The 71,905-nt window shown below is 43.0% G+C and overlaps 2 protein-coding genes and 2 long non-coding RNA genes across 6 annotated transcripts; 1 reads left to right on the top strand and 3 right to left on the bottom strand.

Annotated features, from left to right (window-relative positions):
* Positions 1–18,049: 18,049 nt before the first annotated feature.
* Positions 18,050–24,116, top strand: pcolcea (procollagen C-endopeptidase enhancer a). The gene is made up of 9 exons (XM_018751757.2): positions 18,050–18,209; positions 20,067–20,175; positions 20,348–20,606; positions 20,836–20,960; positions 21,562–21,698; positions 22,241–22,590; positions 22,932–23,012; positions 23,207–23,377; positions 23,568–24,116. Exons 1-9 carry the CDS (start codon positions 18,106–18,108, stop codon positions 23,696–23,698), a joined length of 1,467 nt encoding a protein of 488 aa, XP_018607273.1. The 5' UTR covers positions 18,050–18,105; the 3' UTR covers positions 23,699–24,116.
* A 2,046-nt stretch (positions 24,117–26,162) lies between these two features.
* Positions 26,163–29,637, bottom strand: LOC108934243 (uncharacterized). The gene is made up of 3 exons (XR_001966111.2): positions 29,411–29,637; positions 27,145–27,246; positions 26,163–26,826 (listed from the first exon to the last, which is right to left on the bottom strand). It is a non-coding gene; the product is annotated as an uncharacterized LOC108934243 (long non-coding RNA).
* Positions 29,638–35,469: 5,832 nt separating this feature from the next.
* Positions 35,470–50,630, bottom strand: LOC108934098 (lysine-specific demethylase 6B-like). 3 transcript variants are annotated; one of them, XM_018751615.2, is made up of 23 exons: positions 50,619–50,630; positions 49,331–49,408; positions 49,009–49,142; positions 48,830–48,935; positions 46,923–46,968; positions 46,545–46,743; positions 46,385–46,459; positions 45,968–46,081; positions 45,579–45,719; positions 45,117–45,422; positions 41,152–43,943; positions 40,828–40,954; positions 40,439–40,544; positions 39,969–40,174; positions 39,384–39,481; positions 39,117–39,185; positions 38,593–38,741; positions 38,255–38,369; positions 37,793–37,980; positions 37,325–37,466; positions 37,123–37,249; positions 36,734–36,904; positions 35,470–36,380 (listed from the first exon to the last, which is right to left on the bottom strand). In XM_018751615.2, exons 6-23 carry the CDS (start codon positions 46,710–46,712, stop codon positions 36,357–36,359), a joined length of 5,118 nt encoding a protein of 1,705 aa, XP_018607131.1. In that variant the 5' UTR covers positions 46,713–46,743; positions 46,923–46,968; positions 48,830–48,935; positions 49,009–49,142; positions 49,331–49,408; positions 50,619–50,630; the 3' UTR covers positions 35,470–36,356. The 3 variants fall into 3 exon arrangements, with proteins under 3 accessions (XP_018607131.1, XP_018607130.1, XP_018607132.1); XM_018751614.2 differs by having other exon boundaries at positions 46,923–47,018; XM_018751616.2 differs by lacking the exons at positions 48,830–48,935; positions 49,009–49,142; positions 49,331–49,408; positions 50,619–50,630 and having other exon boundaries at positions 46,882–46,986.
* On the bottom strand, positions 50,619–59,103 carry LOC108934284 (uncharacterized). The gene is made up of 3 exons (XR_001966115.1): positions 59,034–59,103; positions 58,085–58,183; positions 50,619–50,677 (listed from the first exon to the last, which is right to left on the bottom strand). It is a non-coding gene; the product is annotated as an uncharacterized LOC108934284 (long non-coding RNA).
* Positions 59,104–71,905: the final 12,802 nt, after the last annotated feature.

The raw sequence follows: 71,905 nt of genomic DNA on the forward strand, positions 1-71,905 counted from the left end.
CCCATTTGTAGCTCCATTTGAAAACCTGCAAAACGGGGTAGAGAAGCTTTTCATTTAAAAATGTCAATTTATATAAATAATAAATAAATACTATAAAATGTCTTTGTTAGGGGAGTGTGGTGGCGCAGTGGGTTGGACCACAGTCCTGCTCTCCGGTGGGTCTGGGGTTCGAGTCCCGCTTGGGGTGCCTTGTGACGGACTGGCGTCCTGTCCTGGGTGTGTCCCCTCCCCTTCTGGCCTTACGCCCTGTGTTACCGGGTAGGCTCTGGTTCCCCGTGATCCTGTATGGGACAAGCGGTTCTGAAAATGCGTGTGTGTGTGTGTCTTTGTTAATCATCTATGGTGATGTTAATCACACTTTGCTGCCAGCGTAGAAGCTTGAAAAATCAAAGCCGGCTCTGCATGAAAGCTCACAATATGACTTGATTTAAAATTGAAGATGCTCAGCCCTCATGGCAAGGGGGGTATTAAAAGACAAGCTGGAAATAATTTTTCTTACAAATTTCATAAAATAATGGGGGGTGCAGTGGCACAAAGGGTTTGGCCCGTGCCTGCTCTCTGGCGGGTCTGGGGTTCGAGCCCTGCTTGGGATGCCCTGCGATGAACTGGTGTCCTGCCCTGAGTGTCTCCCCTGCCTCACGCCCCACAGTGCCAGGCTAGGTTCCAGCTCCCCGCGATCCTGCTTGGGACAAGCGGCCTCAGACAGTGTGTGTGTGTGTGTGTGTGTGTGTGTTGTCATAAAATAAAGCAGTGGGCCTGAGGAGAGCGTGTAAGCCATCCTGTTAACTGCTCGCTTCCTGAGAGCCACCAGTTGATTTTTCTATACTTATTTATTAACCCATATAATCATGGGTTAGAGCCGCAACTTTATAATTAAATAGCTCCAGTAAACATTACTCAGCTGTATAAGACAGTTTAAGTCACAAAAACATTTTAAATCGCTTTGGAGGAAAGCATGATGTAAATAACTAAATATAATTATGACATTACAGTGGGCAGCTTATTCGTCTAGTCTTGGGAGTTCTAGAACTGTCCATGGTGCTGAAGCCCTGTTTGTTGCAGCGTTGCAGTTTGTGTCACACGATGCTGACTGACATCAGTACGCTGGGTTCCTGACTCGTAAACCTCGGAGCGACAAACTGCTCACCATAACAGAGAAATAAGCGTGCCTGGTGAAAACACGCACCAGAGGTTCGGGCGACGCGTGGACAGATGACGATCGTGAATAGTAAGTGTTGCCTAGTCTGGCCACGGTTCTTATTCGTAATGGCTCGTATATATGTCCAGTGTGATGAGTCAGAGGGCGTAGACCCGAGAATTTGTGTCCGGGCTTTCCGGAGGCAGGGCCGTCTGCTAGCCTGCTGTCCGTGAGCTGCGTGCTGGGGAGAGAAAGAAAAAAGGGGGATGGTGGGAGGCTGTGCTGCTGTCGTGTTGCCGAAATGTACGTTTCGTTTATTCCTTCTGCAGAGGCTCTTCTCCATAGTGTCATACCGCTCGGTGTAAAGAAACGTTCATTTCACCCACAGACAGACAGCTGCAGACACACAAATCTCGGAGCGCAGTAACTTTGTCTAACGCCATCATTTTTGGCATCGTTCATCAGACGAGTAGGTGCGTGTGGAACTGATGACGACCCCCGGCTCGCTGCGTGTCAGGTGACGCTAACAAACATTTCGAATAAGGGAGCAACTCTTTGTCCCGCTTTAGTTTCTAAATAGGGGGCTTACTGTAAAAAAATTCCGCAATTGCTTGCAAAAGCGAGAAGTGCCGTTTTTTGTGACTGTCTGTGGTTGCGTCTGTGTTATACACTTGAATTCTGGGAGCGAGATGTTCTACCGTCGCCTTGTTAAATAATAGATGAGGTGAGTCACACACGCACACTGTTACGTGAACACATCGTGTACATTTACTGTCTTACCGGTTTATAACTCTGCTAGTATTGTTCAGTTTTTGTTCATTTAGACAAGTTGGAGTTGTTGTGTGCCTGTGGCCTTAACTAAGGGTAGACACACAAGCTGCATGATGCCCCTATGAAGGTACAGTAAGGAAGGCCTTCCTGCTACTGCCATCAAACCTCTGCAGCTGATACGGAACGCGGCTGCACGAGTTGCGTTTGATTTGCCGAAGCGTTCCCACGTATCTCCTCTACTCATTTCTCTGCACTGGCTTCCTATAGCTGCCTGGATCAAATTCAAGACCCAGGTTATTGCCTACAAATGCATCAGTAGAACTGCTCACAGCTATTTACAGGACTTGATCAAGTGCTACACCCCAACCGGACCCCTTTGCTCGTCTACTGCTGCTCGCTTGGTGGTCCCACACGCGAAAGGTAAAGCTCGGAGGTTCTCCGTTCTGGCTCCATTGTGGTGGAATGACCTTCCCCTGTCGCTCAGAACTGCTGAATCTCTGTCTAAAATCAAGAAGGGTCTGAAAACTTACCTTTTCCGGACCCATTTCACCCAAGATCTCTCCAGCTCATGTACGGTGTAAATGTTCATGCACCGTAACTTCATGAGCATCACCAGATAAAGCCTTTACACAGGCACTGCTCCGGCATTGCATGTGAATATTTGTTTAGGTACCTTACTATAGAAAAAAAAAAAAATTGTAGGAGGTTATCAGGATTCATCTATCCTGCATTTTATGCACCTACTCGTGCGATGAACATTCGTGCATCGAGGTGGAAAGTAACAAACTGGGTTTACTTAAGAGTCACATGTCTACAGCCATGTCTCTTTCTCCTAATGTAACGCACAAATCTGTATTTTCTCTGAGATGCACGTCGCTTTGGACAAAAGCATCTGCTAAATGAATAAATGCAAATGTAAATGTAAAGACTAAAGAGCACTGGTGTCACGTCCAAACCCTCAACTCAGTCGACAGCACCTGACTCCAGTTCAGCACCTACCCTTTAAAAGAGACTCCGCAACTCCCAGACCTTTGCGGAATCTCATCAGGGACAACCGCCCTTTCTCGTGACTCTTCGTTCACAAGCATCGCTAACTCTTTGTTCAAGTCCTCTGGTTTCTGACTCTTCGCTTTGTTTCCCGACCACGTCCACGGATCTTCGCTCTGACCCTGACCGCCGATCGACCGACCCTTCGCCTGTCCCCGACACCGAGAACTCGCCTCGTCCCTCGTTTCCGGACGAACGCCGCTGCACTTGGGTCCAGCCATCCCAGGCCCCAATGTTTCGCGTGCCAACTGGATGTTTCAAATCATACATGAGTTATGTTGAGCCTGTGGCTGTAAGCATTGAGTCTCTGTGTGTTATCTGTAAAATAAATTAGGGTTAGGGGTTTGGGAAACTGACAAAGGATGAAACATAAAGGATGGTAATTGCACATTATAGGAAAAGAAGGAAATAATACACTTTCTTATAAGTTAAATCAATAATCGGCCGAACTGGGAAATGATAAACAATTGTGAATACATGAAACCAAAATTAAGGAAAGATTGTACTGAGCTAGTAAGACCTGGATGAAACTCTACAGATGTTTTTGTTAACTGCTGTAGTGTCATTTGGTTTATACAATCACGATTAAATAGCCATTGACATGATGTTGACAGAAGGCATCAGCTGACAGTGAGGATGCATCGCCAATAGTTCACAGTAAAACTTGCAATTAGTTTTGAGGAGAGAAAATTAAAACGTCACGTGTGAAAAATTTTAAAGTGATAAGAAGAGGGTGATAGAAATGCAATAGAGTAAAAGTACAGTGAATGCACTCGAGTAAAAGTATCAGTAAAAAAAATGCTATATAAAGGGCAATTTCGTCAAAAAGTGACTTTTTTTATTACTATTGTGTTGATAATGGAAGGGCTGAGGTGGAGCCTCTTCGGTAGACAGTTGTGTTCAAATATCATGGTACCCGAGTCATTTACCAGACCTCTTAACCTAAAAAGAGTAAAGAGCCAGAGACCTGGTGAGACCTGAGGACTCAACAAGCTTGTTAAGAAAGCTGATTCTGTCATGGGTCTGACCCTGACTCAACGGATGCAGTGGCAGAGAGCCCCACTGGGGTGAGGCAGTGGTTCACATCCCACCGATCAAGTGATTCGAATGAGCTCTTTTGTCACTGAACTGTTTCGTTACGGTGCTCAAAGAGTCGTGTTTGGGGGTCCTTCTTAGCAACAGCCATCTGCCCCTATACTGTAGCTCGTGGGCCTGTTAGTAAGGGGGTGTGATGGTGCAGCGGGTTTGGCCGGGTCCTGCTCTCCGGTGGGTCTGGGGTTCGAGTCCTGCTTGGGATGCCTTGCGACGGACTGGCGTCCCGTCCTGGGTGTGTCCCCTCCCCCACCAGCCTTGCGCCCTGAGTTGCCAGGTTGGGCTCCAGCTCCCCGCGACCCCAAATGGGACAAGCGGTGTTTAGTTATTGTGCACCTTGTTATGAGCCATGATGAACTGCTGTGTGAGTGACTTTCCTCTAATGAAGTATTATACCATCCTATGAACATACCTGGATTTGGAAAAAAGAGTAAAAGTGGCGCCTCAGACTCTTTCTTTCTTCCACTGGTCAGGGTTCTTATCTTTGTGCTTATTATTCCATGCGATGTGTTTTCTGCCATACGTGCAGATTTTTAACGATGACTCTAAAATTACCGATGAACATCTCACCTCAGTGAGGGCGCACCCAAATAGAGAAGAATGCGCAGATACACATGCATAGACACGAAAAAAGTCTTGCCTGTGTGCATTGTTCAGTATTTGAGAAGAGCAAGAGAATGCCAGCAAAGCTTTCGGTAAAGTGTGAGACGATGGAGGTGGAAAGAGAGAAATTCAGTGTTAAAGCAACACAAAGCACAGCGTGATGGAGGCTGACCAAGAAATAAACATGTCAAGGTAAATCACGGTTCACCCACTCGGTAATGGCCCCCGTCATACCTCCTCCCCACCCCTGGAGAGTAAAAAGAGTTAAGTTCAAATCACTGAGGCTGTGTGTGGGATGAAGCTGTTGCCCACCACTGCGCTCTGACATTAAACAGCAGGATCTGAGGATTTTAGCTCAGATCCCAGGAATGGCACAAGTTTGAAAAAGCTGGCCAACCTAACATGCCCCCCCCCCCAGAAGAAGTGTTCTATTACAATGTGTAATGTCTTGTCTAGAGTATGAAAGCTGCATAATTGCTACAAGAACAGAAACATATGGATGCTGAGACATCTCTCCATTCATGGTCATGTGCACATGACACATCCTAGAGACCTGTTCATCCATGCCTGCGCTCATGCACATCAGTAACTTAAAGTAACATGGTATCCGGGTGGTTAAGGACACAGAATGGAGGCTGTCAGTTCAAATCTCAGAAGAGGTTGTGCTGTTGCACCTTATCTAACGGCGTAAAAGGGCAATAACAACATAGAGATATAAGCAATATAATAGCAATGACAATTATGCACAGCCAGACTGAGACAGGTGGGTAGAGAAGCGGGTATGTTGGTGCTGTTCCTACTAGGTGGATTTTTGGGTGCAGGCTTGCTTGTTGAGCAGCTGGTGCGAGTGGGTGTGAGATCCTGCAGAGCCTGGGAGTATGGATGAGAGCTCTCCCTTCATCGCGCTCGCCTCCTTTGCACAACTTTCTGAAAAACAAAGGTTTTAAGATTAACTGGCCTCCTGATTGTCCCAGGTCTCAGTTCAATGCTTATTTCTTGGAAACTACGCACACAAGGGAGGGCTTAAAGTAAAGAAGACGTGTATGGCTTTGTAAATTATCACACACACACTGTCTGAAGCCGCTTGTCCCGAGCGGGGTCGCAGCGAGCCGAAGCCTAACCCGGCAACACAGGACGCAAGGCTGGAGGGGACACAACCAGGACGGGACGCCAGTCCATCGCAAGGCACCCCAAGCGGGACTCGAACCCCAGACCCAAACCTGATTAAACCTTCCTGCACATCACATACAGGCACATGACGTCACACTCAGCAACACGAAGACACACTCACATGTTCCAGGAACAACGACAGCATCACCTCCCCGAACCCCTTCAGGTGATTACGATTGCGAGACAAAGTCTGGTTATTAATAATGCAGATGTAACTCAATTTGCTTACGAATTTATTTGTGTAAAAAACCTCGTTATGAAACGTATTATAACTGTTTATTGGAGATGCCATCTAAGGGATTGGTGGACCTGCACTGATTTCATGCTTTGCTAAAAACATAAATTTTAGAAAGTAAATAAGTGGAAACAATATGCAACAACTTATATTATTAATTCACCATTACTTATTCACTCATACACACACACACACACACACACACACACACACATTGTCTGAACCACTAGTCCCATACGGGATCACGGGGAGCCGGAGCCTAACCCTGCAACATGGGGCGTAAGGCTGGAGGGGGAGGGGACACACCCAGGACGGGACGCCAGTCCATCGCAAGGCACCCCAAGCGGGACTCGACCCCCAGACCCACCGGAGAGCAGGACCCGATCCAACCCACTGCACCACCGTGCCCCCCTATTACTTATTCCTTGATTAATGATTTAAAAAATAAAATGGTATATCGTAATAACTTGTACACGTACCCAGGAAAACATGTAAAGCAAATTCATGGGGCACACCTGGGCCAGACGTCCAAAAATTAAAGAAATCAGATCCTTCAAAATGCAAGTGACACATTTTTTAAAAAAATGTCTTTTGACTCCAATTACAATAAAAATTAAATACTAACAAATCACTGCTGTGAAGCAACACTAGAACAGATAAACCGCACTGCACATTTGTTGTTTGCATTAAAAAGTGAATAAACGGAGATATCATTTATGGATGTGGAGAATGGAAGAGGTGCACTGCGCGCACTGTGTTTCTGACGTTATTCTCTTTGGTGAATTCTGATTTCCTGAGGAAGCTTTCGAATTGAGCGTTAGGGGGAAAACAAGGGAGGAAGCAGATAAACAAGAGAAACCCAGAACCTTCTCCCCTTCTCCCGGACCCCTGCGTATCCCTCCCACTCTGCTGGTCCATCTGCTGTAGCGCAGGAGCCAGGCCCTCCTAGTCAGCCTGCTGCTGACCACAGGAAACCAGCGCTTCCTCTTTCACCAGCCAGCTTCTCGAAAACATGGTACAGTCGGAGGGAAATAAAGCGTTTTCCTTTCAAATCTGTCGCAAGGAACGGAGCACCAACCAGAAGTGCGGTCTCACCTGTGGTTTAACAGCAGGTGATTTAGCTGCTTGACAGAAGATCCTCTGCTGTTAATGGGTGAAAGCAGCTGCTGCAAGAACCATGACAGCGTCACCTAGTGTGAGAACTGCAAGTGCAAATAAACATGACATTTCTTTACTTAGCTGACACTTCCTTCCAAGGAAACTTACGATGTCAATCAACCCATAATTATTTACCCATTTATAGAACTGGGTAATTTTTCTTTTTTTTTTTTTTTTACTGGAGCAATTCAGGGTTAAGTACCTTGCTCAAGGCTACTACAGCCAGAGGTGAGATGTGAACCTGTGACCTTTGTGTCTAAAGACAGCTGCTCTAATCACTATAAAACCAGCTGTAATTTTACCAAAGTACTCTAGAGTAAGTACCTTGCTCAAGGGTACTACAGCAACCTTTGGATGCAAAGGCAGCAGCTCTAACCACCCGTAGCACGCCGAGGCGGCCCGTTAAGGGGGCGGAGACGGGGGCAAAGCAGCCACAGCTGGGGCTGATTACCTTCCCTATTTCTTCCCTGGCGCCCAGCAGTAGGGGGAAGCGACGGAGGAGGAGAGCGAATCCCGAGAGACAGAGACAGAGACAGAGACAGAGACAGAGACAGAGACGAACCCGAACCCGGAGATGACGCCAGCGTCCGGATCGACCCGAGGCTCCCTGCCCCCCGACCCGCACGAAGCCCCATCCTACCTGTTCCCTGGCCCCTCTTTTCCATCCCCTTCCTTCTCCCCGCACTAAGAGCAAATAAAACCCCTCAGAGACGGGCACCGCACCTCTTCTGTCCCGCTTCGTCTCTTACACCACCGTACTACCAGCTGCCCGGTTGCTCCGTCACGTAAGAGAATACAGCTGAAACTCCTCCGAGAGCAGTGACTCCAAGGTCTCCTTGAGACAGTCCTGTGCCATCACCGTATGCAGGGAATGAGCAAAGGGCCCATTCTGAAGGACCTTAGAGCCGTATTTAAGAGCTCGCCTGGGATGATGGGGTGCAGTGCATCTGTAGATCTCACTTCTCTTCCAGTGAAACACACTACCTGCTTGCTATTACCTCCTCCATGCCTCTCAGCCCTTTTGTCCTATTCCCTCATCCCTCTCCTTTGTCCCCATGATCATTCTTGGATTATCGACCTCTTGCCTGTTTACTGACCTCATCTTTTGGATTCCCTTGCGTTCGACGTTTGCCCAGACCTTCACCTGCCCACCAACTACGAGTTTGGCTTTGCGAAATAAAAGTCCTGCTCGCTCCGCACTCGAGTCCTGCCACTTCCTTCCGGAACCGCGCCGTGGCAAGATCAACGCAGACCCGCCAACCCCTTAAATGGCAAAGCCTGCACATTCTCGGCCTTGTTAGACACACCGGGACAGAGATGAAGACGAAGACCTTCCGCTTGTGCTTATGTTGGTGCTCTATCTAACTTGAAAAGTGTTTTTCTCTTTCAGTGCTTTGACAGTGCAGCCTTTGGAATGCTGCAAGGCCGAGGCTGGACAGAAGACCTAGATCTGCGCTCCTGAGTGAACAATACTCATCTAGCATAGGCTTTTACCGGTAAAGTTAAAGCAACGTCAGACTGTCACAGTTAATCCAATAGTTTATACCCATAGAAGGTTATACATCAACACTACTATTCAAGAATGCGTGAGAATGTGAGAAAGTAGCAAAATAAATAATGTTAACATTGATCCCTCTCTGATCTCCAGCTTTGAAGGAGCATCGCTTCCCAGCAGCTCTGCAGCCTACGTTTATGTATTCATTTAGCGGACGCTTTCCTCTAAAGAGACGCACATCTCAGAGAACGGTACAAAGAGTGCATTGCACCAGCAGAAAGAGAGATCTGGATGCAGACACGTGATTCTAGAGTATAGTCAGTTTGTCACATTCCACCATGTGAGCCAGCATACTTCATACGAGTAGCTGCATATGTCTAACTCCAAGCAGAGCAGGCCTCCAGCAGGAGGTGCAGCAGCAAACTCTCGGCGCGAGCAGGAGCCCAGGAGGCCCTGCTGAAGGCTCTCCGAGCTTCTCAAGAGGAAGGCCGAGGGCATGTCCAGCACGTTGGCCTTGCTGCAGTGCATGTTCTCCATGTTAAGCAAGGATCAGTTAGCATCTAAAGGGTAACATCTTGGGGATCTCTAAATCTTTAGAGTTATGGTGCAATAAGCAAGTGATTTATATCCAAAACACCACAAACAAGAACTTTATTCCCAACAAAAAACAGAAGTGAAACCCCCAGCAGGGCTGGAATATGAAATCTGAAACCACCCTCTGCTTCTCTCACTTTTGCCAGTAGGGGGCAGTAATACTCTAGGATTCTTCAGCAAAACCTAACTAGGTGTCTGCACCCTGTTATATACAGGCTCTTATTGATGGGAAAAAAATAAAACATATGAAAAACCCTTTAAAGGTTGTCACAACATGTTATGAAACACTTTAAATTTGTCTGACCATCTGCCTGCCGACCTTAGATGACCCCAATAGAGGTGTAACCCTGCTCTACTGCCTACTGATTGCAGAGAGGGTGCGCTCAGGGTAACGAGGGCCGATTCAACGTCCCTTTCTGTCCCTGTGTGTTTGTCTCTCTGGGCTGACTAATATTAAAGTGAGCACCAAGCAGTAACAATATTGTCTGCTCCAGGAGGTGGACTAGTTATCAGTTTAGTACAGCATAGGGCAGCATGGTGACTCAGTCAGTAGTGCTGCTGTCTCACAGCGCCTGGGTGGTGTGAGAGAACACGGGTTTGATCCCTGCTGAGTCTGTATGGAGTTTGCATGTTCTCCCCGTGTCTGTATGGGTTTCCTCTGGGTGCTCTGGTTTCCTCCCACAGTCCAAAGGCATACTGTTCAGGTTCACCCATAGTGTGTGAGACAGAGAGAGTGTGTTCCACTGATGTATGGATGAGTGACCCATTGTAAGTAGTGTATCTAGCAGTGTAAGTCACCACGGTGAATAAGGTGTGTGGGCTGATAACACTACATAGAGTTCACTGGAAGTTGCTTTGGAGAAAAGCCTCTGCTAAATAAATGTAAATGTGACAGTCTTCCACAATTCAGTCCTTTCTGAGAAGGATAGTTGGAGAAGAGAAATGGACCATGGGAGCCTGATGTTGGCTCACCCACAGCAGACCTTCCTTATCTTCTACTGGGACCTAAGCCAGCTGTCCGTGTTTGACCCCAGTGCTGTCCCCTCAGAGCAGCCACATTGCTATGCTCTTTGTCAATGGAGCAGGGCTTATGGGAAAAAGAGAAGAGAGATGTTAAATATTATCTGGTTTTATAATTACTGTATATTCTTCCGACTGTTTGTCAAGATGCCGGACAAGACAGCCGACACTATGGTGTTGCCTTTAGACCCAAAGGTTGCATGTCTGAGTCTCACCTCCAGCTATAGAACCCTTGAAGAAAGTAGTTACCCTAAAATTGTACCGGTAAAGTGAGCCAGCTGTATCAATGGATAAATAATTATAATGAGATTAACATTGTAAGTCACTTTGGAGAAAAGTGTCAGCTAAATGAGTAAAATTAATGTAAAATGGACCTATGATATGTTTAGGCTTTAATCTTGCGCGTTTTCAAGACTTTCGCGAGCGCCCTGTTCCCAGCTGTCTTCACAGCAGGTCAGTTTCAAGGGGATTTATAATTTATTTTTGAGCACTTCAGTGGTTCTGGAATGAGCTTTCATTGAGCACAGGACAAACTCGTCCTCCTGACCCAACCTGTTGGACTCTGAGTCCAGCTTCCACCGTGAATTTTTGTACCTGTGCCTCCTGTACACTGGGTTCAGTGACCCTGTGGTCCCCCAGCTGCAGTGGTGTCATTGCACAGAAGGTAGTCTGCATATTCAGGGTGATAGAGCACACTTCTCTTGATGAAACACATGTTCTAGTGTAAATTATTTTTTTCTCACCCGTAATGCCAAAGTCAGACTCTTAGTCGAAGGCTTGTACTAGATCATCCGTAACATTTTACGTAATTAGGAATGTGTGCTTGCATTTTAAAATAAATGTAATAATTGTTTTACGTTATTACATTTAAAGTAAGTTAATAATACTAAAAACACATAAAAAATAAAAATATGTATTCTGAAGAATTGCAGTTCAATGATAAATATAAAAATGCTTGCACTGGGATCTCGTGTTGCTAATGTTAGAGTAAAAAAAAATTCAAAGCTAGATTTTTTTCAGTTAATTTCTTAATTTTAATTTGATTTTGTTTATTCTCAAAAATTCGTTTAAAATATGTATTTTGTATGTGGGACTGTATTCATTTAGCTCTCTTTTACATTTAGCAATGATGGCATGGTGATGCAGCAGGTTGTCTTTCCACCTTATAGAACCTTTGCTGTTTGGGTGTGGGTTCGAATCCAGTTCACTTTGTCTGGAGTTTATGTGGGGTTCCTCACAGTGCTCTGGTTTCCTCTCACCAACCATTCAGGGTCATGCAATTCAGGTGAACTGAGCACTCTAAACTGCTTACTCCAGTAAGGCCTATGGTATATGCACTGGTGAATTAAAAAGCTCAGACCACAGTTAATTACATGATTTACCCAAAAATACCAACATAATCTGAAAATGTCAGTGGTTCTCTAGTACTGTAAAATTAATTTTGCAATAAAATTTGTAGAATTAACCTTTCATTTCAAAACAACTCATTTAAATCAGTTAAATGTACTTGATGTAGATGCTTTGAACACGAGTGATTTGTTTGTGCAGATATTCCTTGAAGCACCTGCTTTGTATAGTTTCTATGAAAGAATGAGGCCATGAAACTATATGAACAAGAGGAAACGCACTGGAGGAGAAACCAAATGTTCTGACTTGTGAACGTTTTAGTTTTAGTGAAGTATGACAGTCACACCAAGAACAAATGATTGCTGGGTACATTTGGTGTGGAATTTGAGAAAGAACTGGTAATAGAAGAGGGGGGGGGGGGGGGGGGGGGGGTGCGGTGGCACAGCGGGTTTGGCCAGGTCCTGCTCTCCGGTGGGTCTGGGGCTCAAGTCCTGCTTGGGGTGCCTTGCGATAGACTGGCGTCCAGTCCTGGGTGTGTCCCCTCCCCCTCCAGCCTTGCGCCCTATGTTGCTGGGTTAGGCTCCGGCTCACCCCGACCCTGCTTGGGACAAGTGGCTTCAGCCAATGTGTGTGTGTGTGTGTGTGTGTGTGTGTGTGTGTGTTAATAGAAGTATTGCCAGCTGGTAATAACTCGGGCTGAAGATGGCCACAGGTATGTATGGTAATTTAAAATGGATCTTCTTATTTGTGAATGTTAGGGTAAGTATAGGCTGCCTACCTCTCACAGATATGTTGTGATTAAACAACTGGGAAGGAAAAACTGTGGTACAAAACAATATTTTGTCAGCAGCTCCTGGGGCAGTCAGGTGATTGGGAGGTGCTACAAATGGTTAGGGTTTGCTGGTCTCCACCCATTGTAGCTCATCTCAGATGTTTCGGTACCCTGGGTAGTTGGAGCGGGGAACAAGATTATTATCACATTTACCACAGTGGCAGACAACAGCAATGAAAGTAACTTCACTCACTAATTATTACAGACTATTCCACAGTTTTAGGGGCTCTATGACAAACTTCCTACCAGCAGATGATTCATTTAGTCTGATAATTGGAAGAAAGTGCGCATCCTGTGACTAAAGAATGTGTTGTGGTTTCTATATTACAGGATCTGTAACTAATTTGAGGCTCAGAAACTTCACAGCTGATGAAACATGCAGCGAAATGTTCAAGCGTGTCCCGAACTTTACCGAGAGTCACTGTAGGGCCATGGGAATGGTGGTAATATGATCGTCCTCCCTGGTTCTTTTTAGGGTCATTACTCAATCCACTGAATCGCTTGCAGTGCTTCAAAAATGTTGTTTGGATTCCCCAAGAGAAAGGAATTTCAAACAGCCAAATCAGCTGCAGACAGATGCACACATTTAATTTTCTGAAATTCTTCTACTTTCTGAGAGAAGCCTTCTTTGTTCAGCAGTATATCGAAGTTTCAGGGAACGTATCCTAGGCAGAGAATTCAAATAAACGCTAAAGGATAGCTTTTCACCATCTTTCCAAGGTTTCTCGTAAGGTATTCAGATAGTTTACAGGAATGATCTTAATCTTGTATGCTTGGTAAAGTTACAAAGTTATAAGTTACTTAGCGCCCTGCAACGGACTGGTGGTTCTGGGATATGCTCTGGATCACTGCGACTCTGCATTGAACGAGCGGTTCTTGAAAACAAATGGATGGATGGATTTTGGTAGAATGGACTAGATCATTATACATCACAAATATATTTACAAGGAGTTCCAGGTTTAATCTCCATTTCATTTATTTTAGGGGTCAATACATTTTGTTCTACTGTATTAAATGAGAAGCAATAAATTTGCGTATACAGTGGAACCTCGGAACTCAAACGCTTCTGAACTCGAACAATTTGGAACTCGAACGAATTTTCGGAACTCGAACCGATGAACCTTTCAGGCTACAACCTGTCGGACATGTGACGCGTCTTTTTTCCCCTAAAACAAAGGGTGCGTATGACTCGGTATGAGTCAGTCTTGCCTGAAAACTCGCGGAGTGAACATCTCGCCGAATTGTGCTGTGAATTTCCACGTGTTTTTTGTGCTTTTTTTATATCCTGTATTAAATAAGCCATCATGGGTCCTAAGAAGGTTACTAGTGAAAGCAATCAGCCAAAAAGGAAAATAGTGAGAGCCACGATGGAGGTTAAAAAGGAAATAGCTGAAAAACACGATAGAGGTGTTCGCGTGGTTGATCTGGCTGCACAGTACGGAATGCCTAAATCTACAATTTGCACTATACTGAAAAATAAAAAGACCATCAAAGCAGCCGATGTTGCTGAAGGTAAAGCTGATTTTCTTGTATTTCTGGGTTTTACACTTTTTTATTTATGGTTTTAGCATCAGGTATGTATGTATATAGGTTTAAATAGGCAATCAGTTGTGGGTCTGGAGTGGTGGATTAATCCAATTTACATTATTTCTTATGGGAAAAACTGATTCAGAACTCGAATGCCCTTCTGGAACGAATTAAGTTTGAGTTCCGAGGTTCCACTGTACAGTTTTTTTTTTTGCCAAATGGACCATATATCCTACATGGACAGAAAGGATGAATCTGTATGTGTTTTGGAAGGAAGGTGGGGGTAGAGGTCTTACATACTTGATCACCAGTTAAACACAGTGGATGGGAGGAAAGACTCAGACAACTGCAGGACAACTACATGACATCCTGACACTGAATACATTAACTGTGACGAATTTGTCACATGTGATTCTTAGGATGTATTTGCTTTAAAAATACATGACTGCACATGACTGCTTTTGACTGCATCTCCAAAGACCCCTCCATGACGCTCCTGAAGTTTGCAGACGGCGCTACGACTATCGGCCTCATCCAGGACGGTGACGAGTCCGCATACAGGAGGGAGGCTGAACAGCTGGCTGGCTGGTGCAGTCGAAACAACCCTGAGCTGAACACGCTCAAAAGAGCGGAGATGATTGTGGACTTCAGGAGGAACTGCCCAGCACTCCCCCTCCTCACCGTTCTCAACAGCACCGTGTCAGCCGTGGAGTCCTTCAGGTCCCTGGGTCCTACGATCTCCCAGGCCTTGAAGTGGGACACCTATATCGTGAAAAAGGCTCAGCAATAGATGTGCTTCCTTCGCCAACTGAAGAAGTTCAACCTGCCACAGGAACTGCTGATCCGGTTCTTCTCAGCTGTCATTGAATCCGTCCCGTGCGCTGCTATAGCTGTCTGGTTTGGCTCGGCTACCAAATGGGACAGACATAGGCTACGCAGGACAGTCAAGACGGCTGAGAGGATCATCGGTGCACCCCCTACCTAGCCTTCAGGGCCTGTACAAGTCCAAAACGAGGAAGCAGGCGGGAAAAATCGTCACTGATCCCACACACCCCGGGCACAAACTCTTTAGACTTCTCCCCTCTGGCAGGTGATACAGAGCACTGTCCACCAGAACAACCAGATACAAGAACAGTTTTTTCCCTCAGCTTATCACTCTCAAGAACAGTTAACCCTCCCCTATAGATCTCCTGTCAGTGCAGCAATATCCAACCACTTTTTGTAACTTAGGGGGCGCGGTGGCTCAGTGGGTTGGCCCAGGCCGTGCTCTCCTGTGGGTCTGGGGTTCGAGTCCCGCTTGGGGTGCCTTGTGATGGACTGGCGTCCTGTCCTGGGTGTGTCCCCTTACACCCTGTGTTGCTGGGTTAGGCTCTGGCTCCCCACAACCCCGTATGGGACAAGTGGTTCAGACTGTGTGTTTTTGTAACTTAATTCTTATTTATTTACTTTTTGCTATTTTTACTACTATTTATACTCTGTTGTTTGCATACTCTGTAAACATGTTATTTATTCATTTGTTCTGTAATTCTGTGTCAGCAGTTTATTTGTCTGTAAGTACTGGAGGCACACAGAAAATTCCTTGTGTGCGTCAGCACACTGGCCAATAAAACTCATTCTGATTCTGATTTTAGTATGAATGGAGCGTCCTTTCTGCTTGGCAGATTCAGACTGAGTTAAAGAGTAAAAGAAGGGTACTGTGCTAGGAATGTAATAGTCAGAGGCACCAAGGGTGGCTTCATGTGACTCAGACACAAGGCTACAATCTTGGTTCATTGTTGTATTTGGAATCTGCTGCAATCCGTCAACATGTCCTCGCACATTCTTGTAACGGGAGACCCTGGAGGAAAGGGGGTTGGCGACGCTGGGGGGTGTTGCAGCAGCAGTAGGGGGTGGTGTTGGATGGGACGGTTAGGGTGCAGTGGAAAATTTCTGAGCAACCCTAGGGAGGGTTTGGCTAGCCAAAGAAAATAAGGTCAAGAGGTGACATATATATAGATTAAAATACATGGAGAGGAAGGAATTAAAAGCATTTCAAGGACAGATGGAATCTGCAGTACAAGAGCCTGTGTGTTCTCTTTCATTAAGTTTTGAGCTTAAAGATGTATCAGCCTAAGAGACAGAACATAAGACATATTATAAAACACATCATTGCTGTGGATATCAACACACAGACACAGAAATACGCCCCTGTGGGTAGGGGTGCCAAACTACTGAACCATTGGCGCAACCGACTCTGAATACAGTCTTGGTTTACCTAGATGCATCAGGAAATAACTCAACCAGTTCACAGCAGCAGAACATATCCCTGCTCGAGGACAGACCGAGGTGTTTGTGTTTGGCATTTATGGGCCATCAACCGAGTCAGTGCCTTCAAAGAACCCACGTGGGACCTTCATAGCGCAAGTCATGACCTCAGCAGGTACCCAACCCGAGAGATCCGGAGAAGCCCTGTAACTAACCTACATTCCGCTAAACTGTGTCCGTGTTTTATTGGAACGCTTTATGGGCTCCGTCTGCTCTGTAGTTTTTGTTTACAGACTACGGCAATCCGCGAGGTGATCGTGACGGCGAAGCTAAAGATTTGAAGAGCGCAAATGGTTTGCAGTGGGAAGATAGCCCGGGACAAAGATCCAGGGCAAGGTGGGTATGAGTGGATGGTGAACGCATTCTAGAAACAGACCCTGCCACGTCAAAGCATAGCAGTGTCCCACACTGTTTAAATTTGGACCGCTAGCTGGAAAAGGAATTTGGAATTTGGAAGAATAAATGAAGGTTGCGTAATTCACTGTCAGAAACCACATTTCAACGTATTTTTACCCCATTTCACTTGCTGGGGTTGCATTATTTTATATTTCATAAAGCGTGCTAGTTAAACCGAGTTGTAGTAAAGAAAAGAATTTCTCTGTGTGGTTTGGCCCCACATTCCAGTAAGGACTGTAATGAGGTGTTACTCTTTTCGTGATGAACAGAACATTCTTTGTTTATTTCAGAGCTAAATTAAGCTTTCTTTGCAAAGGTAAAGCCAAGGCACAAATGATGCGGATCTTTGTTTTCAAGCAGCGCTTTGCTGCGGGTGAACTGCTCACGCACACCTCTGGAATATAATGGACAGAAGACATTCAATACTTCTAGAGTTATTGCGCAATTCACACACACACACACACACACACACACACACATTTTCAGAACCGCTTGTCCCTTACGGGGTCACGGGGAACCGGAGCCTACCCGGCAACACAGGGCGCAAGGCCGGAGGGGGAAGGGGACACACCCAGGACGGGACGCCAGTCCGCCGCAAGGCACCCCAAGCGGGACTTGAACCCCAGACCCACCGGAGAGCAGGACTGCGGTCCAACCCACTGCGCCACCGCACCCCTTTGTCAATTCATTCTCGGCAAATTCTCTTCTGCACTTTGAGGATTTTTGCAGGCATTTGCATGTAAAGACAAGAATTATCGTGAAGTTTGATGGAATGACAGAATTTATTAAATGTTTTCCCGAAGCAGTTTAAAGGGAATGTTTCGTCAGGCATTTGTTGAGCAACATCACTGCCCGCAGAAGAATTTCATAGCTTCCAAAGTACGCTTTAACTCTGGGAATCAACCCCTACACTCCAGCAAAGGCACCATAGTCCTCCACCTCTGATCGGATGGTAGTCCCTCTCACAAGGTGACCAAAACGGCTCTGATGCGGCGCAGCTCACTTCCTGTGACCTCGGAACTGCTGAATCCCTTCTAACGGTCGAGAAGGGTCTCGGAACACATCTCTTTCGAACGCACCTCTCTCGCAAACTCCTAACAGCTAAATCTCTTTGCAAACATTTGTACAATACTGCTACGACATACATTGTCTGTAACTTTAAGGATGATTTCCGAAGAATGCTTTCTATTATGTCCGACCATTGTTAATATAAGCCACCATCTGGTAATAATTAAATGGTTCCTCTCCCCCCCTCTGCCTCTCCCCAGCTCCATCTTGTGCATCCCTCTCTCTCCCTCTCTCCGCCTCTTTTCCTCTGCCTGCGAGTGCTTCATCTGGATGGCCCACGTATCTGCGGAGCGACTCTGGGCAGCAGGATGAGGCGAAGTACATGTGTGTGGGGATCCAGCTTCTGTCTGCTCCTGGCTCTGGCGTGGGCACAGGAGAACAGACAGACCCCTCAGAGGAGCAACTACACCAGGTTACAAGCTCACTTTTTATGCGTTGGACTGTGTCTGAATACGTTGCATGTCTTTGCATGTGAGTTTGTGTGCATCTGGGAATGTGTTTAATTTTCTTGTCCAAGTTCACATGCATATGGCCATATGAGCTTTTTCCTGTTTGTATCCTGGGAAATGTATGTTCATAGGTACTGCGCTTTACAAACTTTACTCTACTTTTGCATGTTAGAATGTATGTATAGATACATGTATTGTATGCATTTATGAGTATGAAGGGATGAGGAACATCCATGCAAGTTTCAGTCCTTTGTGTGTCTGTGTCAGTATGTGTGTTTGTGTGCATTGCAAGCTAAATAAATGTATCGGTATGAATTATTACCCTCGCAAAGGTTAGATTTTAAATTCGGACTTCATTCTGACTGAGAGGTTCTACCCGAGTAAATAAGTCTTGCGTATCCATGGGCATCTTTCTGCGTATGGGCCCACATTTGCGATTTGTCCCTCCCATCCCAGACACACAATGGATCGCTCAGACTCTCAGAGGCCTTTCGCTCTCTTCATTCCTCTCTGCTTCTTAGTAGACGTGCGGCACCACAGAAACAGAAGCTTTGCCTGTGACCCGTGAACCCAGGCCAGCGTTCGCCTCTGGGATGGACACACGCAAACTGCTTTCGCACTCCCCCAGATGTTTGTGTCTGGATTTGGGCTCAGTGTGGCTGGCTGGTGTCTGGTTGGCTGGGATAAGATGGAAAAAACTCTGCACAAGGTTGCAGCAGCTGGAGATCTTCATTCTTTTCTGTATGAACTAAACAGATATGCAGAGCGCTGGACTATATGAACCCTCTATTTCTTGACAGGAGTTATAAAACTATATGATCCCCAATACAGTAGTTCCAGACAGGAGTTGTAAAAAAAGTTCCCTCAGTGGAACTGAATACAGAGATGTGCGTGAAAGACTCCTTATGGTTATACAGATTTTTATTTGGGAGTTACATATTATCATTTACTGACTGACACAGCACAGTATTCATACTGGGGCAATTCAGGGTAAGTACGGTCATCGAGAGCACTACAGCAGCAGGAATATAAACCCGGGACTTTCTGCATAAAAGCAACAGCTTTAACACCTACACAGCCCTGCATGATCCCCAGTGACATCAAGGAAAAAGGACGCTGATCTTTAATTTACATCCACAGAAACATACAGAAAATACAAAATCCACAGCTTTTCAGGAAGATAAATAAATAATATTAAATAATTTAAGATACATAGTAATTTACAGTTTTAACAAATGTATTCCCATTCCTTCATTGCTTTATGTTCAAGTTTAACTTCTGTTAACTATGTCGTCATGTTCGGCATGAATTTTGCTCACGGACAAAATTCCACTTTGGACACTTACTTGACCACTTTGCCACCTGCTGGTTAGTTAGTATGGTGCGAATAATGTGCTGAAAGACCCCCCCCCCCCACTAGAAAAAAGGAATGGATGAGGTTGAATATGGATAGGAATAAATATGTATTTAGTTTTCCCACAAACATTAATTTTAAGGTGTTAAACTAAAGAAAAGCTGGAAGCAGGGAAAGACAGAAAAGAAATAATCGATGTAGAACAGCAATTTCTTGATTTCCATCCTGTCACCGGGATCCCCTTCAAAAGCCCTAGTGCCACCATCACCAAAGGCAACCACAGGGGCATAAATGAATCTAATCTTGTAAATATGTAGCCGAGTTATTGAGCGTCTGAAGGACGGCGTTCGCCTTCGTTTGCCGAACATACAGTATATGCATGTGATCATGGAACTGTTGTGTTGTGTATGGTTCACTTTGCTTTCTTTCATTAAAAATCAAATATTTTTCCATCCTGCTGTCCTAGGCCTGTGTTTCACTGCGGAGGAAATCTGGTGGCAGAGTCGGGGCTTGTGGGTAGTGAGGGGTTCCCCAGCTTCTATAAACCTGAAAGCAAATGTACCTGGTATATCACGGTGAGTGCCCATTATCAGACAGTCAAGCCCTTTCTCTTGAAGCCCTCGGTGTGCCACCCTGCTCATCGCTGGGAACTACATTTGCTCATTGACAGATGACCAGGTGGGAACGTTATATCTGCTGGAGAGTTTCTTCTCCTAAATCTTTCCGATTGCCTGCCCTCACCTGTAGGTACCCAAGGGCCACGTGGCCATGCTCTCCTTCCGCATCTTCGACCTGGAGGCCGACCCGCTCTGTCGCTACGACTACGTGGAAGTTTACAATGGACACTCACACACAGCGCAAAAGCTGGGCCGGTTCTGCGGCACATTCCGGCCCGGTGCCCTCATGTCGACAAGCAATACTATGATGGTGGAGATGGTGTCAGACTCCGGCACGGGAGGCCGTGGTTTTCTGGCCTACTTCAATGGGGGCAAGCCGCATATTGATGGTGGGTGGTCCCTCCTCAGAGACCAGTCACTAATAAGGACATCGGAATTTAATAACTGTTTTCCAAATAAAACTTTGTTAGTTATGATGTAAGAGGTGTTATCGACCATCACAGCGTAACACAATGTAGTTGTTGTGTAGTTCTAGTAGAGACCTGGAGTGCTGGAAGAGGACTGAAGTTTTTTGGAGGTAGTGAAGTTTGTCCCCCCCTTCCACCCCCACCCTTCCAGAGCACCAGTTCTGTGGTGGCAAACTGACGAAGCCACAAGGTTCTATCAAGACGCCCAACTGGCCAGAGAAAAAATACCCAGCAGGCATCAGCTGCTCCTGGCACATCGCAGTGGAGCCCGACATGGTTGAGTCCATCACCCGCGGCGCTGTGCCCTGTTAACCCTCCCGTCACACTATGCTGGCTAACCTGCATCCTTCACGCTTTCATTCAACTCGCTTTTTACTACTACTCATTCTCTACTCTTCCTTTATCACTCCTTAGTGTCATTTCCATTGTTTATCCATTTTTGCAGATGCTTAAATAAAAAGCAATTTACAGAACTGCAATGTTAAATAATTGCTACTGAGACTTCTTCTCAATGGAATATGAGCAGATCCCATCATGGGTTTTTAATCTGTAACCTTCTTAATCCCCCTGGTTCTTCTTGCCCATCCTCTTTCGATGCGGTCACCTTCTAGCGACAACAGTGGGACAGTCACATTTGTTGTGATCATGTGTCATAACTTTTTAGAGATGGTGGGATTCAGATTCTGCAAGTGTAATCAACTCTGTAACTATTGTTGAGCAGCAGCGATGAAACTGAAGGCACTGTTGAGTACTGGCACATGCTCAGATACGTAAAATGGAAATGTTCAGAACACACGTATGCTGAGCTCCGCAGAGTTTAAGTGGCCCATTGTGTGCGTTTTTACACGTGTGTATCTTTGCTTTATCGGTCTTTTAGGTGATTAAGATGACTTTTGACAAATTTGACCTGGAGCATGATACCTACTGTCGCTTCGACTATGTGGCATTCTTTAACGGTGGTGAGAATGATGACTCGAGGCGCATCGGGAAGTACTGCGGTGATACTGTGCCCAAGTGAGTCCTCCATAGCACCACAGTGCCACCTATTGTGTATCCCCTGTTGCACCTTTTGAGCCTTTCCTCCCTAATTGTGACCTTCTCAAAACTTTCACACTCACATCAGCTTACTCTTCGCCTATTAAAAAAGCTCTGTATTTCACAAAGCCATTCGGGCGAAGGGTCGTGTTCAGAGGTCCAGCCTCTCTGATTTGTACATGCAGTCTCTTGGCTGCAGCTCACCAACTGCTGCTCAAGAAATTCAATTTCTCTTCTTCTTATACAAGGTTATTGGGAAGACAGCGGCATCCTGGCGCTCTTTGTTTGAGAAAAGGGAAGGTCCTTGCATGTTATAGAAAGTTGATATGATCTGTATTGGAGCACAGAAGGTTGCGTGATGTTATTTCCATCAATTTTGCAACCTCAGTGTGTGTTCACGTGAAACTTCTTGTGAAGTGTTTCATTTCACAGACATTTACATGTCGGGACAAACCTGTTATCCTTCTCTCTTTGTACCGCAGTTATATTTGCTGATCCTAAATCTCTGATTCTATACACAGGACCATATTCACTGATGGAAATGAGCTGCTGGTCCAGTTTGTATCTGATCTCAGCGTGACTTCTGATGGGTTCATGGCCAGATACTTCAGCGTTCCTAGAGGCTCTAAAGAATCAACCCAGGAGATAGACATCAGAGCAGGAACCAGGGTGGAGGCTGAGCCGCCCAAACCAGCCAAAAAACCCGAGCAGACTGTCCAACCTACCAGTAATACTCCAACATCTACAACTACAAGAGCACCGGAAAACACCAGTGGCAGACCTAAAATATCAGGGTCCAGTTCTAAGCCAGCAAAACCAATCAATCCGCAAAGGAATCAGAATCGGAATGTAAATGTGAAGAAACCAAAAAGTGAGTGGAGATTGTGTGTAGATTGACTCATTCAGTGAGTGAACTGATTGGTGGCATAACACATGAACTGACCGTTTCAACTATTGAACTGGCTGAAAATTCCAATAAGTGATGAGACTGAATCTTCCAGTGAGTCAATGATGGGATGCTGCAACATGTCGTCTGCTTAAACATTGAGATAAATCAACACGTAACATACTGAATATGCATCGATACCATTATGTACTGAACATATACTCTATATCTGTCTGTTTATTCATTATTTTATTGAGTGTTTATTTTAGGCAGTATTAATGTACCTTTCAGTACTGATTGTAAATTTTGACTTGGGTTGACTCCAGATGGCCCTGGGAACCCGGTTTGTGCTCAGCCTTGTAAGAGGATGGGGACCATTCAGACAAACTTCTGTTCTAGTGAATTTGGTGAGTGACTCCTTTCTCGGTCCAAATGGAATATGTAACTAATAAGGTGGTAGCCAAGAGTGTTTATGTGTCACTGCTGGTGTTCTGAGTATCAGTAGTGACTCAGGTCTCTCTATGTATATTTAAGTAAGATGAATTCCGCGTGCTTGTCGGTAACATGGGGAGCGTGACACCTTGTGTATGTCATCCTTCAGTGGTCACAGGCACAGTGACAGCCCTGTCACCAGGCCCCAGGGGCAGCATGTTCGTTACTGTCTCCCTCATCAAGGCCTACAAAGCTGGCCGACTCTCCATTGCCCAGGCTGGGCAGACCATGTCCATCAAGTTAACCTCCACCTGCAAGAACTGTCCAGTGCTTCGTCGTGGTCAGTGTCCCTAATCATACCTTCATGCACATACGACTACACACTTTCGATCACAGTTATACACTGAAATCAGTTTCATAGTCACACAGTAAAATGCTTATAAACTCACACACGAGCATAATAACCACTCATATAGATCCATATATATTTCTCACACACATCGTTGATGACTTTCTGCTTGCGTTCCTAGGCATAAACTATCTCCTGATGGGCCAAGTTGATGAGGAAGGGCGCGGCATCCTCATCCCCAGCAGCTTCACGATTCTTTACAAGGCACCGCAGCAGAAGTTGCTGACCAACCTCCTCAAGCGGCCTTGTTGACCTCACAGCTCAGCCGACTATTAAATGACCAGCAAATTCCTCCGGGGAGCCCAAGCTGCTGCAACCACAGACAGAAACCTAAAAAGTCTTTTAAACAAGATTTATAAAGTATAAAAATGGCTAGTCATCGTTTATTTTTGTTAACGTAGGAACTATCTGTAGACTGTCTTGTTGGTATCAATAACAAAAGAAAGAGCAGTTTTCTTATAACCCCTCCGGATGACATTTTGAGCTGCGGCATGTTTTCTGTTGAAGGTTTCACAAGCAAATGGCCCAAACTCACTGTGGCTCATTTATTTTTGTTTCATTATGAACAGATCTGTCAGTGCTTTTTGAGGTCTTTATTCACATTATTTGCTGTAAACAGAAGTGTCCCCAGTCCTTACCTGAAAACAGACACTACATACTTTAAACATAATTTGAGACTTTATTTTGTATAACTTTTTTTTTTTTTTTTTTACACATACAGATGTAAACTCTTATATTTGTTTCTAATTTATGGTCTTCAATTAAAGAAGCTATAACTCACTAATTGAGCATCTGCAGACTTTTTTTTATGGAGTTGAATGTTTTACTAAAGCTATTTAGTGTTAAACAGCCAAGATGTTTCCTAGATGCGACTCTTGACTCAAAGGGGCCTCCATAAAGCATCGAAATCGTGTGACTGTACTGCCTCCTTCAGCATTTCCATCTGCTTCACACTGCTGTTGGTCTCAATCAACAGTCAGGCATTCACACAACCTCTTTGTTTTCACCTTGGAAGGAGATCCTAAAGGGGATTCTTCAATGTCATGGCAGCAGACCAGGTAAACACAATCTTTGCAGGAGGACGCTGAAGGAGCACAGCTTGGTACCTGAGAAATTAAACCTTGGATCGGGGGTGGCACAGTCCCAACAGAAAAAAGTGAGAGAAACATAACTGGAGAAATCCAAGCTAGACACACCTTCATGCCAAGCCTCCAATAGATACTCCTTCCCTTGTGCCCCCTTCCACCCGATCGAGTCCTCTCTGGCCCTGGCAGCAGAATTAGATGTGGTTTGGCCCAAACCACATCTGTTCTTACATCAAAGTTATTGTCCCTTACAGAACTGGAGAACTCCATATTTTTCATATTCACTTCACACACCTGAGCGGATCAATTCCTGTAACATTGAAGAAATTTCTAGTTTAGGTGCATATTACTTAGGTGGCTTTTAAGATTTTACAGGTTGCGTGCATATTATTCATGGGTTTTTTTTAATTATGAACCAATATGTAAACCAATTTGTATGTATTCTAACATGATGTACGGTAATAAAAGAGCTGAGTGTGTTGGTTCAGCCCAGAGATGTTTTTTCTACACTCCAAAGCTGTGTTGGCACAGCCCCAGAATGTTCTCCATTGGTGAGCGCTCATCAATTCATTGCTTTCGGCTGTCTAGCGGTGGCTCATCCACAAAATCTTTGAGCGTCGAATGCAAGCACAGCACTATTACCACCAGACTGAACATACGAAACATTACTATTATTTCCTATCCTGTCTGTAATGAGTTCTGCAGCAGAAAACCTTCTTGCAAGCTTTTAGACTATAACAAAACAGCTGAAAGGAAAAGTCTGATTATATCAGACACAGAACCATATATCAAAGAAGTTGCAGCAGTAACTACACAAAACAGATGCATAAAAGCACACAGGTCATTTATGAAACATTGAAAAAGATTAACTTTGCCCAAACTGGCTGAGGGTGCAAAACATCTCTCTCCTTAACCTCCAAGGGCCAGAAAAACTGGAAGTGAACAAGCAGCCTTCGCTTCACTCCTCTGTACATATCCAAGTTCTCTGTTGCACTGCTTCTTACTCTGGAGAAAATGGTATGATTAACACACATGTAGATATACTCCCGTGCAGCCATGCTGGACAAAGACTCCATGTCTTTTTTCTTTTTGAGAAAAAAAAAAAAAAAAAAAAAAACCCAACCTTGACCTACTATATTCAGTACCTCCTTCATAGACAGGTATCCTGTACCTCTGGCTTGGGTAAGTGAGTTACCCAGTTGCATTCTTTTACCTGTTGACTCTGGTCAGTGGGATCAATGGTATGGCTTGAAGCTTATCTTGTCCACAGATGCATATTGGGCCAGTGCAAACACTGTGTGGAGACATCCGCCTACATGCATACCCTGTCCATTAACAAATAAGGGTGATATTGCTGCAAGGTCCCCACTTATGACACCCTGGCTGGGTACAAAGCCTCTTTATTATTGAGAAGATGGAGCCTTGTGACTCATGTCTGCCCAGTGGCTGCTCACAGAAAAGCCCTCATGCAAAAACTGTGGAATCAGAACAGGGCATGATCTAGGAGGCTGTACACTGGGGATTATAGTGCATGAAAGACAGCCTAATACAAAGCATTCCACTGGAGAAGGGGGGGGGGGGGGGGGGGGGGGGGAGAAGAAAAAAAAATCCCACCAGGAGTGACATGTAAGCTCTTTATTTCCACAATCAACAAAATCCATAAAAAATGTTGCTGCAGAGTTTTCACACATTTTTACTGTTCCTCTAAAGGGCTATACATTTGTATTTTGCCAAATACAAACCTGCTGAAGCAAAGATTTATATACATGTGTGAACAGTCATTACAACATACTGACAGGATGCCAAATTATGAACAGTGTAAAAGCCAGAAAATGCACTTCATGGTAAAGCAAACGCACGACTGCGTAATTCTCCCAGTCTTGGGGTTAGAACCCTCTGGTGCCTCTTATGCAAACCTCCTGTTCTACAACATCTGCATATAACCCATATGTCCATGGGGCACTTGGCTGTTTCACACCTCTGTGGCATCCCATCTCAACATTCTAAGCCATACACCCAGGGCTCCTTGAGAACAGGCTTTCCTGAAAACAAGAGAAGCTTCAGCAACCACCTCAGGCCCTGGTTGACTAGAATGGGGAATTTGGAGCTGTCAGAGGGCTTTACTTTCTCAGTTGGTAGCATCAACGATATGGGCATCCATCTGGTGCCTGAGGGAGATGCTGGCTTTGTGTGTGAAGCAGACAGGCCGTGACTCCCTGGAAGGAACCTGGACCCTGCTGTTACTATCCCAGGATAAGGGTGTTTGTAAAGATGACTTTGCCTCCTGTAACATGTCTGGAGAGGATAGACAGAAGAAATGGATGACAAAATGGTCTGTCAACACTATTGACATCCCCAGCAAATTCTGTCATTGGCATTCTGTGGTGACAGGTGGGTAGCTACTGTTATTTGGACCCCAGAGGCTTATTTTTCTCTCATTGGTTATTACTGGAGTTTCCCTCCACTGTTGTCAACTGACTCACTTCATTGTTAATTATATCTCATTTTGTAATATTCCACATAACCTTACATCTATGTTTTGTGCTCTGTGTCACTCTGGAAAGAAGAGCACTAAGAGCAAAGTGAATTTTCACCCTTAGATCCAGTACATACCTCTCTGGCTGAGGTTCTGCTTAGCTTTGCCCCTGTCTTTGGAGCTCCGAGACCAGGGGAAACAGTGCAGGACCTTCACACCCATGGGCGCATTTAATGGTGCTGAGAACAAATAGGAAATCATTTTATGCTTGAATTACAGAAACAGCATAAAGAGGAAGTGGAAGAATACAGAAGAGGGCAAAAGAAATTTACTGCAGACTTACATGAAGATTAACTCTAAAGCCAGGACCACACTTTCATGACTGATCTTGACACGGTAAAGATGTTTGCTGCTTAAGTGCAAGCAGTATCCATAAACACCAGAGATTTTTTTCCAATAATTATGCTTTAGCAATTCTAAATTGATCAGAATTTTGAAAAACCGAAACAATGTTTTAGGTCGAGTTAATATCTTCAGAGTGCTTTCAAGAACAAAAGAATGCGGCCGTTACTCAGTTGGAGACAGACCACAAGTTGCAGATTGTCACGTTCATTGCGGCTCCATAATTAAAACAACCTTGTTTATGTCTGCGGATTCATTGAACCCAACTCCTTTTGGCTTCCTTTCATGGATTTTTAAGCGTTTCATTTAAGGAAGGGGGGCAAGGAAGAGAAAAGCAGAAAAAAAAAAAAAGTTGCCTTGCCTGATGAAATACCGATTTCATCCTGACCTACTTTACTGGAACCCGTACATGAACCAGAATTACAAAGCCACAGATTACCTGATTTTAGGCACTGTCTCGATAGCTGTGGGCGTAAACCAAGGCTCCTTAGTCTGTTGGGGTTTCGACAAGACTGAAGAATGTCAAATTCAACTTCATTGTGTACAAAGGATGGGTGGGTATGCGGTGACGCAGCGGCTTTGGCCGGGTCCTGCTCTCTGGTGGGTCCGGGGTTCGAGTTCTACTTGGGGTGGCTTGCGATAGGCCGACATCCCATCATGGGCGTGTCCCTTCCCCCTCCAGCCTTACGCTCCGTGTTAGGTTCTGGTTCGCTGCGGTTTTGGACTGTGTGCGTGTTAAGGGCACACACAGGTACCTTGGGAAAATGCCCCTCTCGTATCCATTTGGTTAGAGCACATTCACTTGTGTTATCGCCAATAAATGGAAACGCCACTAGTTTCTCAAGGGGTCGCGTACTTTTTTCGACATTAGTGACCTTCTTCAAAAGATTTCTTCAACGAAGTTCTGGAGATGCGAGATGTTTTGTCAAGACTCTCGGCACAACGATTTGGGCCAGGTCACCTTTTATGAATCACGTGCATAAACAGATTATTCCAAAGGGGTTGAAAAACCCTCAGCACTGTATTTAACGAGGCCATTAATTAGGATTCGTGCCTCTGAACAAAAGCTACTCGTCCTACAAACGCGTCCGGACGATTAAGTACCACAGAACGTGACCTCGAGCACGTTCGAGCTCGCGCCTTCACTCACAGCCCCACACCGCCATCTTGCGGAAGGTCGCGGGACAACTGTTCCTACAAGCAGTTCAAAACCCATCGTTTTATATAACGATACTGTACACGGCTGTACAGGAACAACCTTTGACCGGAACAGCTTGACCGCCAGTAGCCTAGTTCTCAATGCGAGCCAACAGTAATGCTGCTTCCTGGCAGATGTCGTTTCACAGCGGTTTTTAGTACCCAGCCAGAGTGTAATCGTGTAAGTAACACCAAGTGAGGAAGGAGGTGTTTCCAGCTCCTCAGCCTGGCAGCAGCAGCGCTCGCTACAGAAACTTTACGTAACTCCAGACATTCGCGTCTTATTTCTCGGACAGAGTCGAAGGCGAGAAATCGAAAGCAAGCCTATCGAAAAGGTGTCTGCAAGCGAAGTTGAGAGAAGTCCCACAAAACAGAAATCCCGCTGCACATGACATCATGATGATGATGATCAGATGTCACACACACACACACACACTGCAGCGAATGGGTTCTTTTTTAAAAAAAGGATCCATTTACTGAGTGATGTGAAAACGCAACCTCCTTACTTACTTACTGTACAAGACTTGCACAACAGCACTCAAAAAAAAAAAAAAAAGCCCATTACTAATCATTACTGCGCGACCTGCGGCTGCACTGATTGCGCAATAATGCTTGACATATATAGTTAAGGGCAAACTTACGCGTAACAGAACATCTCGAGCACGATCACGCTAAGGAGTCAAGCAGCTCTAAAAACACTCTTAAAGTTCTTTCCCTTTAATTCACCAGGGTGACCCTGAGCAGCAGGTCAGGTGGAACGCTTCAGCAAATGTTCTAGCCAGAGTCGCACGATTCTCCCCTTACCGTTAAGCCTCACCGAGCGGAGCACAGTGAACGGACCAGTCCTCCTGAGCAAAGGTCGCTTCCCGCGAAGCCCGTGCGCTCTTCTGCCTGTAGCCGCGCCGCTTTAAAAGCCTGTGGGGGCCACGGTATCCACGGGCAACCGCCTGCCCTGTGACGGTACCCGCACACGAAACCGGGAGCTACCCGAGCCTGCGCACTACGACGTGGAAAATTCCTGCCGGCCCGCGCAGCGCTTACGGTTTTAAATAGGTGATCCGCCGGCCGCGGTCACGTGACGAACACGCCTCCCGACCCACTGTTTCTCTCTTTCGTTCATTCTCTTTATTTAAACATGGGCGGGCGGAACAGACGCACTTTACCGAGGTGACGTCTGTAGTTCTTTTTGCGATTGTTCCGCTGTGAAATAAAATCGTGTAATTGCTGTGTTTCCTTTGTGCCCACAGCATTTTATCGACTCGTGCATTGTGTGTTTTTCCGGAAATCGTCTCTAATCTTGTAGTATTGATTTTACTCGGAATAAATCTGTGCTTAAATCATCATGGGGGAAGAAGGGATCTCAATCTGACCTTAATTGACCATGAGGTTGTTTTTACTGTATTACATATGAAGAAAAATGTTTGGTAGTTTGCACTGTTGATTGACTCTTGTCCCAGCAGCATTTTTGCTCAGGAGGGGAGACCGCTTGTCACTGTTAAAGGAAGCTCATAATTCGTCCCAGAGAGGCTTGTCCTGTGGGACTGTCTCCTTCATAATTCAAGTAAACAAAAGCAGTAAGTCCACATGGCAAAAAAATGGCTGGTTAGGTCCAGAACATACCTCAACCAGAAATAAAATATTAACTGAATTTATAATGATCAGACACTCTTCATAATCTCATACATGAATATATTACTCACTCACTTTCTGAACCGTTTGTCCCATACGGGGTCGCGGAGCCTAACCTGGCAACACAGGGCATAAGGCTGGAGGGGGAGGGGACACACCCAGGACGGGACACCAGTCCGTCACAAGGCACCCCAAGCGGGATTTGAACCCCAGACCTACCAGAGATCAGGACCTGGTCCAACCCACTGTGCCACTGTGCCACCGCACCACCACACCACCGCACCCCCCATCCATATATTATGTGTATATATATATATATATATTTTGTTTTTATCACAAAACAGAGGATGTGAGGAAACATCTGAAGTCTGAAATAAAAAGTGAGCAACACTTTTCAGCTGTAACAGAAAGCGCTGCACCGGCCACAAACAGCCATGTTCATGTGATAATAGTCTGATTTATTCCAGCATCCAAACATTGCACACAACACTGAGCGGTGAAGTTCTAACTGTGCTCTGAACGGTTTTCAGAACAGTTTGTAACAGTACATTTGCCAAAATAGTATCAATCTTTTTTGTGAAAGCCTTTGTGCTTATGCACACCAAAATATTTTGGATTGACATTAATTGTGCTAACCAGACCTAATCAGAGCACAAAGCTTCATGAAGCCCCATGGAACAAACAGAGGATTCAAGCCACATGAGGACACTGATGACAGAGCCCAGTGTAAACTTCCATTCATGCACTCTGCTGGAGTGACTTCCAATAACATGTCATACATTGTAATAATCCCATCATCCTTTTTTTACTTAGTACTGAAGAAGCCTTTGTAATTAAACAACTCCAGTACTCAAAGGCCACAGAGGATGCTAGGTTTTGCTCAGTCTGCGATCTCAACTGCTATATTGAAATGCAGCTGAATAGTATATTACAGCTGATCGCAATTCGGTGAGAGGCACTAATTAAATTGTGTTCTCCAAAACATTTAGGAGTCCACTCCTCAGCCGACAAAAGTCGTATGGACGTGATGTAAACGATTTTCAACAGTGGTTTCTGCAATCTCAATTATTCATTGTCGAAAATAAACGGAGAGTCCACAAAGGCAAGGTAGGTGGCACCCAAAAGGATAAAAACACTACAAATGAATTGATGGCGTTCATCACAAGTTCAGTTCAATCCAGAAAACAAGACAGATCAAACCAGCTCAGTCCCTAAGCACTGACATATAATGAATTCTGCAGCTGGGGGTGGGGAGTGGGCAGCATAAGTGGGAAAGACCAGCTCAAGTTGCTCTCAACTGGGTTGTCTCTTGGTCAAGCAAATCGCCATGAAAACAACTCCTCCTTGCTACCCATGCATCTCTTCCCCCTTTCCTGTTTCATTCACCAGATCTCAAAACTGAAGTACAACTGCAGTATTGAAACTCTGATCATTAGAATTATTTTACAGCAGGCAAAGATACAAAACAATTGTATGTTTATCATTTTATTTCTGTATTGAGAGTACAGATGCTCCTTGACTAAAGATGGATAGGGTTACGTTCCAATAAACCCATCGTAAGTGGAAAAATCGTAAGTCAAAAAGAATACAGTATTGCACGTATTGAACATCAAAGCCTATCCTAGTCTACCTTAAACGTGCTCAGAACACTTACCATATCCTACACGCAGTCAGGAGGTGACAGTGACACAGTACTGATTAGGGGATTTTTATTTTCTCTTATTCAAAGATAATTTAAATGTTGTTTTGCGTTAAAAAATGCCTTACAGAGCATTTGTGTTATTTAGAGCTTTGTCAAAAGCTTACATGGAGTGATATCTGTACGATCAGAACTTTATTGATTGTGATGTTGTGCTAAATGTAACTATGAAAAGTTATGAGGACTTCCAGTGATAAGTAAGTTAAATAGTCTTGAAGTGGACCACTCACTCATTCAGGTTAAGCTGTTCAGGCTGGAAAGTAGTTTAAAATGTAAAAATTCTATATTTCATATTTTCCTATATTTTTAGCTTATTTTATAGTGCATCTGTAAGCCTGATAACTCTCTTTTATTGTGCATTTGTTTTATAGTGCATCTGTAAGCCTGATAACTCTCTTTTATTGTGCATTTGTTGTTTTGCAATTGAAGTTTAGAAAAGATTGTAAATCTAATAACATGCAGGGAAGGCCAAAAACTACAACTTTTAGTTTAATGAAACCACTTGTATTAAAAAGGATCAACATATGAAGTTTTATCAAAATTTTATTTTCAGTCAGTCACTGTAATTTCACACAAATTCACATAGTATAGAAGAACAATCTGGCTCATGTTTTCTGTGAGAATTTATAGAAACAGTGCAGTTTAAATAGACAGATGGAAAGATGTATATTGCCACAGGGAAAATAAAATGTGTTCAAAGTTGATGTGACAGCTTCTTCATTTTAAACATTTTATACCAAGTAACTGTGGTAGTCAGTCTCACAATGTTATTATTTTAAATGATTAAGGTCAAACAATGTCATAAGAAAGATTTGTGTTTAATACAGTACTAAGCATTTACCGTATTGACCCAAATATAAGGCAACATTTTTTCCATAAATATCAATAATATGACATGAATCACCATATGACACAAAGAAAAGCTAACATTAACATATTAAGAAATAGTATTTATGTCATCTAACATTACAAAAGACTCAGGTTAGCTGGCTAGATAGATATAAAATCTGAAATGTGGAGTCTAAGATAAGTTACTATAGCAGAGTAATAGGGTTATGAAGCACTGAAATATATGGTTACAAGTAGCAATGATGCATTATGGTGGATCCAAACCTCAATTTAATAATGAATGGTCATCGGAAATCATTTTGCAGGCCCAAAAGCAGCAGATTTCAGGTTAACTAGACAGCGACTGTTCATTTGTGAAGTCAAAGTGAAATATGGGCTATGCCTGTTGACAGGGCTATCATGTGACCAAAATCTCTGTAAACTGCTAAAGAGCTACATATCGTGTAACAGACCTTAGGTTCAATGACACCTTTGAAATAGTGCAAATGGATGATTTCTACACTTGTCCTGTCATTCCCCCTGTAGAAAAGCACATCCCACGATTTACTGAAGTTTGCATGGTTTTGATGATACATGATTCTTTTAGGGTGAAAAAATCCAGACATTTAAATTGGAAATGATGAGCAAACATTCATATTTTTGTGCTCTCATCTGCTGTTGTTTACACAAAAGGCAAAGTGAATTCTTCCGAGCTCTACAGGGACTGAAAAAATGTTAAAAATGTCAGCATGCCTTGAAGATTGAGCCAACCGTCCTCTGTGTGTTAATGCAAAAGTTTATCTTAAGAGGCTATGTTGGCTTGAATAATAATGCAGAGCAAGAAAAGCTGGATGGAAAATGATTCAGTTGTTGACTGGCTTAAAGCTGCATGGGATAGGTGACATGGTCTATTGGGAAAGAGAAACATGCTGGTGTGAGAAAATTTTGTGGATACCTGACTAAACCAAGCTTCTGAAATTAACTGTGACTTGGTAATCATACCTGGAGGAAAAACATCACAGTTATAAGTCTTGGATATTGTAGAAAAATACATTCAGAGATAATCTATGAAAAAACTGCACAGATCAGTAACTCTCCACTGACCATGTCACAAACCCATTAGGAAAAATTCAAATACCTGCTGTATTTGTAGTAATACATTATTTTCTGATGGCATCATTCAAGGCTTTAAATGCTGCTTTTGAAATGCATGTTGAGGACAGACAAGGTGGAACACAAAAGTAATAAAATGTCAGTTAGAAGGAAAAACAACACTGTAAACTTTACATGACACCTGCAAAGACTTTTGTGTCTAATATTTCACTGCTAAATATCCTACTAGTTCAATATTTATGCTGAAATGTTTAGCATTTGTAAGTAGTTTTCATTAACCTTGAGTCTTTTAAAAGGCTGCTACTGGTAACTGAAAAATTAAAATTTTTAAAACAAAATAGGAAGTCAACTTATAGTAATGGCTGCCTTAAATTCAGGCTACTACGGTGAATGTACTGACTTTCTGTTAAGCACCAACTGGTAGAGAAATGTCATATGGGTTGATATATGTATATTTATAAATAAATTTGTTATTTATACATAATTCATCAATTTAGAGCAGGTAAGGAGAGAAGCACCATTAAAAAACTCTCCTCTAAACCCCCTCTCAGATATTACACAAAACTATGCATTTATAACCAAAAAAGTACACCAACAGCTAATAAATAGGAAATAAAATGTAGAAAAATAAAACACAGGCTAAAAAAATCTGAAATTCCAGAGTGAGATAAAAATGAGGTAAACAAACAACTGGTAAATGACACATTAAAACAAATTAACATGAAAGAATAACACTATGGAACCAATCTTCGTTCAATCTTCGTATGTTTCAACAAGCCAAATCTTCTCTCCAAGTATTCAACGCAAAACACAAACATACACGATTTCTAAAGACCGATTAATCTAAGTCTCGCTAAAACCCGTATGTTTTGAGCTACCGGCATCCCTCGATTTACAAACTCTCTATGTCTGAAATTTTGGTATAAGGGCTCTTGACTTTCGATACCCAGTTTTTGATAACAAAATGTATCAAAAGCAAGTCCAAAACATTACGAAAGCTGCTTGAGTTGTAGAAAGCCGTGGAAATTACTGTGGAGCAGCAAGCACAACCTTGGAGTTTTCAGCGGAGACAGAAAACTGCCCTGGTTTTCCCAGCACAGTCTAGAAGCAGGGCAGCAAGGGTAACATGTATAATGAACTTTTGTATTATTTTTTGAGATGTACCTGTCACTTTGGAGAAATGCATCAGCTAAATGAACAAATGTAAATGCAAATAAAGGTGTTTTATATTGTGCTGAAATCATGGGTTTATTGTTATATAGGTGTTTTTCAGTGTTCTAGTGATAGTTGGGAAATTTGTTTGGGGTTTTCTGATGGGCTGGGAGTACATTATTATTTTTCAATTTAAATTAACGGGAAATAAGCTTTCGGTAACTAAGATTTCGATATCTGTACCATTTTCAGGAATGGATTAATTTTGTAAATTGAGGGATGCCTGTATTTTGCTAGAACATTTTTTCAATTAATGCTTTAGGAAAACGTATTAATCTCTATAATTTTTAATCATTTAAGTACATGTCACAAGGCCAATGTGGTATACATCTAGGCTGTTTGTTTTTTAAATTAAAATTTGAATAAACAATTCAGAGCACCCCACAAGAAATACAAATCAACATTTACTAAACTTCAGAATTCACATAAAAAGAAAAACTACAAGTAAACTGAAAAAACTAGTCAAAGAAACTGAGCTCTTTCAGCCAGCCAAGGCATTTACCTTGTTTCCATGGCCAATTCATAGACAAATTGATAAAATTACACTCACTGTATTAATTATGTATGTAAACCTATTCTATTAAACGAGATAATGTGAGTATACTGTATAATCACATGTGCCATAGTTCCCTGATGTTCAACAGTCAGAGTAACCTCTAGAGCAGATTACTTAAATCTCACTCAAGGTTCTGATTTTCTGGTTTAAGCACCAATGTAAATCTTTTGGGGCCAATTTCTCAAAAACTATCTGAAGACATTTGGGACTGGATTACATAAGGAAATAAGATCCTTTAGAAACTAAAATTACAGATATTTCTGCAGTCTTTATCATAGTCAAAGATTTACTGCATTTGTCAAAGCACAAAGGAGATGTGGTCTATTGTACATCATGCAAAAAAAAAAAATCAATGAAATCATTTGATTCTGGGTCATGCAAAAGCAAAAAACCAAAACTATTTCTATCCACATGAAAATTTTTGAAAAACTGGCCCCTAGTGATTTTAAGGAATAGAGCCATCCCAGGAATTCCATATCAGTGGCTCCGTAGAAAACCAGTCAGCAGCTGACAGCAGAGGGAAGACTGAAGAACAGTAAACTGGTGTATTGTTGGCTGATATGGTACTGTAAACAATGTAGACTAAATATATCTGATTGACCAATTCAGCAAGTATTAAGTTGTAGTATTCAAAAACGACAGAAACGACATCTTTTGTTCTCCTGTGGAGGAGCAGTTTTGGTTATGGCTGTGAAGGGGAAAGGGGGGCAGTCTCACCGCAAGCTGGAAGTTGGAGCCTAAGAGAGAAATTGGGTGGGAGAAAATAAATTTTGATTAGAGATTAGGCAACTCCTATAAAAGCACGTATTTGTGTTCCTTAGCACTATGTGTATCCGAGTTTGCATTTTGGCTGATCATGATGTGCCTGTGAGAACAGAGAACATTGAGAATGCGTAGAGAACGCATTTCTTAAGATGGTATGCTTAAACAAATTGCAAAATAGTTTTTATCACTTATTTGTTTTTTGGGTGGTATAAGAAATTTATGTTGTTAATGTTAGAAACAGTGTGTTATCCCTACTGACATATGGGTCCTTGTCTACATGCATCTCTTAGTGTGTGTAAAAGGGTGCCTTCATCCTTTTTCTCACCAGGACAAAGTTGTCATAGACACTCATCAGCTCGTCCATGCGATACTGCTCCAGCACCACCACACCAGAGAGGTTCTGGCTGCGCAGACGTGCGCAATCCTCGCAGTGCACAACATATGTCTTCCGACTGCCATTCTCACTTGTCACAAACAGCAGGTTGAATACCTCCACCTTCGCAAAAGTCAGAAGCAACGCTCACACAAACAAGATTAAGACATGCCTATAAACTACTGAGATTTGAGATTTCTGTGCTAGTTTGACAGCGCATGGTCAATGACTAATGAATTTACTAATCTTTACACCAGGTTTTACTACTGCTAACTAGGTGATGATATGATTCTGGTCAAATGTGCTGCAAAGTAAAAATGAAAGCAAAGCTCTGAACTCACATCACACTCATTGCAGTAATAAGCTGGCTCATCCTTTACACGGCTCTGATAGGAGATCTTCTTCCCAGCTGTCACCAACTGGTCTCTCAGAATCTGGATGTGCTTCATGGACTGCAGAAGGCAGTATCTGAAACAGAAGGCATGATTAGTCAACTCAGGTCTCCTCCTGAAACAGTCACAGTTACAATTTTTATACACTCACTTGATCATCTTGTAGGTGTCAGGATCAGTGATCTTTACAGTACGTGCCACATTCCATGACACGTGGATCATGGGCACAATAGACTTGACTTTCTTGACCTCATTCCATTCGAAGCGCTCCAGGGCCAGCTGATACTGGAAGGCTGCAGAGATACAAACCCAACACTGTAGTTGGTAATTCATATAACTTCTTTTTTTTTTTGAGCTAGACTGCAGACATGACATGGTTGTTGGAAGATGTCTGCATGTCTCCATCACACCAGTTGGCATGTGAGTGTAAAAAGTGAGGATTGGTCAGGGTTTAGTTTTCCACCTTTTAAATAAACTAAACTATTATCAGCTCTTAAAATCAACAGAAGGAAAAGTTTGAATAATACTGTAATACTGTCAGCTCAGGTTTAGTTCTCCAAGTATTAGAAACAAGCTCCTTTTTGCCTTTACCACTTGCTAGATACTGTAGATGACTCACGGTTGAGTGGGCCCACATTCCAGGCAATATTGTTACACCAGCCTACAGCCTGGACCCAGTGCACCGTCCCTGCGTTAATCCACACAAGGTCTCCCGGGCGCTGGATGAACCGATATACTGGGATGTTGGACCTATACAGGTCATCCAGAATAGGCCACCACGACCCTGTCAGGTAGTCCACTCCATGTCTAAAAGCAAGGGAAAAAGCAATAGAAGGTTCTTATAAACAAATCAGATGCCCATAAGGTAACAATTTATACCTACATGTGACCATGGCCAACAGACATTCAAATTCTTCAATAATGTTGTACATAAGAATTATCGAACAGAATACAGTACAGCATATATACACAGTATATTATTTTTCAATATCCCGTTTTGAAATGCGTATAGTACATATAAAATGACTCATGATGAGGTTGATCAGACAGCAGACTACACACTGCATGAAGCATCACTTACTTCTCACAGAAATCACTGATGGTCTCCCAGTAGCTTTCATGCACGGCGAACCATTCGCAGTCACCTGGACCGATGTTGATGTTCACTGAGCAAAAGTTATTGTTCTCCTGATGACCTGGTGGTGGTGGGACAAGCCACTCACAATCGCACACAGAAGATCTTGAGATGTACAGCCCAATACTGAGCAACAGACTTGCACATGGACAAGTCTACACTCTTCAGATTTACCACAGAAGTCACAGAATAAGCATTAAAAAGCTTAAAAAAGGGAGTGAAAACTGTTCATTCAAGGCACCCAGTGCCAAAAAGAGAAATATATGTAGCTTCATCCCACACACCTGGAGTGCGGCTGCCTGGAACCTTCATGTAAAGCTGTACAGTGTTCATGCCTAGAATCGTGTGTCCCACATGGCTTAACATATTCCCAGTGGAGGAGACACGCATGAAGGCTGGCAGCTTCAGCAGCTCTTGCAATTGGGGCTTCCACCTGGAACAGGGTGCATGGAAAAAATAATTTTTTCTAATTTTTTCAGCTTGAATGAGGGTTTGAAACACATTCATGGTAATCAGTTAAGTCTATCATTCCTAAATTGTGCCCTTACGTATGTCTGTGTGTGATGGCTTTTTATTAGCTCATATGCTTCAAATTGTACAAGTCATTCAATTACCAGACTGGTGAAGGGAAATTAATTGCAAGCTTAGTTTTAACGAAAATCAGTGTATAGAGAGGTGAGCCAGGATCAGAACTTGGACATGGAGATATTAGGAAAAAGCTGCTTCACTGAGACTGACAAAAAACATGACAGATGCTTTGAAATGCTAAATTTCATGCACCTGCACAGAGAACATCCATTGGTCTTACCTTTTGGGATCTGAAAGGTCAATATTAGTGCCAAACTTAATGATCTTTCCAGCTGGCTTCTGTTCAGGGCTGTAAACATACATATTTAAACACTATTTGTAACTCTTACTGGTTTTACAAAACTGATGTAGAAATACTTGATGAACAGTAAATCTAATCAAGCATGTAATCTAAATCAAACAAAAAGTTTATAAATGGGAAAACAAACAGACGACTATTTGCTCAAGAAAAAACTTGTATACCTTGGCATCAAGATATAGATCCTACCTAAGGGTACTGGTGGCAGAGGGGCTGTTGGCTGTGGTGCCTGGAGCAGCTTCTTGCTGCTCTTCTTCTTCCTCATCACCTTCATGGTCCTTTTCTTCCTAAAGTAACATCACAAAATATTCCTGAAGTATGTAACTTTTAGTCAAGATGTCAGTATATGGTCTGTCTTTAAGACTGAGTATAGTTTTTGTCATTCCTAAAATACATTTACATTTATTCATTTAGCTGACACTTTTATTCAAATCAAGTTAGAATGTTAAGCTTCCTAAAATTATTTACCCATTCATACAACTAGGTCATTTTTGCTGAAGCAATGCAGGGTAAGTACCTTTCTCAAGGGTACAACAGCTGGAGGTGGAATTCGAATCTGCAGCCTCCAAGTCCAAGGGTGACAGCTCTAACCACTACCCTGCCTGCTACCCCAATATAAATATTTGAAAGATATTTCAGACCTTAAATCAAATACTTAATTTTTTGTTAATTTTCTGCAAGGTTAGTTTTTTACATACATTAAAACAGTTTCACATTTTTGGAGTACCAACCAGGAGTTGGCTTCAGTCTGGAACAGGGCTTTCGGGGACACACCTGCAGACTCTCTTGGAAGGACGATGCCTGGTACTGGGCATACTTAGCTATGGTGGTGTGCGAGCGGCTGCTCTCACAGGGCCAGGTCTGGGTTGATCCAGTCGAGTCCCAGTTTTCATCAGATGGCTGCTGTACTTGCGTTCGCACCTCAACTGCATGCTCTCCATTGGCCTCCACAAGAGATTTGGTTGAGAACAAGCCCAGGCCTGTTGATTTAGAGTGAGAATAAAATTATACTTTTGTTTTACAACCATGACAAAATATGGTAATAAATGTAAAAATAACATGTAATAATAACACTTCATGACTGTATTACACAGGAATGCACAGCCCGGTAAGCAGGGATTTCAGACACACATCAAACGTGCACGTCTGAAAGTAAGAAGCAGGTCTGACAACAAGACTGGCAAAAGCAACAAATATCACATATAGTCTGGCGAGGGCTGTAAGGTAGTGCAGAACGGACTCACTGAGGCGAAGAGAGCCAGCCAGACCCCGGATGACAGTGATGGGATTCTTGGGGTCAGTGCAGAACTGTAGCAATGCAGGGGAGAAGGCGTCCCTTTTGCTCTCCAACTGAAGGTAAAGAAGTGGAACACTTAACCCTGCTGTATGTTATAAGAGTACGTTTTAAGGTACACTGCAACCACAATGTTTTATACACACACACACACACTTTCAGAACCGCTTGTCCCATACGGGGTCACAGGGAACGTTTTATACAGTTTTTTAAAATCTATACAAAAGTTCATAATTATGAAAATATTAAAAATGCAAGATACTCAAGAGTAACACATGCAATAAATGCATTTGTAACCTTGTAGGAACTATATGGAGACGAAACAGTGACAAGACTCACATAGATACTAGGTGTGGGCGGGTTTAGCTTTTCCCGTGGTATAGGATTGTTGGTGGTTATTCTGGGCTTGACTGAGAATGCTGGGAGTAGGTAGGACTCGCGGAACTTTCCCTTCACTCGCGATGCTCTGAAACAGCACAAAAACATGAGACAGTAGTCTTCTTCACTCATACAACTGCCTGTAATGGAGGATGAAGCAAATATCATAGTGCTAATAGTAACAATAACAATACACTGACAAAAAAGAGAAGATCTTTAACAATCCTCTTCTCACTCACTGACTACTTATGCCTTCACGAGCAATGCCCCTTCATACGCACTTACTTGCACGCTCGGATGACTTCAGTGGCTGTGTTCTTGATGCTGATTTCTTTCAGAGGGATCATCTTTTCCTCTACCTCAGAAGCGATAAAAGTTTCCCTGTCTCCACTCTCCACCTTGATCAACCGTATCTTCAGCTCCCGAGGAGGCCCATCTGATAGGGCCTTCAATTTCAGTAAATCAGCTGCACCCAGTAATGGAGGCCCAGTGGAGGACGAAATGACTGTGGAAGTCACTGCCTTTGTTCCGGCTGTACTTGTACCTGTGCTTCCACCAGAGGGTACGTTGACTCCTGTAATGGTTCCAGTTCTTTTACTTTCTTCCTCTTTTTCCCTCCTGTTGCCATCTTGAAAGCACTCTTCCATGTCTCTGGGAGGTACCCTCTCTTGGATTTCCTGAACCTCCTTAGCTTGAAGATTTAGATTCCCCAAAATCTTCCGGTCCTTGTGTGACTTACTTTCCTTTAGTCGCCTACTGGAAATGGGCCTTGAGCTAGGCTGGTGGAACATGTTAGAAGAAGAGGGGAGTGAAGAGCAGCGTGACATCCCTTGTTTCACTTCTCTTTGCTTTTTTCTTTTCTCTGTACCTTGTTGGTCTCTTGAGCTGCTGTTGTGTGAGGCACCCCTTTTCCTTTTCAGGCTCTTCTCTTGCTTTAGTTCTTTTTCTCTTCCCATTTGTTGTTTTTTTGTGTCTTCACCATCTCTTTCCATTTTAACCCGGCCACTGGTACCGGTGGGGAGAGGGTGCCGGGTGAGCAGGACCTCACAGCTGCGGCTCAGTTCTGCCAAGGAGGCTCTTGGGACAGACGACAGTTTCAGGTCATTGGGAAGTGACACAGATAGCAATCCACATGTCGGCAAGGTTGGGGTGAGGTCCTTCTTCACTTCATCTCTGCCTACAGTCCCTTCCTTTGGCTTTTTCTTAACATCCACCACTTTATATCTGGGACCAAGCATGGTGTTCCGAGTCCCTGGAGAATGTGGCAAGTCTGAGGCCTGGCCATGGGTGCTGCTGGGGAGTGTGGTGGGTGAGGTGCAAATCTCTGGGCCCAGAGCAAGGGAAGAAGAATACTTGACACTCCCAAGGGCAGAGGGTGGAGGTCTGCCAAAGGGACCACCTCGGTAAGCGTACCTCTGCTCTTCTGGGGTTGAGGCCATTGACTCTTCTTCTAATCCCTCTCCTTCCTTAAGTGGTTTTGGCAGCCCATAAAACTTGGCGAGGTCACTGTGACAGTAGCTGGTGCCCATCTGTGGTTCACCAGAGATGGAGTGGGTTGTGGTGAGTGTTGGGTTCTGTGACAAAGTAGACTTTGAAGTACCATCATCTCCTTCTTCCTCTTCACGAATGGAAGACGTCAGGGAGCCCTGCCTACTAAGCACAGGAGGGCTTGGATGGGGGTCTTCCATTGCATTGTCCCCACAATGGAGCCTCGGAGCAGGAAGAAGGTCAGGGGCAGAGATGGGATTTCTTTCTGAGAGCAACTCATCTTCCTTCTTCATGGTCTCATCCTTCATACTCATCACAGAGTCCATGCCATCTGGCAGAATGGTGCACAGTTCTGGGTGCCCCTGAGTGTCACTGAGCATAAAGGGGTCTTTGCCTCCTTCTTCACTGGAGGTCATGGACTCAGTCATGGTTAACTCCATGACCCCATGGCAAGCTCCCTCTGAAGAGATCAAGAGCTCCTTCCTGGTGTCTAAGGTAAACAAAGGTTCCCTGCTTGTGATACTGCTGGTGGAGGAAGAGCAATGTGTCTCCAGTGGAGGGTCATTCTGAATGAGCTGGGATACTTTTCTCTCTTTAGGAATGGAGGAAATCCCTGAGGTACTCCTTGAGTAGGGGTCTTGCAAAGTAGCCCCATACCTCCACCCTTCCTTCTGTCTCTGCTTATCAGGGGCAGATGCTGTTTTGTGAATCGATGCTTGTGGAGGCCCACTCTTTACCATAACCATAGGTGTTCCACCTTGGCTCAAGCAGGGGCAATTAGAAGGGTGAATAGGGAAGGAGTCTAAAGACTGGAGGGGTAAGTTCTCTTCACATGTGTTACCATTGCTCTCATCCTCTCTTTGGATTATCTTAGCCTCCTCACTGGTCTTCAACCTCTTCTGGTCCTCTTCTGTGTTAATGATTTTCTTTTCCTCCTCTCTGTCCCTGTTCTTTTCTTCTATAAATGTGTTCTGTGGCTGCAGGATTCCCTGTAACTCTGCCTCGAGGTTTTCTACTGCCTCCCCTAAACTCTGTGGGCAAGTTTTGGTGGATGAGAAACTATCTGTAGGCTGGGGTTTCATGCGGACAGAGCCAATAGGAGTTGAGGTGGTTGATGCTTTTGAGAATCTGCTGGTGATGGTGCTCTGCCCTGACCTCTGGAACCCTAAGACTATAGTATGGGAGGACAAAGCCTCAGAGTTCTCAAAGCAGGATGATGCTGTCTCCTGACAAGGTGAAACTTGTGAGGTTGGGGCTACCTGTGAATGACCTTGTGTTTTGCAGACCTCCAGAGGTGACTGGGATGCAGCAGCATGGGTCAGCATTGCTGGCTTCTTCTTACTCCAACTGCTGTGACTGCTGACTGTTAAGGAGTCAGGAAAATCTGTGACCTCACTTTGGAATGACACCACTTTACTGCTGCTCTCAGACAGGCTGTATCGGCATGGGGGTCTGACAGCTGTAGTGGAGAGAATATGAGCTTGAGTGGATATCTGCGGGGAGTGGTCGTGATGAGGTACCCTAGAACCCCATCGGATTCGATGTTGCTGACCCTGATATTCCAGTCCTGCCCCATAACGACCTGAGTCCTGGGGGAAGGTTAAAAAAAATAAAAATTCTAACATAGGCACACAAAAATACCTGAAGGCACACTATGTGAAGACCTATACCTACAGTATATTCAGTGGTGTCAAAAAGTTAGTACACTGCATAGTGCCCCATTGTTAGTATATTTCTGGATAAGTGGATATATGATAATCATTTCAACAATACTGTTAAAGGTAATCTAATATTAAAAACTAAAGTAAAAAAATAAGATTTTTCACTCATTTGCAAAATTTATGGAAACAGAAATACAATTTACCATTTGTGCCCTTACTTTTACCACTGCATCAAATGCCTAAAATTAAATTCAGGTGGACCAAAACAGGCCCATATAATTAGAATAATTAAAGACTAATTTGGAGGGCACTGCTGTATATAAACATCGGAAACCTGTGTTCTGCATTGTTCTTAGCAAATGAGGTGTGTGGCAATATTACGCTACAATCAAAAGAGCTTTCCGAGGCCCTGAATGGACTAAGTCATCTGTAAATTCAACATTGTACTAGAGAGTACTTGAGAACAATGAGAGGCCATCTGTCAAAAAGCTGACGCTGAACCTGTAAGTGGACCTTGCAATGAGACAATGACACAAAACACTCAGGCAAATCCACAAAAGAATGGTTGAAAAGGAAGGTATGGAGGGTTATGGAATTACTTAGTCAAGCCCCAGACCTTAATCCCATAAAAATGTTGCTGGGGGGAGAGACTTGAAGCAGAAAGTACATGCAAGAAACCCTTTAAATGTCACACAGCTGAGGGAGTTCTGTAAGGAGGAGAGAGGAAAAAATTTCCCAAGTCAATGCAGGAGACTGAGATACAGCGACAAAAAGTGATATCTGCCAAAGGGGGCAACACCAACTATTCAAGCTAGGCTGTGTGCTTTTTGCACAGCAGAGAATTATATTTCTAACTTTTTTTGTTGAATAAATTATTTAAAAGAATAACTGTGATTCTTATTTCTTTATTTAGATCACCTTTATGGCCAATATTGTTGAAATGAAGATCAAATATTCACACATGGAAATATGCTGAAAGATAAACCTTTTCATGAGGTGTACTTACTTCTTCACAACATTGTACACAGCACAAAGACCTAAAAATACTCAGTTGCATCTAGAGATGCATCATACAGTCAAACCTAAAGAACTGAGGTTTACCAGCGTGTGCTTGTTTTGTCTGCCTGGTGTTCTCCAGCCGTTGGGCAGGTAGCGCTGCTGAGGTACTGGGCTCCTGCTGACAAGGGGATGTGGGTGGCGATGGCTGTAAGGCACGCCGGTGAGGCTTGCTGGTGTGGGGATGGACCTGTCATACTCTGCTCCACGAAGACGGGGGCAGGTTCTGGGGTCACGGCCATGGTGAAAAGGGTAGGATAAGGGAGGTGGCTGGGGGTGTCCTCCATGACCAGAGCACAGTGGGGGTCTGTATGAGTACCCCTTTCCCAACTTAGGTGACTGCTGCTGGAACTGAAGGAACACAGAATGGCTAGTTAAGACTAACAGCTTAAAACTAAAACTTAATTATTTTACTGTTTGATTGTGATTGTAAACATGAAAGACAAACATTACATTTGGGAAGCCACAAAAATCTACAAACTGGTGGTGGGACAGCAATAAAAAGACCTGGAAATTTGAAGGTTCTTTCTTCCTTTCAGGTGTGGTCCAGCGCAGACATGATGAGCGGAAGGGGTGGCAAGTAGAAGGGTGGGGTGTCAGCTGAGATTGTTTCTGATCAGGGAAATGCTGCAGCCCTGGGTGAGCAAGCTGGAAAAGGGCTAGCAATAAAGCCTCCTTTCTGAACAAGTGTTCAAGAGAGAGCAATTTCATCGACCTTTAACATTTTGAGCTCTGATAAGGAAATTTAAGAGTTCTTTTGGATAGCCACTTTTGTGATATGAGGCTGCCGTTCATTAGTCACACAACCTATTCATCAAGGCAAAACACTGATCACTGAACTTGAAGGTACAGGTACTCAAAACTTTGATTTAAGGGGCCAAAGTTCAGGTTCTGACCTGCTCTGAGCTGGAGCTCCTCTTTCTCTTGCTGATGTAGGGGCAAATTTCACCAGGGTGTGATGCAGACCGCTTCAGCTGACCACCTATCATTTTCCCTGGAAATTCTCTTGCCTAGTGTGCAGCAACATGGAGATATGCAAATGTAAGCATTTTAGAGACTTACCACAGGGCACCTGATAGGAGAACTAAAGATTCTTTACATGCCTGAAATTTTTTTTTAAACTTTTTAATAAAGCACTTATGGTACTTTACTTTTAATGCCTTAACAAAAAATAATAAAATAAATGGCTTTTGTGACTTAATGAATTGCTAATGTAAGTGGTTCCACTGCATTCTGAATCAGATCAAATTAACAAATACACATATGTACATGCTTTTTTGGCCATATTACTCAACAGCACTGACATGGCTTACCTGCTGGGATTGGTTCCATGTCTCTCCAGTATGAGGTTTGTTTCGGGGGTGATGAAGCTGGTGAGGACCTGCATACTGAGAGAGAAAAAGGAGTGAAGGTGAAACCAAAATAAATAGAAAACAGCACTGACCCAGCATCCCCTTCCTGCTCTCCACTCACCCTGAGCTGGTTGTTGCCCCGTGGAATGGTCCTATACCCACTATGGGCATGGCGGCCACTGTGGTAGGAATGGATGGGGGCTGCAGACTGCAGCCCAGGTGACTTCCAAGACTTTTGATGTAGATGTCGAAGGTCCCTTGGCATGGGGGGTGCTAAAGAACCCCCCATCTTTGTCTGGGCTCCATTGTACCCTGCAGGACTATGAAAGCATGCACCTTTCTATGAACAGACAGCACAGATGCCCATATTTCATATATGTATATCTGAGTATGTATATGGGGCTGTGTGTGTTTTTAATTCTGGCCATATGTGGGAGTCAGCACTTAGCATGAAGTACCTGATTTGTATGTAGATTTCCAGTGCTTGTGCAGAACTCACCAATTGCTGTAGAATTTAGTGAGATGCTTTGGTCCAGTTACATGACCTGAGGGCGGGTGGGAGAGGAGCTGTGGCTGACTCATATTACCAGAGCACCTAGATAGCAGTTGTAACAGTAAGGACCTGCAGTCACTGTTCCTCTTACACAACTCCTACTGAGACTCATCGCAAACTTATATGCTCATACCTGCTGGCTATTACAGGTTAGCAAGCAGAAGAAAAATGCACATGAGGTATACATTCCTTTTGATATTACTACATGGATCTCCTTGTTCGTTGACAATCCTTTTGCAGTTTTAATTACAATTAAAGTATGGTTATATATTAGCTCCTACACTTACATACACAACTCGAACCGGAGGTCTATTCATTATATGATTTGTTCATATTTCCAAAGTCACAATCAATAAAAGTTCATCATACAGACATCCCTCATTTACTTTGTATGGTGGTATCTCCAAAAGCTGTGGGTGCAATGCAGTTATACCCTGGATGGGATGTCGCTACATTGCAGAAGTGTTAAAAGGCATTATGAAAATTTATACCCTTTTTAATACAAAGGGCTTTTTGAATGTTATATGGTCATTTTACTTCCATAAGGGGTACTTTGTCCTGTACAGCAACTTGTATCAGACATTTCATGACACCAGTACACACTTGGTGCCTGAAACCCAAAAGATTTTTGTCTCTCAGTGTCAATGTGTCTGTTTTCCTGTTAAAACTTGTGCATTAGCCTCTAAATTACTCTGGAATAACAACATCGTCATTAACAAAACCAGCAGTTATTCAAGAAAACATCAACAAAGTATGGATGAAATGAACACTCATCGGTACACTGAAGAAAATTAATAAATACGATATATTAACTTCACTATGTAAGGAAACACATGGCTCAGCACAACATGGGAAAACAATGTCGTGTCACATTGATAACCTCAACTAATCACAAATATTGATTATTATTATTATTATTATTATTATTATTATTATTATTATTTCATTTAACTGATGCTTTTATCCGACAGGTCTCTCTGTTAGTAATGCACTCTCTGGCACCTTCTCAGGGTTATGTCCTCCTACTGCTTGTGAGGATATACATAACTAATGATGTCCCTCCTTCGTTCATGTTGCCTCCGTAACGTACACGGCTATGCAAGCCGCAATCGTATAAACAGCTTTAATGTCACGAATATCCTTACACTAGCATAAATAAAGCCTTAATCTCTAATGAAATGAAAATCATCCAGCATCAAACATTTGTTAGTAATTCTACACAACACCTCTAACGTCCATGTGCTTTACAAAATAACGTGGAAGTGTTCTTGGGAACTTTATTTCTTTATATCATAAACATTTGTGAGTCAAATTATTTAAATGCCCCCAACATGGTACCACATACCATGTCTCAACCTGTGTTGATGAGGTAGACTCCAGATTAGCACTACCCTGCACTGAACAAGTAGTTCAGTGATAACAAATGAATAAATGACAGTATAACATTAAAAGAAAAGCTGGAAATAATATAAAATATTATAAAATATGTTGGCATTATCATTGTCATGCAAACAAATATCTTAAATTTTGGTTTTTAAATTAATTTTAGGTGACGCATTTTTTCCCAGAAGAAATAATGTTAATTTGATCCTCTCACAATGGGAATTTGCTTATTGGAGTAATTTCACCCAACGTATTAACACTGTTAAAGAAAGAATGAGTGCAAATACAGAAGGGGGGCAGTTTCTGAATATTAGCACAGTATATAAAATGAGTTGACAATGTTTTTTCCTGTATGTGTGCTTTTATCTATATGAATTTGTCCATTGTGTGCACATATGTCTGTGTTTGTGTGCGCACGTGTACATGAGTATGGGCGCATATTTGTTTTCTCTTTGTATGTTTGCATTTACCTTGAGGGCAGACCCCAGGCCCATGGTTCCCAGTAAGGTCTATCCTGAGGACAGGGGTCCTGCGTGCCACGCCCACTGAACCTATGCGCTGGGTGATGCATTCAGCCTGAAGAAGAAAGAAGTGGGGTGAGGAGAGAGTTGCATGAACACACGCACCTTACTCATACACAAACACTCACCACGCTTGCTATGCCTGTGAAGCCCTCCACTGCAGCACACTGAGGGTCTCAAACAAGCAAACAGGTTGGTTTGTCTATGCAATCCTCCGTCTGTCTGTCCTTCCACCCACCGGTCCTTCTGATCTGCAAGTTAGCTGGGAAAAGATGTAAAGAGACATTTGCTACATTAATTGTACTTAACTCTGACCATGTTCAATTACAGTTTTTTTACACAGTGTATTCTTATACTGTCTCTGTGTATTTGTTGAAAATTCTCACAGGATGCTGCCTAGATCTATAGCATAATTCTGCTCAAATGATGAACACGTGTCCAGAAACGTACCCTGTACCTCACAACCAAATGCTTCAACTCCAGCAGCCTATCACCATCCTTCTAGGTTTCTCTCAAGGTTCTGTCAATCTGCACATAAAACAGTACAATTTATTTGTTTCTGTGGGTGATACAGTGTTTCGGAAGTATTTTGGAGTTATTTTGCATGTACATACAGACAAATACACTCTCCCTTTACTGCAAACCCTTTACATGTGAACACACACATTCTCCACATCACCATCCACGTATGGTCAGGACTCTCATATTAACCTCCAAATTTAAATGTATATTTAACTGTACAATGTAATGCTTCATATCAAAGAGGAAAGGTCATCTCTTTTTGGTGTAAATAATAAAAGACCAGACTCTGTCTTAATCAGTCTAAAAGGGCAAAGCTAAAACTTTAACCAGCACTGATACACCAAGTTTGAGTTTCTAAATATGATACAATTTTCTCTCACTTTTGGTAACTGCTTTTCTGGTCAGGGTCCAGAGCTCTTCCCAGAACCACTGGGTGCCAGGGCAGGAGGGTATACCATGGGCGGGATTCCAGTCCATAGCAGGTGGGCCAGATACATGCACAGTTATACCCTAACGAAAGTGTCCAATTAACCTGAACTGCATATCTTTGGACTGTGGGAGGAAACTAGAGCATCCAGAGGAACCCCACACAGACACAGGGAGAATCTGTACACTCCATACAGACTGAGCCAGATTCAAGCCTACTCCCAAACGACCCCAGCATTGTGTGGTAGCATGACAACATGCGGAGCTTGTCTGAGAAAATTTTTTGCATTTTCAATTCACATGTTTTCTAGGAATTTCGCTGGTAGGAGCTTCTACATAAATCAGAAAGACAAAGGGGACAGGCTGTTTTTGATGTGATGTTTGGTCAACGGGGATAGCTTCTTTGGAATCCAGAAATTTTCCTTACAGATTATATTCAGGAAAAAATTACAATCAGATACCAGGGGATGGGGTATATCTTGTGTTATACCACATCATATTTGTACTTTAACTGCATCGGGTTTTCTATGTGAAGTCATACTTTGAATCAATAATAATTATAAAAAATATTTATTAAATAATAAATAATAATATTAAATGATTATTACTCAAAAGTTCCAGAAAGTTGCAGAAGTGATTTCTTGTAGAATGTAAAAGTTTCAGGATGGCACATTTAATTAAAAACGCAACTTTTATTTCTAAAACAATTGTCCTACCATTTCAAATACTGACAATATAAATAGTTCCAAAATAGTCAGCCATCAAATCACCCAAAGTACTGCACACTCACCCTGTACCTCTTGTGCTCCATCCATTTCCATTATTTCCATGCTCCATCTGGGGAATATTCTGTAGAATAATCAAAATGTCAGAAATTAAACACTACAACACTAAATTCAACATTGCCAGTTAAGACACTGGTGTACTATGACAACATCATCCAACAAGCAATGAACTGGTTTTAAAACTACAGGTAAATTAAGGAACCCTACTGATCTGAATTTGACACACAGCTATTGGAATTTATATATTTTAACTATTTTTAAAATAGCACAAGTCGGTTTCTTACAAATTGCAGAACAAGTTTTAGCGCAGGGGGGTGCGGTGGCGCAGTGGGTTGGACCACAGTCCTGCTGTCTGGTGGGTCTGGGGTTCAAGTCCCGCTTGGGGTGCCTTGCGACGGACTGGCGTCCCGTCCTGGGTGTGTTCCCTCCCCCTCTGGCCTTACGCCCCTGTGTTCCCGGGTAGGCTCCGGTTCCCCGTGACCCCGTATGGGACAAGCGGTTCTGAAAATGTGTGTGTGTGTGTGTGTGTGTGTGTGTGTGTGTGTGTGTGTGTGTGTGTGTGTGTGTGTTTTAGCGCATTCTTTACAAACTCTACTTTTAAAGACTCTACCCTTACTCTGAGTTTCTGAACTTTTTTCTATTCATAACTCGTTCAGAAAAAGCTTAATAATGGAAATGGCCCTTGATTTATTTTTGGGTGAGGATCTGTAAAAATTTCATAATAAGCAGCACAGTCTCTCACTCCAGAATACCTCACTATCTCCTAGTGCAGGCACTGGTGAACTTAAATATGGATTATTTCAATGCCCTTCTAGCTGGATTGCCACATTGTGCCATCAACGTACTACAGCTACCCCAGAATGCAGCTGGCCAGCTATTCCTCAGTGCTCCACTATGCTCCTGTGTCCTGCCATTCCTCACCTCCCTTCACTGGCTTCACATTACAGAGCTTTCAGATTCAAGGCCCTGCTGATGACCTACAGATCTGTCAAGGTGCTGAGCCTGAAATATCTACAAAATATAATTTAACTGTAGGCCACAATGATGGCACCATTTTCAGTATCTTTGGAGTTGCTTAGCCTTGCCATTACTGGAGAAATATGAAGTGGCATGTCAGGGTTCTTCAGTTCCAACCCCGCATAAACTCGGGACACAGTATGTCAATCTTTACAACATTTTGTATTTTTTGGTTTGTATTAAGTTTACTTAATACATGTGTGTACAATACAATAACGTATAACGATTGGGTGGTTAATTAGAATCCCTGGTTAAAAGAGCAATTTTCACCTTATATTCCACTGCTGTACACTGAATTTTGATTAGGTGTGACCGTTTAAAGCTTTAAGTGTTGTAGCCAGGTATGCATAATAGCATGTCTACTTATTTAGCACCTGTATTGTACATTTCTTTGGAAAAAGGTATTGTAATTTTTTTTTTTGAACAAAGTTAAAGTTTAGGGTTTAGCCTGTGGAATTCTGCATGATGCCTGAGGATTAGTGTACAACTATAGTGTACAGTCTATAGATCTCTTTTTGATGTGTTTGGTGTGTGGGGAGGAGTGAAGGTATATTTCATTTTTCTTATTTTGCGTAGCACCTCAGTTTGAAGCTGGTGTTGGTCTAATCCGTCTTTCTCTTGGTCTAACGCATCGTTATCTGTACTCTTCATTAACCTAAACTTGTGGGAGACTAAAATGAAGAAACAAATATGTGTAAATCTTCATGTTTTTTCTTCCAACACATGTGTATAACATTTTTAGACACCCAACTCATAATGCTCAAACAATAACTCTGACACAGTCCATGCATTTAAATCCCAAGACTGAATATCCCACACATGCATGCACTCATATGCTGCTCCAATTGAGAGAAAGTACCTTTCTCAAGGGTACTACAAAAGCCTTTTGGCTAGAACCACAGTGCTACCCGCTGCCCTATACAGCACAGATTACACAAACCCATGTTCTCAGATGCACAACCAGATCTGGTATCCGGCTCTTTTTTGAAGCAGTTCCTAGAGATGGAGGGCACTTATGGGCTCAATTGCGTTTGATGCTTCTCTTCAGCGTGTTCCGTACAACTCCAGGTATGCGCCACTTAACGACGGAGTTATGTTCTGTGAAACCAGTCGCAGTTCGACTTCGTCGTTGAGCGAACACCATGGAGTGTACAGTACTGTCTTACATTACGGAACTTTAAGTAGAAAGAATACACTCTAAAATAACAATAAAACTACTGTACAGTAAATACATAAACCAGTAACAGAGTTATCATCATTATCATGTATTATGTACTATACATATATCGTATATACTTTCATATGTCTGGCAGCGCAGTTGGTTTGTTTATAAAACACATTTGAAACATGCGAGAGATGCATCGCGTTATGACTCATACGACGGCTACGACGTCGCTCTTTGATAGGAATTTTTCAGTCCATTATATTTCTATGGGATCATCGTCGTATATGTGGCCCGTCGCTGCCCGAAATGTCGTAAAGCGGCGCATACTTGTATTCCCCAGGTTGCCCTGATATACACAGACTTTTAACTTGTACTGTACACGCTTATTCACAAACTTGGTAACACTCATTTGCAGACCTTCAAACAGCAGATCTGATATCTCTGTGTAAAATGTAAAGACCTGAACTACTGGAAGGCAGGGAATTGAGTCTAGTCAAACAATAAGAATGCGGCTCTGATGCTTAAGCCCACTGAAATCTGCACAACTTTGTGAGAAAGGACACTAACAAGAGTACTGCAGGCATTAATGTGGGAGGGTACTGATGTAGAACCAGTAGTACTGAATGAATCCGGCTCCTGATAATGATATGGCTTCGGAAATTACAATTTATCTATTGCTAGAGAGTATGTTTTGCCTAAGCAATGGTCAAGTTCACCTGCAGTGCTCAAAAATGAAAAATGAGAGACACACAGCACAGACACGTGACTGTAGTTCAGGTATAATAATATTCAGATACAACACTCTGCTAACATTCATACTTTAGACTGCCCTCTCATTTCATTACGTGATCACTGCTACCAGGGAACCTGATGTTCTGTTATTTCTCTTTCTGCTTCCTCCTTGCCTCCTTTTCCTTCTCTCCAACAGGCATGCTAAATGTGTATGATTTGCAGTCACATGGGTACTATAAAATCTGCATCTCCATATCCAAACTGTTAAAAACCCCACGTGTCTGTTTTCTTAGCTGCAGACTATAGCCCGACAGCTGCTCACCACTGCCTTTTATAAGGAAAAATAAAGATGCCCAAGTACGCTGAACACACACACACACACACACACACACACACACTGAAATGCACTTCTACAATTAAATAGTGACACTGTCAAATACATCTACAGGCACATTTATGTGAACCATAGTTCGTTTAGTATTACTTTCTTCATTCAGCAGATGCATTTCTCCAAAGGGATTTAGAACCCAGACTAAACTAAGTATAAAGCCACAATTTTCTTGTTAAACTGCAATAGAGTCAGGCTTTAAAAAAAAACAAGACCAATTTGAGAATATTTCTACTTTTCACATGCATTTCTATTCTAGATTAATCTTTTGCAACATTCAGCACTATGAGGCAGATGAAATCAGAGGCACATGGAGCTTGCATGCTGAATGATGTTGGATTTCAGCTAATAAGTGTAGTCTGAGGGGGAAGCCTCAAGGACCGGTACTCAACTCTTTTGGAGGGCTTTCACAGTTCAGCAAACTACTTTCATCAGCCAAAACAGTAAAACCACCTGCCTAATATTGTGTAGGTCTCCCTCGTGCAGCCAAAACATCTCTGACCCGTTGAGGCCTGGACTCCACAAGACCTCTGAAGGTGTCTTGTGGTATCTGGCACCAGGCCGTTAGCAGCAGATCCTTTGAATCCTGTAAGTTGTGAGGTGGGGCCTCCATGGATTGGACTTGTTTTTCCAGGACATCCCACAGATGCGCAATCGGATTGAGATAAGAGGAATTTGGAGGCCAAGTCAACACCTTGAACTTTTCAACAATTTTTGCAGTGTGGCAGGGTGCATTATCCTGCTGAAAGAGGCCACTGCCATGAGGGAATACTGTTACCATGAGGGTGTACGTGGTCTGCAACAATCTTTAGGTAGGTGGTACGTGTCAAAAGTAACATCCACCTGAATGGCAGGACCCAAGGTTTCACAGCAGAACATTGTCCAGAGCAACACACTGCCTCTGCCACCTTGCCTTCTTCCCATAGTGCATTCTGCTGCCACCTCTTCCACAGGTAAACAACACAAACACACCCGGCCATCCACATGATCTAAAAGAAAACGTGATTCATCAGACCGGGCCACCTTTTTCCATTGCTCCATGGTCCAATTCTGACACTCTCGTGTCCATTGTAGGCATTTTCGGTGGTGGACAGGGGTCAGCAGGGGCACTCTGACTGGTCTGCGGCTACGCAGCCCCATATGCAGCAAGCTACGATGCATTGTGTGTTCTGACATCTTCCATCATGGCCAACATTAAGGTTATCAGCAATTTGTGCTACAGCAGCTCTTCTGTAGGATCGGACCAGAAACGTTAGCCTTCACTCCCCATGTACATCAATGAGCCTTGGGCACCCATGACCCGGTCATTAGTTCACCAGTTGTCCTTCTTTGGATGACTTTTGGTAGGTACTAACCACTGCATACCCAAAACACCCCAGAAGACCTGCCATTTTGGAGATGCTCTCATCCAGTTGTCTAGCCATCACAATTTGGCCTTTGACAAAGTTGCTCAGATCCTTATGCTTGCTCATCTTCCCTGCTTCCAACACATCTTCAAGAACTGACTGTTCACTTGCTGCCTAATATATCCCACCCCTTGACAGGTGCCATTGTAATGAGATAATCAATGTTATTCACTTCACCTGTCAGTAGTTTTAATGTTTTGACTGAGCGGTGAATGTGCATGGTGTGTGAATGACAGAGAGAATGTGGATGAGAGACCTATTGCAAGTAGTGTATCTAGCAGTGTAAGTCACCTTGGTGAGTAAGGTGTGGGCTGATAACACTACATAGAGTTCATTAGAAGTCGCTTTGGAGAAAAGCATCTTCTAAATAAATAAATGTAAATGTGCACATACGACCATGTATGTAAACATACACACTGATTTGTCTTCATTTGCATTTGTGCATCAGTATGTATGTAATTCCCAGAATACACAACTACTCCTTCAACTGTGGCATGGGGCTTGGTACACAACCAACACACTGCACTATTTACAGCAAAAACAAAGCTATCCATTATACACAATATCTGAACGAATGAGGTGTAATTCCCTTTGAGCTTCTTTTGATGGAAAATTTGTACTGCACAACGAAATTTGTGGCTTCAAGCAAAAATGTGTAGTACACTTCAGAGGTATTTCTGTGATTCTGTGGAAACATTGTACTTAAACGTTCAGTTTACACATCCCTTGGCAAGTGCCTTATACAAAACACATGCACACTGATACTTGCTATAAGCTGCATGTTACTTAAGAATGCTTGGTACTTGTGAACAAAAGGCTTAAGATACAAAATGGATACAGTGGAAATGTACAAGCTACTAGTTTACATTCTACAGCAGCCAGTTAAAGTATCCCTAAGGGGAAATTTGCAGCTTTAACCAACTCTACAGTTCACAAAAACTATTCAGGTTAAGGGCAGCAAGGTGGTGCAGCGGGAAAGGCTGGTATTCCCAAGCTGTGGATGTGAATCCGGCTGTATCTCTGTTAAATCTCCATGCTCTCTCCAGGGTGCTCTGGTTTCCACCCACAGTCCACAGACATATTTAACACAAACTGGTTACTCTAAATGGCCTATGTTGCATGTTTGTTGGAGTGACTGTGTATGACTGCCCAGCAATTGCCTGGTGTCTCATCCAGGGGAATACTGTGCCTTTGCACTGCTTCCTAGAATAGGCTTCAGACCTGGATAAGCAGCTACTGAAAATGGGCAGCTGGACGAATTCAGGCTAGGTAAGGAACAAGTGAAAATGCTGTGAGCTCACTAAACTCAGGGTAAACACCTGCCTGGCTGCACTGTGTCTTCACACAAGGCAGATGGCAGTAATGAATCAAACCATGAGGGAGTGTACAAGTGACACAAGAGATGGGGGTGTGATCTGGGGGATTTGACAGGTGTGCAGTAGTAAGACAGAATGGGGTGGGGACTCTAACGGTGAATCATTGTAGGTGCGACAGGGAGATATGACAAAAACCCCAAATCCTGGCGAGAGGAGTGGGGTAATTGTGAGAGATCTGTCATTTTGTCATTTATGCTCTGTTTGATGGTAGTGTTCTGAAATGGGAGGGGCTTGCAGATTCTTACAACTCTTTGTATCCATATTCTGCTTGATTAGAAGTCTGAACAAGTGAGATCAACATGATAATAACTGATGGGATACTGTATAGTATATAAGTATACACCGACTCACACTAACAAGCACTCAATTACCTGTCCGCAGGGAAATGTCGCCCACTCAAACATAAATACACACTCTCGTCTGCATGTGTCCAAACGTATATGTGTAAAACCTTGCACACAAGTGCACAAGCATGAGGTGCAAAAATAGAGGCGTAAACAAAACGTGGTGTAAATAACCATCACAGGAAAATGCTTAGCAGCATGGGTACTGGACTCATATGTGCTGTGTGCCCCTTCCCCAGTACTGACACTAATCCTTATGGAATCAGCTAGCAGAGGGCACTGTCATGGTTACCACATTGCCATCCTCAGCAAAATGGGCTCAAGTGACCGGTATAGAAAAGACCTCTCTGCACACAGAGCAGTAATGGCAGACTGACGTACAAAAAGATGCTGATGCTGACACACTCACATTCACACATTCACACTACAACGCATATGCACCCATGCACTCCCACACAAGCACTCAAACACATGCATGTTCTCAACCATGCATGGAGACACACACACACACACACACACACACACACACACACACACACACAATGATAGCGAAGATCACAGCGATGGCCAAATCCTGTCATGGTAATCTCCTGAGCTTACTATTCCCCCTTTTTCATTTTTATTTTCAAGGATGCTTGTAAAAAGCATGAAGAGAACCTTCTTACATCTCCAATAACCCACATAACACCAAGTTCATGATCAATCACCCTAGTAAGCCAAATTCCATATGTATTCACATTTACATACACATACAGGTATGGAGAAGGAAGGAGACATATTATGTTACCCCAGATGCAGATGAAAGCTAGAGAGAGCGAGAGAGAGAGAGAGAGAGAGAGAGAGAGAGAGAGAGAGAGAGAGAGAGGGCGGGAGGAAGGGAGGGAGAGAGAGAGCCCACAGCAGAGAGAACAAAGAGTGTGACAGCAAATAGCACCCCACTCTGTGTGAGGTGACCACTCTGCTCAGTGTTCCACACTGATGCAAACTGGTGCACGTGTGTATTTGTGTGTGAGAGATGGAGGACGATGTTGCTGGCTACCTACCTTGCAGGAGAACCATAGGGAGACGGTTCAGTTGCACCAACCTTGTGTCCTTTTCAATTTAAGTCCACCAGTACAGGGGGTCCTGCTGTATTCCTAACCCTGTAAAACAGTGTAACCATACAACAGGATTCAGGAGACACTACTGGTGGAGTATAGGACAAGTCTACTGTGGAAAAGGTCCTTCAAAAATGAGTGTGTGGGTCTTTCCTTCACCCTTCTTTCTGTCCTTTCTTCCCCTTCCCTTCTCTCGCTCTCTCTTTCTCTCCCTCACACACACACTCTCTCTCTTACACACACACACTCTCTCTTTTCTGGCTTTCCCCTCTCAGTAGTCAGACAAAAGAAGGAGCAGAGCAGCTCTGAGAGAGAAAGCGGAGAGGAGGGAGAAAGCATGGCCCAACCCCCTCTGCACACCAGCCTGCTTCACCACTCAGAGCCCCTCCCCGATCCCTCCTCAACCCTCTCCTCTCCTCTGCTCTCCTCAACCCTAGCTCTCAACATCCTCAGAGTCTACATCCTCCTTTTCTACCTGTGTAGCAAGAAGTTGGTTTTATCTCTCCATCACTCTCACACCTTCAGGAGCAGTTACATTTTTGCACATTTCGGTTTACACCTAAAGTTCAACAAGATGTGTGTGAGTTTGCAAACAATACTGGCATATATGAGGTGTACATCAACATTTCATATACCAGAGAAAGTTACACAAAGGCAGTGGGATAAGAAAGTGAAGCGGAATCATGTGGATTCATGAGTCTCATTCAACACGCCACTGCACAATTCAGCCACATGGTGCTGCAATACTCAAACTGGGACTGACACCCTCAAGAGTGCTTTCATAGAGCACTACGGAGAATAATTACTTTCTAACCATTTATAACATAAATACTGAATGAGAAATGCAATGAATAGGTTGGGATAAAAATGCAAGGCACAGTATTCCATCACCTACTCTCAACTCCAGGATTAGTAGGTGTTGCAAGCTGTTTTGCAGTCCATGCATCAACTAACTCCAGGTGTCCATGTGGGCTGTCCACACAAGGCCACTGGTAAAATGAAAAACAGACATAAAGATAATAAGATTATGTAGCAGTGCATGTGCATTTGAACATTTTAATCTTAATGAAAGGTAATCTTTATGACATGTACGTCGTTTTGGAGAAAAGCATCCGCTGAATTAATAAATGTAAATGCAATCTATTCATAAAGTATGTAGCATATATTTGAGCTATGTTTGCCAGTTAGTCTTGAAGTGCTTCAAGACTTATCTTAATTGTGGTATAAAATTTTGTATTTGTAGAATTTTCAAAGACAGTTATGTAGATCTGACAAACCCCTCTACACAGAACATTCAGAATGAGATTAACGTGTAGGAAACCAGATTAGGAATGCTGATGAGATTCAGGATCGGGGGCAGAAGGTAACTGTGTAGCCTTGGAAATATGTACAGTATGTGTATTTATCTAATTGGCATGTATGAAAATGTATGCCAGAGCGTGTACTTTGTGACTGGTCAATGCAAGTCATTTGACTGCTGGAGCAAATTGCTTGATACTCATTGTGGTGACAAACCAATGCCACTCTTGATTAATCTGATTTGCCAGTATGCTGATATTCTGCAGGGAGTGGAGATATAAGTGGAGATGAATATGGAGATCTCAACTTCACATTTGTTCAAGAATCATTGAGGCCTTCACAGTGACTCAATCACAGTGGCAGTTATTCTCAAGCCCAACCCAACAAAAAAATTATGAAAATAATAAAATAATTTCTTTTCACTCTTTTAATTTCTAAAATTCAAATTTTTTATTTTCACTTAAAAAGGCAGGCCATCTAAGACAGGTAGGTATGTTTTGAGAAAAATGCACCCATAAAATATGTAAACACAAAGGACAGATGTCAGGGGTGGAAAAAAACATAACCTCTTATGTGTAAAGGAGAAGAAAAGCAAGTATACATGTGTGACAGCACACGTACTACGTAAATGGAACAAAACCGTAAGCTGCTCTAAATCCCCATGGTTACTTGACTTGTTTTTCAATTAGCTCAATTAGCAATATGAGGGTATGCGGCAGTGTATGTATTAGACGCTACTCCCATGTAGACGTGAGAGAGAAAGAGGGACCACAACATTATCAGGGTGTTCTAATATACAGACCTTGTGTCTGAGTCTTTCCCTAAGTGCATGTGCTAGAGGGGTGCTTAAATTGCTGTCGAAGCGACCTACTCGTGCCAACTCCGTACCCATAGTAGACTTAAACCACAAAGTATTACTGTGAATCATGTTGAGTCCTGAGAACAAAATACAAAACAACATGTGCACATGTAACATGTGCTAGACTCGTAATATGCATTGTTCACCAAAAATAGTCAAATACTGAGGAAAATGGCAAATTTGCATAAGCCACATCTGAGGAGCAAAAACTATGAACACAATCCTTTGCCTTAAATTTACATAAAGAAAAGGAAAAGACCAGGGTATCTGGTAGTGTAGTACTTAGAGCTGCTGCCTTTGGAGGCAAAGATTACAGGTTTGCGTCTCACCTCCAGCTGTAGTACCCTTAAGCAAAATACTTACCCTAAATTGCTCCAATAAATACCACCCAGCTGTACAAAGGGGTAAATAACTGTAAGTAGCTTAACACTATAAGTCACTTTAGAGAAAAGCATCAGATAATTGTAAAATATTTGTGTAACCTTTTGTCCCTGAGCCCTTGCTCTTCATATGGGGACATATTCCAAATTTCTTGGTGTACTGTCTCTACTTTTATGCGGTTGTGACCCTGTGCTGCTCATAAAATCAACAAAAAAATGTAACATTCACAGTATAATTTCTCTAAACCATCACATAATTTCTTGTGACCTTCACAAAAATCAGGCAGGATACCGAACTGATAGCTTGGTGGCTAGATATCTACCATTTTGATGTACTGATATATAGATAGCCCACTAATGAAAAATAAATTACAACTTGCAGTTCAAATATGTTTAGCTAACTGGTTACTTGATTAGTTTCAAGAATCATTTAAAAAAGGTAATCTGGGAGCTTCCACACGATATAGGGTATCTATTAATTCAACATTTTTGGAAGCATATGCCACTAGGAATGAGCACCGTCTACCTCAGACTTCAGATGATATAAATAAACATCTGTTTCTCTTTCATCATCTGGGGCAAGGAGTGTATAGAAACCTTCTGCTGATCTTTATCCCTGGTACATTCCATGTGCTGTAGAGAGAGAGGAAGAAGAGAAACACACAGGCTGCACAGAAACGAGAGATCATGTGTAGTGTTTAAGGAAGGAACAATAGAAACATGGGTGAGAGACAGTGACAGGGAGAAGCAGGAGAATGAGACAGACTGGGTAAGGGATGAAGAAGACAGGCTGTGGTTGGGGTTGCCAAAAAAAAAGAAAAACGGTATGGGTGGAAAGAGAAATGTACAGAGAGAGGAGAGATAATCTGGGGAGAGAGTGATTGAGAGGGAAGAAAATCAGCACTAGGGAGCAACAGAAAGAGTGAGGAGAAACAGTATGGGGAGGAAGCAGTGAAGAGAAGGAGGAAAGACTGCAGAGGAAGGGAGAGGTACATAAAAACTGGAGACAGTGGGGGGGAGTGATTAAGGCATGTGATAGTGTAGAGGAGTGAGAGTGATGGAGTGAGGAAGGAGAGACAATGTGAAAGTGAAGGGCTAACAAAGATGGAGCAGAGACACTAATAAAACGCATGAAGGGAGGAAGAGAAGAGACAGTATAGGGTGAGTGGTAGAGACAGTGTGAGTGAGACAGAAGGACAGAGGAGAAATGGAAAGAGGCTGAATAGGAGGAGAGAGTATACAAGGGAGGGAGCAAATAAGCAAGGCAGGACAGACTATGGAAGAGATGAAGCAATGAAGAGAAGGGGCAGAAATGGTGGGAGGTAACAGAGCTAAAAAGGGAGGGGAGATAGTAAAGAGAAGGAGCAATGGAGGAGGGAAGTTACTGGGGGAGGACAGAGAAACAGACATGGAGAGACAGATATTAAAGGAAGCGCTGAAAAAACTGTGGATTGAACGAGAGGGAGGAAGTGATGGAGTGAGGGAGGACAGAAGCAGAAGTGTCTATGGTTTTTGGAAGCTGGGAGTTCTTCCTAGACCTGAGTCATTACAAGTTGGTATACCTCCATTTAAAATAATAAACATTTGACACAATTTCATAAAATATCTGGAGGTATAACAGGGGTGGTAGGACAACGAGTGCACTGAACACCAATTCATCTACACAGAACCATTTGATATGGCCGTTCTCTCACAGTAAACCCCCAGTTTTTTGAAGCAGGAGTTGGTATGTTCCACCTTCACAATGGATCTTCAGTATGTAGGGTACACACAAAGAGCACCTTATATTGCTGGGAAGGGGTGCAAGTGTTGTGAGACCTATGAGTGCATTTCTGGATGAGGGGGGATAATTTTAGATCTGCCATTTATATTCATTAGACTGCCTGGTTCTGTCAGTTCAGGTCATGTTATACACAAACATGCCTTGCGGTAATAAAAAAAATGCACGCATGTTACCCTGTTTCCACTGAGTCAGATTTTAACCTTTGACATTATTACACCAAAACAATGATTCTAGAGAAGTATTTCAAATGATGGCTTGATAGCGTAACCCCAGCACGTGCAGAGCGGCGATGCCGTTCAACACTGGTCAAAAACAAAAATGTAATTCTTTGAACTTGAAGAACTACTTAACCAGCAGCTGTTAGTACACAGGGTAATATGTTTGTGGATTTTGAATGAAATATACAGTGGATCCGACACTTGGACCACCGTAAACATCTTTACTACTGAAGCAAGGGATGCTATTTGATGAGACCAATTTCTTCAATTGCTGACCCAAGTAGAGAGTGAGATGAAGTAAAAGGCAATTTGTTCCTGAAAAACCCTTTGCACAGTGAATTCTTATAAAGTGAAGATGTTCTTATCATTTTCAATGAAAAATTTTTTTTGTGTTTTATGCCTTTACAGAATAGGCTGAGATAGTGTCGGTGCTCTGTCTTTCTGCTGCAGTTTTTTTGGTTGTCGGTCATATAATGTGGGAACTGGACTGAATTCCTGTGCCTGCAATTAAGAGGAAATGACTTGCAGGTGGACAGCTGACTATAAGCAGGCAGAACTTTTTTGTGGGGCATTAGTGGAGAAGATGCACATGCCAAAGAGTGGTCCAATTGAGATTTTGTGTGACTACAACTACATAAAGAGCTATGGTTGGTGGCATGTTCATGGTTACACTTCTTCTGTGTAGAACATGGAAGAGCTAGTCTCTAAACCATGCCAAGGTCAAAGTGTGTGGCCCTCCATATACTGCATTAAATGCTTTACTGGTTGAGGGAGGAGAACTGACCTATGTGGACTGTTCTCTCCTCTTCTGTTACAAGGAATCACCACCAGGGAGAACCCAGCTGGTTAAACTAGCCTGACATGGTCTGCTTGGTGACCGGTGAATGGCCCTTCTGGGACACGTGTGAGCTTTGACTTTGCATGAAATGAATTGCATGAGTGTTGTTTGTTTGATCTTTTTAAGAGTGCTGTGTGCTGGGTTTTAATACTCGGGTACTGGACTTGTGATCAGTGTTGGGTGGCTCGGTAGGCCTGTATGTGGGCAGTGGCTTACCTTTTATCACAGTGTCCCCTGGCTTTTCTGCTGATTTTTCATATTTTATCTATTGTATATATCATTTTACTGCATTGTTGTGGATTGTATAATTAAAATGTTGCTTTTTAACTATATTGCTGTGTTGGCAGTTTAGGTTGGGGAATGCAAACTGGTAGCTATGCCTCTGTGCTCAGTAGCTACTCCATTTTCTTGTAGCCTGACATTCCACCACCTTAAAAAGCCAAATCCTTCCTGAATAACACTTCATAAAATGAATTCTCATAGCTTGAAGATGTAATTATCATCAATGGGAAAAACTTTCATGTATTAGTGAGCCCCGAAATTGACATCGTTTTATTATAAAGACCACCTAATCCCATTAAAATGGACACAGTTGCTTGTAGTTAACAAGACATACATATGCTAATGTATATTCATTAGTGAAACCTTTAATGCAAAAAAAGAAAACAATAAAGACAAAAGAAATAAATCAAAACAATGGCAAAAAATTTACATTTACCAAACAAGTCAACATAATCTGGACAGTCCAAACAGGGACCACGATTACTGAGATTGTAACAGGTGAAACGACCAAACATGGTGCAATGGAGGTTGAGTACATAAAAGAAAATAAGTCAAAGTGTAACTACAAAAAGATAGTATGGTGGCTCTGATCTCCCACCTTTAGACTATTTCACTGTGTGAAATCCTAATTTGATACTTGTAAATGTAAAGAAATGTTTTGTAAGGCAAAATAGGGGTATAAATAGAAACTCCTCATACAGCAGAATTCTTGTAACCGAAATGGGTGCATCTAGGGGTATGCCTGTAGTACTATTTCTGAAACAACTTTTCAAACTCTCTTAGAAAGAAGCTGTACGGGCCTGCAGTACGTTGGATATCACAGGCAGCTAGAAGGCCATCAAACTTGTTACTGAGGATATGGATCAGGAGAGATCAGTGTTGGGTTTAAAATAGTGCTACCTGGTCTGATCAACCCCTGTCTGGTCAGCTGGGTGAGGGTGTCTGTAACTGAAAGACCCATAGACTGAGACGTACGTTGCTTTGGAGAAAAGTGTCACCTAAATGAATAAATGTAAATGTACACCCATTATGATTACATCATTAATGATGTGTCCAAGTTCATCGCAAGATGTGTGTAATAAATATACTTTCTTTGTCTGAATGTGCAACCAGCTACCATATCTCAGCTACACATGTCAACAACATAATGCATGAAATAGTGTTTCAGTGAGAAATTGAAAAACATGTAAATTTTTCTAAATGTTTTTAAAAATATCACCCCTAAATGTTATTTCTTTTGGTATAAAATAGACATGAGTTCAGTTTTCAGCACAATCCATTGTTTTGTGATGAACAGGCTATAAAACAGTATAAATAACTGGGTGACTTGTTAGACATAGGTATAATAATTTTTTTTTCCAGAAAACTTATGCAATCAAACAGAACAATTTCAGGGGGTAAGACCTCAAAAACAATACACTTAATCTTCTCCATACGTTCCATTGATAATCAAATACATATACTATTCATAACCTGAGAATAGCTGTTTACAGTTTGCCGTGGACCCTCTGGAGAGATACTGTTTTCCCCTTCCCCACCAGCTTTCGGTAGCTGCAGCACTCAGAAAAAACTGCAGGCTTACAGACATGAGGGGATCCAGCTACACAACACTGACCCTGAATCAGTGCTATCTGCAACGGCCCTCATTGTGCTTCTTTTTGTCTGTATGAAAACTCTCTTTCGGTCCATCCCTTTACCTTTTTAATTCAGAATGTGGTCTATTAGCGCAAATACAATTTTTTTCCATGAAAAGGTTTTAGCAAATACAAAACAGAGTAATCACTGAGGTGACAAATTTGCACTTGCTTTACTTTTACCACTCCTAGTGTTCTAACCATGCCCACCACTGAAACTATGGCAGTCATGCTTAACATATCCACTGTTCAGATCTTTGTCACATCCAGTAAGTGGATATGTCCAGTAAATGGATATCCTCAACCAGATTTATTCACACACACACACACACACACACACACACACACACACACGCTACTTATTGCAGTACTCTTCCTGCACTGTAGGAAGAGTGAAGGGGTATCACGAGAGGGGAAAAGTAGGGTGGTTTAACTAATGTAGGAGAAATTAAAGAAGCATTGCTCATCTCTTCTGAGCTTGCTAAAGCAGAATCGAGTCAGAGAAGCATGTGTACATGTGTATGAGTGAGTTTTGGCATATAGCCAATGCAACGCCAGGAGCTATTTTTAAACCACTACACACAGGAAATGAATTTTTTGTTTGATAGCTGGACTATAATCCTGAATTATACTCCTGTTGAGTATGAGATGTGTCCTAGTGATATCTAAGAATTATTATAACACTAATATGCCCTGATGCTATGAAATGTTATTATAAAATAAAACAGTACGATACAATTAGTACGAGATTAAATAATTACCATACTAATTTCGAACTCATATTCAGTTCTTTACACTACGGTAAGTAGTAGAATACTCTTCTTTAAAGTGACAAATATTCAGAGTGGCCATGGCCCACTCCTCTGCAGGAGTATAGAGACAAACCCAATGAAAGATCTTTCGAAACCACAAGACCTGCTTCTCAATTCTGCTTTCAACTCTCCATGGTTCCTTTACTATTATAGTTGTTTCCTTGCCTTAAATCTATAAGCAGGGCATTGAAAAAATTTGGCACAACTGTTTCCTTTCAAAGTCCATGCAATGAAACGGTTTATCGTGGAGGAACAAGAAAATGAATCCATGTCTTCCCTGCACAATTTTACATGCTAGTTGGAGATGGCCAGTCCAATTTCTGCTCTGGGTCACATGATGTCTGTGCAGTAAGAATTTTAGTTCACAGTCACCTGAGATGTGCACAGTCAAGGTTTTACCTTGCAATCACTTGACCTATTTGCAGTCAGCTTTTAGCTCGCAGCTACCAGACCATAATGCAACTGGACTTTTAACTTGTAGTCCTCTTGCATCTGTGCATTTTGGGGACTGAAACCGAACCAAAGGAGAAGGCTTCCTGCATACCAAGCCCAAAGTAGCCATCTCATAACCCTCCTTGTCCAAATCACCCTTCAGATCACCACTGGTGTCACCCCAGAACCCACTCCTTCCCTCTACCTCATGCACACTGGCAATGCACACCTCACACTCTGTCTCACTTATATGTCATACAACCACTGAGGAATGTTCAGTGCTTTCTCGGCATGGGAGTGCTCTCCGTCTGCAACATCACCATCTTCTCATGTTAAGACACATGTAAGAAAGAGGCAGGAAACAGATGAAGGGAGAAAGAGAGATACCCGGTGGACTCCCCTTAGCAACAGCCACTGCACAGTTCCTTTCCTCATTGGTTAGCTGCCTGCACACATCACAAGCCTGTGCAGGCCCCTGGACCAATCAAAACTCTTTCATGCAAAGTGCCCAGCTCTTGAATTTCACTTTACCATGGCAACACATCACTACTGCAAGCATGGAGGCAGCAGGGGCCACACATGGATAAGCCTCTGGCTTAAACTCTGAAATTCACACAAAACAAGAACCAATGTATGTGAGGCCATTAGCACTCACCATGTCCCTTTCTCGCACTCTCAAAGGGTCTACAGCCACCAGCTCATACTCACAACACATCACCCAACTTCAGATTACATCCTCAGTCACTCTATGATTTTTTTATTTATCACAAAATCAAAACATTCTAAATATCTCATTTACTGTATTATTGGTATTTATTTACTAAAGTGTCATGTAGGAAGAAATACAGATGAATGAATAACACACTTTCTTGAGTGAAGATCCACCTAATCCAGCCGCTGACTGGTGGCCATCAGATCCATAACAGTTAACCTTAGCCAATTATGTCCCCTGTGTCTCTCTGGTCTCTCCCATCAGGCAAGGCTTGCAAAGGACATAAATCCATCTATCATCTCTATCAGTTTCCTTCTGTACTGATAAATCCAAACCAGATTTTGTCCCCATAACTTCAGATTTCCCAATCTGCTCATTTATATACCAACGGAGTCAATGTCATAGACAAAGCAAACATTAAGAGGAAAAAAAAAAATTACGTTAACAGCAGATTCATTATTATAACTATCCCCATCTCACTATTTTCTCAAAAGCGACATATGGTGTTAAGCAACATACAATTATTTAACACTTATATGGTTAGATAATTTTTACTGGAGCAGTTTTGTGTAAATACATCCATCAAAGGCACTACAACATGATATGGAATTCAAACCCTGGTCTTTCGAGACCTTACCAAAATGAACTGTAAACAGTGAATTATTAACTCTGTGAAACACCAGCTTCTTTCAGGGAGCAACACTGATGACGGACACAAGGCATGTGTGACACTAGGGTTTTTATTTGTGCTATTTACAGAAGCAGTGACTGGTGAGGGATAATGGAGAGCGACTGGGCCTCTGTTATAGCTACACTGCTGCATCCATGGGCAAAGAGCCATGCAAGCATGCCATAATCATATAAACAGCTTTACTGATATGAATATTCTGACAATAGTGCAAATAAAGCCTTAATCTCATAATCAAGTGAGGATCATGTAACATCAAACATTCGGCAGTAAGACTAAACAGTGCCTCACCTGCCAGCAAAAGTGTCCATGTACTTTTGCGGTAACATGTTCTTGGGAACTTTGTATCCTATATCATAAACATCTGTGAGCCAAATTATCAAAATGTCTCCATCCAGTGTACTGCGAGATAGCCTATAGAACACTGTGATTCTGCATTGCACCAGCAGTTAGTGATAATAAAAGTAATATGAAAATAAAAAACACAAACTAGAAAGAATAATTTGTAATTACTATAATAAAACATGTCATTATGCATAAAAGTACTTTTTATTTTGGTTTTGTTTTTTAATTTCAGGTGAAAATCTTTCTTCCAGGAACTTTCAACCCTCTCACAATGAGAATTTATCTAGTGGGATGATTTCATAGAACAAATTAACCCTGTTAAAAGACAGATGCATGACTGTTACTTCTTCAACTACTTCAATAATATGTGTCAGCAAAATGGTGGCATCAGAGAAGCATGAATGCTCAGATAATCGTGTTCATATCTGAAGCTCTTTGTCTACTGCTGAATGCAACTTTCTATATCCTGAATTATATGTCACTTTGGAGAAAATTTTATTTAATTCAAATAAAATGACATTAAAACTGACCATCATTAATTTTCCCTGGTCTGGTGCTAAACAGGATGGCACAGCAGCACAGCAAGTAATTCTGGTGGCAAACTGCTGTCAAATTAAATTTCATTCATGGTGATCTCTTGAGTAAATTTCATGGTAAGGGTGGCTATGGAAGAGATTTTACTGTTACCTTCTTTCATTGAAGTCTTTGGAGTGTAAACATGGGGAGAACCCTAAAGCACTGCACTCCCTAGGCCAGATTTGACCCTACACCCAGAACGTGCACCTCAGGCATTGTGAGGCACCAGCCTTACCAACTACACCTTTATACCATGTGACAATGAGATACAGTATCCTAAATATATTTGCCACTAAATATCATCTGAAATTGAAAGACGGAATGGTACTGGATGCCATTATCAATGGTACCCAAAAACCAGAAAATTTTGTGACCAAAAAAAACAATTTAAAAAATACATTTTATGATATGATATTTGTTAAGGTATCACTGAATCATTCAGACCAGTAGCAGGCTGCAACAAGTGCACCATCTCATTGCTGAAATAATACCTACACTTCTGTACTGTAAAATACGTTTCCGTATATTAAAAAATATTTTCTATTGAAAACACCTTTTATAGCAATTAACAAACAATTTGAGACTTTTTTTTTTTTTTAAAAAAAAGAAACCAAAATAATTTCCCAACTTGTAGCTTGGAATTTCTTATCGAAACATATCCCACCAGCAACGTATGTGGCATGTTCAGTTGTCTCATAGGAGAAGCACTCACAAGTTCCGACAATTCTCTTTATCGTCCTTTACGCAGAATTCATTGACACAAACTGTACTTCCATTGACACAATGTGATGACCACGCCCACACCGGAGCCAGCAGCACCTGGCTCCGATTAAAGCACCTGGCTTCACCCACACTGTACGATGGCCACCCAGAAACATGCCAAGGATTTCTCCTGCAGTGCGACCTGGTATTTTCCAGTCAACTGCAAATTTAAAGCACTGACGTCAGCTGGATGACTTATTTGGTATCCCTGCTAAGGGGACCTGCCCTCGCCTGAGCCACCATGGTTTAGGGGCAGAACAAGCTTGTTTCCTATGAACAGTTCAGAAGGCAGTTTGGGGCCATTTTTGATCACCCTTCTGTCAAAGACTGTGGATCATTGTCTGCTGAACATGCGACAGGGCAACCGGACCATCTTGGAATACGCTCTATAATTCTGCATCCTGGCTGCCACCACCCAGTGCAACCCAGCTGCACCACTAGTACTTCCGGCAAAGACTGGATGCACGTATCCAAGCCGAGCTCATTTATCAAGATGGAGACTGGACCCTGGACCAGTATATACAGAATGCCATTGTCCTGGATAACCTGGCCCGTGAGCATCTGCAACACCCCCAGCACGTGGCTTGGGACGCCCCGATGCCCCTACGGGTCGGACCAGAACACCTGACCCCTTCAAAGAGACATCAATGCCTCCAAGGGGGCTTTCGCCTCTACTGCGGTGGTTCTTGCCACTTGCTAGCAATCTGCCCTGAGCACCCCTCCAGCTGAGTATGTCCCAGCTAGGATGCGTCCCCAGTTGCTCCACTGGGTACATAACGCTCCAGCAGCCAGCCACCCAGGGTGTCGATGGACTCTCTCTACTAGAAAAGAGGTACTGATGACCCTCATTAAGGGGGAATGTGCAAAAATTTGTGGAGGCATGTGAGGTGTGTGTTTAGGCAAAAGGCCCGAATCAGAAACCCGTAGGGTTACTAGAACTACTCTCAGTGCCATCCTGGCCATGGTCCCATGTGGCAGTGGACTTCCTGACAGACTTACCTCCTTCTGCCGGTAATACCGTGATCTTGGTGGTCCTAGACAGGTTTTCCAAAGCCTGTCGGTTAATTCCTTTGCCCCGACTCCCCACTGCTCTAGCCACATCTTCAGGTTACCGGAAAATATTGTATCTGACCAAGGACTACAATTCATATTCAGGGTGTGGAGGATGTTCTGGCAGGAACTTAGAGTTTCCATCAGCCTCACCTCCGGGTATCATCCTCAGGCTAATAGACAAGTGGAGGAGCTAAATCAAAACCTCAGCTGCTTCCTCCAAAGCTACTGTGGCCGGGACCAGGGCCAGTGGGCATGGTACCTACCATGGGCTGAATATGCCCATAACTCTCTCTCACACTCCTCCACAGGTCTCTCCCAGTTCCAGTGCATCCTCGGGTATCAGCCTCGCCTGTTCCCATGGCACTCTGGTATCTCTGATGTCCCAGCTATTGACTCCTGGTTCCAGAACAGTTAGGTGGCTTGGCATGTGGTCCGGGAACATCTGTGCCTAAGTGTTCACTGCTATAAACAACAGGCCGACCAACACCGTCGCCCCCTGCTCTTCCAACCTGGCTGTCCACCCAGGACATCCGCCTCAAGCTGCCCTCCAAGAAGCTCAGCCCCTGCTACATTGGGCCATTCAGGATCCTTTGACGTATCACCCCAGTCACTTACTGGTTACAGTTGCCACCACACTTATGTATATGCACCACTTTTCATGTCTCCCTGCTTAAACCCTACAGCACGTCCCTGCTCCAGGCCACCTGGTGCCACCTCCACAAGAGGGGGTCCTGGTGTGTGATATCTTCGATCCATCCCTCATCGCCGACCTTCATAGGGACCATCCGGACCGACCGGGGCCCCGTCCCAAAGGTCACCCTCCTTCCAGGTGTTGTAGGGTGGTGAGAGCCGCCCGTGAAGGGGAGGGTGTACCATCACGACCACGCCCCCACCTCAGCCAGCAGCACTTGGCTCCGATTAAGCACCCGGCTTCAATTGGAGCACTTTATAACACACCCCTCAGCCCTTTTTCAGATGTGGAAACTCATTGAGACAACCATCCCCTCTGCTGTGCTAACGGCACTCACCACGTTTCATGTCCTGTTCCCCTTCATCCTCGAATCCTGTTCTTCGTTCCCTGGCTCTTCACCATT

Source organism: Scleropages formosus, chromosome 4 (genome assembly GCF_900964775.1).
Source record: "Scleropages formosus chromosome 4, fSclFor1.1, whole genome shotgun sequence".
Taxonomy (NCBI): Eukaryota; Metazoa; Chordata; class Actinopteri; order Osteoglossiformes; family Osteoglossidae; genus Scleropages; species Scleropages formosus.

Excerpts from the sequence above, each read along its gene's own strand:
- pcolcea (XM_018751757.2), top strand. The coding sequence starts at position 18,106 with ATGAGGCGAAGTACATGTGTGTGGGGATCCAGCTTCTGTCTGCTCCTG. Across the intron at positions 20,176-20,347 it reads AATGTACCTGGTATATCACG|GTACCCAAGGGCCACGTGGC; the intron begins GTGAGTGCCCAT and ends CCTCACCTGTAG. Across the intron at positions 20,961-21,561 it reads TCGCAGTGGAGCCCGACATG|GTGATTAAGATGACTTTTGA; the intron begins GTTGAGTCCATC and ends TCGGTCTTTTAG.
- LOC108934098 (XM_018751614.2), bottom strand. The coding sequence starts at position 48,930 with ATGCATCACCCAGCGCATAGGTTCAGTGGGCGTGGCACGCAGGACCCC. Across the intron at positions 37,981-38,254 it reads ATCAGTGATTTCTGTGAGAA|ACATGGAGTGGACTACCTGA; the intron begins GTAAGTGATGCT and ends CCTTGCTTTTAG. Across the intron at positions 36,905-37,122 it reads ATTACTGCAATGAGTGTGAT|GTGGAGGTATTCAACCTGCT; the intron begins GTGAGTTCAGAG and ends ACTTTTGCGAAG.